Source organism: Nelumbo nucifera, chromosome 5, assembly GCF_055504915.1.
Source record: "Nelumbo nucifera cultivar China Antique chromosome 5, China Antique-T2T, whole genome shotgun sequence".
In the NCBI taxonomy this organism is placed as follows: Eukaryota; Viridiplantae; Streptophyta; class Magnoliopsida; order Proteales; family Nelumbonaceae; genus Nelumbo; species Nelumbo nucifera.
Window position 1 is genome coordinate 64,520,734 of NC_142653.1, and position 72,089 is coordinate 64,592,822.

General features: G+C 42.0%; 1 protein-coding gene across 1 annotated transcript; it reads left to right on the forward strand.

Annotated features, from left to right (window-relative positions):
- Window positions 1-18,296: 18,296 nt before the first annotated feature.
- LOC148791700 (GDSL-like Lipase/Acylhydrolase superfamily protein) lies at window positions 18,297-26,118 on the forward strand. The gene is made up of 5 exons (XM_088887270.1): window positions 18,297-18,586; window positions 20,648-20,772; window positions 21,264-21,512; window positions 22,693-22,948; window positions 25,762-26,118. Exons 1-5 carry the CDS (start codon window positions 18,322-18,324, stop codon window positions 25,983-25,985), a joined length of 1,119 nt encoding a protein of 372 aa, XP_088743396.1. The 5' UTR covers window positions 18,297-18,321; the 3' UTR covers window positions 25,986-26,118.
- The last annotated feature ends 45,971 nt before the right edge of the window (window positions 26,119-72,089 follow it).

Genomic DNA, 72,089 nt, shown 5'->3' on the forward strand with positions numbered 1-72,089 from the left:
ACGTAATCTTTTCTTGGGGTTCTCAATCGACGTAGTTTCGGCTATGTTAGTTTCTAGAGAAGGATGTAGAACATAGAGACCGTTCTCTAGTTCATTGTATGCGATGAACTTATTGTTTCTTTTAATAGTAATCGTATTACTGGAAAAGACAAAATATCCATCCGCACACAATTTTGAGACAGAAATCAAATTTCTTCTTAAGTTTTGCACAAAAAGACAATCATTCAGTACAATTGATCATTTTCTAAAATTTAACTCTACGGTGCCTATGGCCGTAGCTGCAACGCTTGCAGAAGTCCCCAAGTAGACCATCACCACTCCATCATTCAGCCTTCTGCTTACCTTGAACTCCTGTAGTGAGTTACATGCATGAGTTGAAGCCCCAGAGTCAATACACCAGGATGCAGAAGCCACCAATAAATTGGTTTCTATGATACAAGATTCGAAATTACCTTTCTTGGATTCCAGGTATTGAGGACAATTCCTCTTCCAATGGCTGGTCTGTTTGCAGAAGTGACACGCATCCGATGCCCTGTCTTTCTTCTGCTTCTTGGGTTTGGTAGCTTTCTTCTGAGGTTTCTTTGCCTTCCTCTTTTTCTTGCCCGACTTGCTAGCTTCAACAAGCATAGCCACATGCTCATCCTTCTTAATTAAATCCTTGGCCCTCTGCAACATATTGTTGAGTTCCTGGACGCTGACATTCAGCTTGTTCATATTATAGTTCATTATGAATGGGTTGAAGGAAGGTGGCAAAGAGTTAAGGATGGCATCCACTTGAGTGCCAAGATCTAGCCCGGATCCAAGGGCTTCAAGCTCGTTGATATAAATCATCATCCGAAGACAATGGTGATGAACCTGTTGCCCCTTGGACATCTGTGCGGTCATGAACTGTTTCATGACCTTCTGCCGAGTAGAATGATTCTACTCCTCGTACATTGTCTTTAGACTGTCCAATATGTCCTTAGCAAGTTCGATTTGATCAAACTGCCTCTGTATTGGGTTGTTCAGTGAGGCAATGACATAACAGCGGGCTAGGGAGTTTTTATCCTCCCAATCTTGGAATTCCCTCCTTCTGGCCTTAGAAGCCCTATCACCCGGACGTTCCAGGGCAGGATTCTTAACTACCTTATCCAATTTTTCAGATGTTAAGACCAGCATAAGGTTGCGGTACCAGTCGGCATAGTTTGGGCCCTTAAGCTTGTTGTCGTCAAGAAGCTTTGCAAATTGTCCGTTTGCCATTTTCTGATAAAACAACAAACATTAGTCCACAACCTAATTTGATTCATGTTCATTACATAGATATGGCTTTTAATCTATGTTCCATTCCCATTTGTTTATCTCTGAGATTTCCCTCTTATCTCAGTGACAGAGATAGCGACTTCTCTCTGGAAATGTGGGAAACCACATAGGGTGCATGGAGCCAACTATTTCAGCTACAAAACCACACCACCTTTCTGTGAAGGATCATATCCAGTCATCATATGAGCTTTCCCTTTGGCCTTTGTCAGACAAGGTTCAAAGCAGTTTTCCGGTAAACCTTTCTGTCCAGTGAGTGCTTACCCATCATATTCGTAAACGCCAAGGTACCGTGAGAGAGTTCCCATTTTCTGGTGAAGCCTCTCCCACATCGGTCTATGACGCCCCTATCATCATATGAAACATTCAAACAAGCCCAACAGCAAATGAATAGCCCACTTTCTGGTGCGTTTCTTCATTACTGAAGGACCCATCCTCATGCTAATGATGGAAGGCCTTTAGAGAGTTCATCACATGAATTTCCCTATCACATGCACTCATATTTGCTAGAGGGAACGAAAAAAATTACGCCCTAGTTTAATTTAGGTCAAACCAGAGTGGCTCTCACTGACTTTCATAAAGCCAGATTTCAGTGGGCCTAAATCGGCTAGGGATCCGCACGTGCCCTTTTCAGGGGTGTGGGGCCCACCATTGATGGGGGTCATTCAATGACCAGCAGAGACACCATGGCAATGATGTGCATTCAGCCATGGTGTGCGCAAGAGCCACTATCGAATCAGCATGGGCCAAGCACTTATGGCCCATGAACGTAGCACATCACACATCCATACATCACATGCAGGGAAGAATTGATCAAATCAACCAAATATCTGTAAAGCCCATTTAAAACCTATTTTTAAATCCATAATATTAACCATTAATATTATCTAGGTATATGGGCCGAATTAGGGTTAAGCAGTTCGGCCCATATAGCTTTATCCGCGAAGTGGGCTTTTAGCAGTTTTAACAAATTAAAACTGGGCCTTTACAGGTTGGGCCGAATTAAACATTCAATTAACTATCAATCCTTAGGCCCATTAGTTGGAAAAATTAGGGCTGTCATCAGCCCTAATCAAACCCTAGATTCGGTCCAACCAGTTTGGACCAATCTGGTTCGAATGGGTCTAGGCTTTGATCTTTAATTAAAGATTTAATTCAACAAATTAGTCTGAAATTAAATACTGATAAAAGAACAATCAAGAATTAGTCAGATAGGGCTGTTCGCACAATCCATCCTGCAAAACAGAGGTTAGATCACAGTTTGCAGTTTCATAAACTACAAATCGCAGATAGCGATTCTCTCATCTGCGAAATTTCCTTGTGCCGCCATCTTCGATCCAAAATAAAAATAAATAGAAAACCTAATTTCTATCAATATTACATTAGATCGAATACCTATACATTCAGTCTAAAAATAAAAAAAAAAATATATTTTTACAGACCAAATGTAACAAAATAAATCAAGAATCTACGAAGCGCAAGTTCACTGCGCCAATCAAGATTTCAATCACCATGTGTACGAACAACCCATAAATTAAGAAAATTACAAAGAACAATTCTAAATAATAATTAGATTCATAAAATTTAATTTCAGATCAATCGCCCATCATCTGGAAACAAATTTTCTAGAAAAACCCTAAATCTGCGCAAATTGGGTAGAACGCCTTCTGCCCATTTGCACAGGGTCAGATTTGATCCAATTCGGTTCAAGACTTGAACCATGGCTCTGATACCACTGAAGGGGATGGGAGATCCATCCTATGGATGCCCGGATCTTGCGGAATAGAATGGGCAAATTTCAAAAATTTCTCCCATTCCCACTAGGAATCGAATTCCCTATTTTAGAAAAATCACATTTTTCAAGGATCTGTCTTGAACCAAGAACCGAAAGCAGTAGGAGAGGGTTATACCTGATACGGAGAAATAATATCTCCCAACGAAGGCAAAGAGAAAGCCCCAGAAAAAGGCTGTCAAACCCAAGAAACAGAGAAGGGACAAGGCATCGGATGCCTGTTACTTTTGCAAGAAGACCGGCCACTGGAAAAAGAACTGTCCTGCTTACCTGGAATCCAAGAAAGGTGATTTCGAATCTGGTGTTATAGAAACCAATCTATTGGTAGCTTCTGCGTGCTGGTGTATTGACTCTGGGGCTTCAACTCATGCGTGTAACTCACTGCAGGGGTTCAAGGTAAGCAGAAGGCTGAGTGAAAGAGAAGTTACACTCTACTTGGGGACTACTACAACTGTTGCAGCCGTGGCCATAGGAATAGTGGAGTTAATTTTTAGAGAAGGAGTTATTGTACTGAAAGATTATCTTTATGTACAAAATTTAAGAAGAAATTTGATTTCTGTCTCAAAACTGTGTGCAGATGGTTATTGTGTCTTTTTCAGTAATACGATTACTATTAAAAGAAATAACAGATTCATCGCATACGGGGAACTGGAGAACGGTCTCTATGTTCTACATCCTTCTCTAGAAACTAACATAACCGAAACTACGTCGGCTGAAATCCCCAAGAAAAGAGTACGTGATACAGTTAATCCCACGTGCCTGTGGCATTACCGACTTAACCACATCGGTGTTGACCGAATCACAAGGTTGGTAAAGGATGGTCCTTTGGATTTTCTAACAATAGAAGATCTTCCCACCTGTGAGCCTTGCCTACAAGGTAAGATGACCAAACAGTCATTTAACGGTAAGCCTGAAAGATGTACAGGCACACTTGAACTTATACATACTGATGTATGTGGTCCCCTGAGTATTAGGACACGGAATCAACACTTGTATTTCATCACCTTTACAGACGATTTCTCACGATATGGTTACGTGTACCTAATGAGACACAAGTCTGAATCCTTTGATAAGTTCAAAGAGTTTAGACAAGAGGTCAAGAAACAGTTAGGGAGAGAAATTAAAGCCCTTCGATCAGATCGAGGTGGCGAGTATCTCTCTGACGAATTCAGGGACTACTTAAAGGACAATGGGATAGTATCACAATTGGCTCCTCCTACTACACCACAACTTAATAGTGTTTTAGAGAGGAGGAATAGGACCTTATTGGATATGGTCCGGTCACTTCTCATACACTCACAGTTACCCACATCATTTTGGGGCTACGCATTAGAGACTGCGATCTACGTGCTGAATCGGGTTCCAATCAAATCGATTCCGAACACTCCATATGAACTTTGGACCAGAAAAAAACCAAGTGTCAGACACTTGAAGATTTGGGATTGTCCAGCACACGTTAAAAGAATGAGTGCATACAAGTTAGAATCCAAGACCAGCCGTTGCCTATTCGTAGGCTACCCAAAAGACTCTGTGGGTTACCTATTCTATGACCCAAATGAGCAGACGGTGTTCTGTAGCCGAAATGCACAGTTCTTGGAAAACGATTACATTCTGAACAATCACCGTCAGGAAATTGTTCTTGATGAGGAGAGCTCAGATGTAGTGGGAGGTGTCCCACATGTTCCAGGTAGTGACCAAACTAGAAGATCTACCCGGGTGTCCAGGTCACCAGTCCGTTTTGGCTATGATCAGGATAGTTACCTAGTGGAAGCCTTGACTAGTGAGGAGGATCCTGTGACTTATGCTAAAGCTATGTGGGACATAGACTCCCTTAAGTGGGTAGATGCCATGAGAGCTGAGATTGACTCAATGGAGACCAATGGAGTCTGGACTCTAGTGGATCCGCTCCCCGGGGTAAAAGCAATTGGTTACAAATGGATCTACAAGAGGAAGAAGGGCCCCGATGGGACGGTTGAGACCTACAAAGCTCATCTGATGGTGAAAGGGTATAATCAGAAAGAGGGCATCGATTATGAGGGAACCTTTTTGCCTATGGCCATGCTTAAATCCATTAGGATCCTGCTAGCTGTAGCAGCATACCATGACTATGAGATTTGGCAAATGGATGTCAAAACTACGTTCCTGAATGGAGATATTACTGAAGATATCTATATGCAGCAACCGCAAGGTTTCATAGCTGCGGGTCTGGAACACATGGTATGTAAGTTGAATAGATCCATATATGGACTTAAGCAAGATTCTAGAAGTTGGAACATCCGTTTTGACTATGCTGTCAAATCATTTGACTTCAAGCAGAATCCGGATGAACCCTGTATTTACAATAAGTACAGTGGAGATAATGTTACCTTCCTGGTTCTGTATGTAGAGAACATTCTACTCATTGGGAATGATGTAGGAATGTTGACTACGGTGAAAGTATGGATTTCACAACAATTCTCCATGAAAGATCTTGGAGAAGCCTCCTATATACTGGGTTTTCGACTCTATAGAGATAGATCGAGGCGGATAATAGGATTATCCCAATCTGCCTACTTTGACAAAATTGTCAAGAGATACAGCATGGAGAACTCCAAGAAAGGAAATGTTCCTTTCAAGCACGGAGTTACTCTCTCCAAGAAGATGTCTCCCAAGACCTTTGAGGAGATTGAGGGCATGAAGGATGTTCCCTATGCCTCTGCTGTAGGGAGCATCATGTATGCCATGCTGTGCACTCATCCTGATATTGGTCAGGCAGTGAGTGTAGTAAGCAGATTCTAGGCCAACCTAGGGCAGGAGCACTGGACTGTTGTGAAAAATATACTTAAGTACCTTCGAAGGACAAAAGAGTTTTGTCTGGTGTTCGATGGTAGCTCACTACAAATCCAAGGGTATACAGATGCCGATTTCCAGTCGGATCCAGATGATAGAAAGTCTACGTCTGGATATGTTTTCACGATAGGATCATGTGTTGTTTGCCGGAAAAGCAGCAAACAGGGGTCCACTGCAGACTCCACGACCGAGGCCGAGTACATTGCTGCAAGTGAGGCTACAAAAGAAGCCGTGTGGATGAAGAAGTTCGTTCACGAGTTGGGAGTAGTTCCGTCCAGCACATCACCCATTCCGTTGTTGTGTGACAACAATGGAGCCATTGCTCAAGCTAAGGAGCCACAAGCCCACTCGAAGTCAAAGCACATCGAGAGGAAGTACCACGTATTGCGGGAGATTGTTGGTAGAGGGAACGTCCTGATTCAGAAGGTAGCGTCAGCGGAAAATGTAGCAGTCCCATTGACGAAGCCACTATCACAGAAAGTGTTTGAGAAACACATGGAAAGCATGGGACTCCGGCTTGTACCTGATTGGACCTAAGTGTAAGTGGGAGCTGTTGGACAGTTTTGTATGCCCTTAGCTTCAATCATAATGATGTACATTATGAGTTTATTGTAAATGAATAAAAGTACATATTTGATTCATGTTCCCTTGGTATGTTTCTGTGTAATACCCTTAAACTAGACACTTAATGAGACTCGTGTTAGTTTAGAATGTTCACAGCCGGTGGGTTGGCCTGGGGAGACCTATCCTGATAAGGCTGACCCTGTTGTGCCACCAGTCGGTTGGGGTGGCGTGTCTCAGTTGCCAGGGTGAGACCCTAGGAACATGCAGTGTAGAATTAATTGAATCTTTGAACCGAACCAGATTTCTAGTATTGCCCTGGACCTTGGAGATTAATGGGCAAAACTGGAAAGTTACACCCGACCCCTAGACTCAATTATGATACTACACTGGGTGTCAGATTAGGCTATCTTTGATGTACCAATCAGTGAGATCCTTAGCGGGGGTCAAAACCTGGGTATGTTGGGACAGTCTTAGAATTCATCTGAGTGGGTGATCATAGTGACAAAATCAGCCCCTTTGTCGGACAAAGGTAATGATTGGGGATGCACTCTCTCTAATGGAAACTTAGACTACCAGTAGCCGATTTCAATCGTTGAGATTTGTTTTCCAAAGTATATTTTATATGAGATATAAAAGTATATATATATATATATATATATATATATATATATATATATATATGTTATGGTTTCTAAAATGTTTGCAAAAGGTTTTAATTCCCGAAATCCATATGAGTAGAGAGTGCAACACTGTTCCTTGCAGCCGAGGGAGAAGTCCTCTCTTGTCGGACAGTGTTTGATCATTATGGGCTGAGAGGTTGAGTGTAAGACCATTGAGGGCAATACCTGATGGGCTAATCTTGCATTTGCCTACAGTCCCTAGGTGTTACAAGGTGGCTTGGCCCAGGGACCACTTAGGGTAAGTGTTGGGCCCATAGAGCTCATCTAATGGGTTTCAGGGGGTGCACTGTCCAAAGCAGTGTATTCGGCCAGGCCTTGTAACAAAGATTGGGCCAAACCCATGTGGCTGATGTGTAGATCAATGTTTGGGTCCCACGCCATACAAGGAAGCCCAACTGGGCAGCAGTTTGGAAGGCTTAGTGAGCACACAACCCTAATGGGCTTAAAGCCCATTTCGAACTGGGCTGATTTCATCAGTTAAAATGAGGGGCGGATCTGGGATTAGATTAGTTAATGGGATTGGGCCTTGACCCTATCCACTCAGATAGTCCAAGATCTAAATAAGATTTAGATCTAGGAGCCTTTTAATAGGATTAGGAGAGGACTAATCTAATCCACATATAAGATAAGGTTTTATCCTTATCACCTAAAGAGATGTCTGATCCAAATGTGATTTGGATCAGCAACTCCTAATTGGATTAGGAGCTGATCCTTTAGGGTTTTAAGAAAAGAAGAGGCGACAGCCTTTAAAACAATAGAAGAGACATCACCAAGTTCTTTAGTCTTTAGAGCTGAAATCGCAGAAAAAGATTTCTGCAATCTCTGTGAAATACTTTCTTGCCGCCTCCTCCTGCCGCCGCCAGACCTCTAGTTCGATCTCCAACTTTGTATGAGTAATCAAGATTCAATTTTTATAGCAGCCCTTTGTGAAAGGACTGATTGGAAGCAGTGCTCACGTGCCATCCAGCTATTCTTACGAAGGATTAGGTTCTTGGAGAACGCTGCTGATTTTGCTCCATCCTGCATTGCGCCATCTTCAGTGGGAGCAGTCTTTGGATCATTCCTTGGGCGTGAACACCTCCATTGGGAGATAATATTTCTCTGTATCAGGTATACCTCTCTCTTACTTCTTTTGGTTCAGATCTGGTTCAGTTTATGGTTCAAGATTGATCTTTGAAAATATGATTTTCTAAATAGGGAATGTGATTCCTAGTTGAAAGGGAGAGAAAAATTTTTGAAATTCGCCCACCTTATTCCGCAAGATATGGACGTCCATACGATGAATCTCTCATTCCTTCATAAGGAACCCCAAGCTTCCCCCCCCTTGGGAGGGAGCACCTCGGTGCTTCGAGGCAGGGACCGGTCTGCCTTGATGCAGCCCGGTATGTGGCAGCTCGGCAAGCTGCATGAAGGAGATCAAGGGGATCTCCTGCCTGACCGCCATACCTGACAAGCCTGGAGACAGTATCCATATCCCTCGTCAGGTAGCATCATACCTGTCACATTTAGAAGGTGTCTTACACCTGACAGGCACGTACCCAGTAGTGACGGCCCTGCACGTGCCAGCTCAGCCCTGCCAACAATGGTTGCAGCAGGTTGGCAGTGGTGGTTATACCCGTCCTGTCAGAGGCCAATGGGCCAGAGGTAATGGATTTATGCTATAAGGAGCTTAGTATCAGGGAGGAGGGGGATCTTCATCTTCTATATGCGTGCTATCTTCACTCTTAGCCTTCATTTTTCTCCTTGCTTCTCCTATCGAGTACTAACTTAATCATCGGAGTGTTCCCATCGTGTAACTCCCTCCAGAATTCTTCTTCTTCTCAGGTACCTTCCAGGAGCCACGCGAGTGCTAGCTAGGAGTGACCGGATTGCGCTACATCATTTGGCATTGTCTATGGGAAACGCTTCGAAAAGCCTTTCTCTAAACTTTCACAGCTCTTTCGTCCTTGAAAACTCAACACTCATGGCTTCTTTAAGCAACATCGGGCGAAGCATGGAGATGGATAACTCCAGGGAACAGCCCCAGCTTCCTACTGTCTGCATCGGACAGTTCTCCTCAGCATAATGCAGAGAGAGGGAGAGTCCATCCGAAGCTATATCAAGCGGTTCAACGATGTGTGTATGCAGATACCGTGCCTGGACCCCGCCATGCGCCTCGCAGCAGCCAAGAAAGGCATGACGCATAAAGAGTTCAAATGGCACATGGTCGTCAACCAACCGGCGACCATAACTGAGTTTCTTAAGCTTGCGGACAAGTTTATAGCCATGGAGGAAGAGATCAACCAAAAGGGAAGGAGAGCCTCCCAGCCAAGGGGACAACCAAAAGAAAAAAGATGCAGCTTGAGGAGAAAAGTCGGGTCAGTCGTTCTGAGCTCCAGTAGCGGACCGAACTGACTACAGTCCACTAAATGCGAAGCGGGCTGAAATCCTGATGGCGATTAAGGATGCCCCGTATGTGAAGTGGCCACCCCGTTTGAGGGGGAATCCCAATGAAAGAAATAAGAATTTGTACTACAGTTTTCACAGAGATCACGGTCATAGTACCGAAAATTGTAAAAACCTCCGCGAAGAGATTGAGGAGCTCATCCGTCGCGGATATTTAAGAAATTTTGTACATAATGATAGTAATAGTAATAATAATAGTAAAATAGGTCGGCAAGGGGAGCACGGTAAGGATGCTTCCGAGTCCAGCAGCAGGCCGGCCGAATAGTCATAGAGGCAGTCTCCACATGATAGTGGGAGGTTCAATCGTCGCAGGTTGTACTTCAGCAGCAGCTCGGATGTCAATTCGTGAAGCCGCCTAGGAAGACCAGAATCCTCCAAAGCGCCCGAGGACAGAAGAGCCAATTTTCTTCACAGAAGATGATGCGCGAGAGATCCACTACCCCCACGATGATGCACTTGTGATAAAGCTGAGGATCAATGACTTCGAGGTCAGGCGCGTACTCGACTCAGGTAGCTCGGTGGATATTCTTTTCAAAGCCGCATTCGACCAGCTTCAGTTGCAGAAAAGTGACTTGAAGCCCGCGGACACTCCTTTGGTGGGCTTCAGCGGAGAAGTCCGGCCCCTTGGGAAAATAACAGTACCTGTGGAAGTTGGCACATGGCCCTGCGTGGTCAGATTCAACCACAACTTTCTGGTGGTCGCGACCCCCTCCCCATACAATGCCATAATAGGTCAGCCGATCACCTATGTCCTACAGGCGGTGGTCTTCACCTATCATTTGGCTATGAAGTTCCCTACAGACTTCGATGTGGGAGTAGCGTGGGGCGACTAGCTCGAGTCCCGCAAGTGCTATGTCGCCGCCCTGAAGGGAAAGACCAAGGTGGCCGACGACCTCGAACTGTAGCGGCCTACAGAACAAGGCGAAGAACAAGCCGCACCCACAGAAGAAATAGTCGCAGTCCCGACCTCAGCCGCAGACCCGGCCCGGACACTTCAGATCGGTGCTTCCATCTAGGAACCTCTACGATCCGAACTGGTAAGTTTCTTCAAAATTTAGATATTTTTGCATGGTCCGCGACAGAGATGCCCGGTATAGACCTCGACCTTATAACTCAGAAGTTGAATACTGATCCTGTAGTTAGGCCCGTTAGACAGAAGAAACGCAACCTAACCCCGGAGCGGTGGGAAGCGGTTGATGAGGAGGTTGAGAAGCTTCTCGCAACTAACTTCATAAGAGAAGTCCATTACCCGACCTGGGTAGCCAACCTCGTTCTGGTAAAGAAGGCTAACGGCAAGTGGCGCATGTGCGTCGACTACACCGACCTAAACTGAGCCTGCCCGAAAGACTGCTTTCCGCTCCCCAGAATTGACCGTTGGGTGGATACAACCTCAGGGCACGAGTTGCTGAGTTTCTTAGACGCCTATTCGGGCTATAACCAAATAAAGATGGACCCGACGGACGAAGAAAAGACTGCCTTCATCACAGAGTTCGGTCTATACTGTTACAAGGTTATGTGCCCTTCGGGTTGAAAAACGCGGGGGCAACCTTTCAAAGACATGCAAATAAGTTTTTTGCGCCATTAATCGGCAGAAAAGTAGAATGCTATGTAGACGACATGGTCGTCAAAACTCAATTTTCGCATGAACTAATACAAGACTTGCATTCTGTTTTTGGAATTTTGCGTAAGTTTAATATGAGATTGAACCCAAACAAGTGTGTATTCGGTGTGACCTCGGGCAAGTTCCTAGGATACATCATTAACCGATGCGGCATTGAGGCCAACCCGGATAATATTAAGGCCATCTTAGATATTAGACCACTCTGAAAGTTGAAGGAGGTTCAGATGTTGAATGGCCGCATAGCCGCCCTGAGCCGCTTCATGTCCAAATCGGCGGACCGTTGTCTGTCGTTCTTTAAGGCAATCAAGAGCAAAGGGTTCGAGTGGACCCAAGATTGTCAGCTCGCCTTCGATGAGCTCAAGACATACCTTGCTAGTGTGTCGATCTTAACCCGACCCGAGGAGGTCGACGTTTTAGAATTGTACCTCTCGGCAAGCGACGAAGTGGTCAGTTCGGTACTAATAAAGGAAGTAGATCGGGTTCAACGATCCATCTATTATGTTAGTAAAGTATTGCAGGGAGCATAGACGAGATATCCAGAGATAGAAAAGCTAGCGTACACACTGGTAATTTCAGCTCGGAAGCTCCGCCCATACTTCCAGGCTCACACTGTTATCGTCCTCACTGATAAATCTCTAAGGCAAGTCTTACTTAAGCCCGAGATCTCTGGTTGGTTGACGAAATGGGCCGTTGAGCTTAGCGAGTATGACCTCCAGTACAAGCCGCGAACTGCCATCAAGGCCCAAGCCTTAGTAGATTTCATCGCCGAGTGCACATTCAGCTCCGAAGTCCCCAGGCCGGTTGAGCACGAGCCTCCCAGCTCGGGCGAGTCCGAAGCTCCCAGGCCGGTCGAGTCCAAGTCCTGTGAGGTAGCAGCCAGTGTGGCATCTCTCCTAGTTCGGCAAAGCGCGAGCTGGGATGAGGAGACCTGGATCCTTCACGTAGATGGCTCCTCGAATCAACAGGGCAATGGAGCTGGAATAGTTCTACACGGACCAAGTGGCACGAAACTAGAGTACGTGCTACGCTTCGAGTTCGCGACATCTAACAATGAAGCGGAGTACGAGGCATTGATAGCCGGACTAGCTCTAGCCAGAGAAGTAAAAGCCAAGCACATCATTATCTACAACGACTCCCAGCTCATGGTCAATCAGGTCACTGGCGAGTACGAAGCTCACGAGCCAATCATGGTCGCCTACTTTTTCAAAGTCAAAGAGGCCCTGCTCAACTTCCAGTCACACTTCATTAGACAAATCCCTAGGTCGGAGAACGTTGAGGCCGACGCCCTATCCAGGTTAGCCAGCACCAGCGACATCACCATGAGAACCGTATACATAGAGGACCTACCTCGGCCTAGCATTCTCAGGGGGGCAAAGGAGGTCACTCCCGTCATTCTCAGAGGGGCATTGATCTACTCGGGCCATTCCTGCCAGCATTGGGTGGGAGGAAGTTCTTAGTAGTAGCAGTGGACTATTTCACAAAGTGGGTAGAAGTTGAGCCCCTTGTAACGATCACAGCTCGGAACATCCAGAATTTCTTTTGGAAGAACATCGTGTGCCACTTTGGGTTACCTCGGGTATTGATTTTTGACAACGACAAGCAGTTTGAAGACATCAAATTCCAAGACTAGTGCCAAGAGATGGGAATCCGACAGAATTTTACTTCAGTCGCACACCCTCAAGCAAACGGTCAGGCAGAAGTCACGAACAGAGCCATCCTTCGCGGACTGAAGGCGCGGCTGGACCGGGCTAAAGGGTTATGGGCAGATGAGCTACCTAGTGTTCTATGGGCCTACCAGACAACGAAGAAGACCGCCACGGGAGAAATACCCTTCAACCTCACCTACGGCACTGAAGCAGTCATCCCTGCAGAGATCGAAGTCCCCACGCTGTGACTAGAAGCATACAGTGATCAGACAAACGAAGATGAGCTATGTACCAACCTCGCGTACATTAGGATCGCAGCCTACCAGCAGAGAGTAGCTCGGTACTATAACGCCTGGATCAAGAATCGGAACCTCTGCATTGGTGAACTGGTCCTTCGTAAAGTTATGGTACCTGAGCCCGGCGCTGGCAAGCTCGGGCCCAACTGGGAAGGTCCTTATCGAGTGAAACGAGTACTCGGGGAAGGAACGTACGAGCTCGAGACCCTCGAAGGGAAACAAGTGCCTCGGAAATGGAATATTGTCAACTTAAGACAATACTATCTATAAGATCTGAGTAGGCCACGAGCCACTCTCAAAGCCTAAGGGCCAGAATACCGAGCTAACGTGACCTCAGCACAACAAGACCCAGTCGCCTCTATGGCATGGGCAGACTCTGAGAGTGGGCCACGAGCCACTCCTCCAGCATAAGGGCTAGAATGCCAAGCTAATGAAAAGACCTCAGTAGCATACAAGACCTAGTTGCCTCATCGGCATAGGCTAAGTGCTTGCAATGCCTAAGGCACAGGCATTTCGGCCGGGAACCCTGTGACGGATAGCCCGCCCCAGAATGCAACAAGTTAAACTCGTAAGGGACAACCGATGCCAACTTGACCCGGGTGCAGACAGGTCGGGCATATACCCTGCTATGTCACTCACCTCGGTGTACACAAGGCTACCCCTACTAAGTGTTGGAATACAGGTCGGGACCACGATAGTTGAGGAACCCACACTTCGGGTAATCAGCCTAGTAGCCTAACAGTTCAGAGTAAGAACGTTCTTCATTATATAAGCTCCATTACATAAATACGTTTAGTACAAAATAGTGGGAAATCGAGCTCACAGGCCCAGAATACAAGGAGCGCCTGACTACTTGGGAGGCTCATCGGCCTTACTCGAGGTTTCTTCAGGGGTTTCCTCAGAAGAATCAGTCAGATCGGTGGCGTCAGCCTCCCCGTTGCTGCCATCATCTTCAGAGTCTGGGTCATCTGCAGCCTGGCGTGCTATGTCATCCGTGATGTTGAAAGAAGTGAAGGCACTAATATCCAGATTGGGGTAGGTATGCCTTATCCACCATCGACCGAGCTTGAACCCCCTATGGTAGGCCTTCGACATTACATTGTCGAACCTCGAGGACTTGACGTAGTCAATGACGGACTAAACCTTGGTCTATTCCAGAGCGTCGTGAAAGATCTCCGTCTTCTCCTCGATATCGGCCTTGAGAGACTCCACCTCGCGCTCTAGGGCCTCCTTGGTTTCCTTGAGGGCCTGCATCTCGAGCTGTGAAGCCTTCTAGGCCATTTTGAGGCTTTCCACCTCGAGTTTTAGGGCTTCCTGAGCAACTCGGAGCTGGTTCACCTCGGCCTTCAGTCTGTCTCGTCCCCGAGCTAGCTTCTCCCTCTCTAGTGCCAAGGTGTCATTCAGACCTTTCTGCGCGGCGGCAGCACTCTCCAACTGATGGACCTTGTCCTGGGTTGCCTTCAGCTCGGCATGAGCCACGCGAGATGACTCCTTAGCAGCCAAAGCGCGCCTCAGGTGTTTGTCAGATTGGAAAGTTAAGGCATGCACGGCAGTGTTCGCCTAGCAGAAGGAAACTAGTCAGCAAAAAAAAAAGAGAGGGAGAGAGAAGGGGGGTAGGATAGAGTGTTGGCTCACGGAAAACGAACTTACCACCATGAGGTGGGTTGCAGCGCGACCCTCGAGCTGACCTGGGGAGAGTTCGGCCCAACTCACAACTTCTGTGTTGATGACGCCCCTCTTACTTTGATCGAGGCTGACCTCGGGATCCAAGATGGACTCCTCCTCTTCGGTCCCTGAGATGGACACCGCCGTGCCTGCAGTATGCTGAGCCAACCCCTCTGTAACCTCAGCAGCCGCCCCAGTAGAGCTCAGAGCCTCAGTAGCAGCCCTGGCTGGCTCGTTCTCCAGCCCCCCGGCAGTCTCAGGTCTTTGGGGTGGAACATCACCCTCCAGATCTATCACCGGAGGGGCATTGTTGAGCTCGGTCACAGGGGCATTGTTGGTGGGAAGGCTGTAGGAGTATTCAAAAGGAAGGTTGAACTGCTGGACGAGGTCTTGAAGCCTCTTCGGCGTCAGGGTAGAGGGACCGAATTGGTCCGGCATCCGACCTCGATGAGAGGTGGACGCCAACTTACCCGAGGCTGCCCGTGCCTCGCGGGAAGGCCGGGTCGGGAAAGGGTCACCATGACCCGAGGTGCCCGCCTCGGGCTCATCCGAAAAGCTACTCTCACTAGACATAAAGGAGAACGGGTTGAGAAAAGAAGAAAGAAAAAAGAAAGAAGGAAAGACTCAGGGACTCACTGGAAATAGGCGAAACCAAGCTAAAAGACCTGAGCTAGAGACCTTAGACGCGAGCTCAAGGCGAAAAATACTTAGTAGCGAAGAGAATTCCAGAACCCCGCTATTTATAGACACGGGGCCCGACGACCAACGGTCAAGATTGGATCAATCCAACGGACCTCAAAGAAACCGGCTGTGGGACTCTCAATGCGAATTGATTTAGTGCGGTTTTTGGCATCCGCACAGCATAAAGTGCGTGACGTCCGCACGTGAGTTGCACGGGACATGGGTTTTTTCCCATAAAAAACCGAGTACCCAACCGGTCCGGCCGTTAAGCTGTCTAACGTGACAGTGTGAGTACTGAGCCAAACCCACCCAGCGAACCGTGAACTCCTCGTACTGGGGCCCCGTCCCCAGCACGGGGAGTGGGGGGCAATTGATGGAGGAAGGTTTGGCCCAACCCCATGGCCTAAGAACACGTGCGCATGACTTGGCTTGGTGAACACTTCAGCCTGACAACACGATCTCGACTCGACGGGAAGGAAGCGCCGAGTCAAAGACTGACAACTCGCCGAGGACTAACACCTCAGTGAGTCAGTCTCCTGCCTAGCTCGGAGAGCCCGGAGTGACCGGATTGCGCAACATCAGTTTCCATCAGAGAGAGTTCATCCCCGATCATTACCTTTGTCCGACAAAGGGGTTGATCCTGTCACTATGATCACCCACTCAGATGAATTCTCGGACTGTCCCAACATACCCAGGTTTTGACCCCCGCTAAGGATCTCACTGATTGGCACATCAAAGACAGCCCAATCCGACACCTAGTGCAGTATCATAATCGAGTCTAGGGGTCAAGTGTAACTTTCCAGTTTTTCCCATCAATCTCCAAGGTCCAGAGCAATACTAGAAATCTGGTCCGATTCAAAGATTCAATTAATCCTACACTACATGTGCCTTGGGTCTCACCCTAGCGGCTGAGACAGGCCACCCCAACATTTGGCAGCACACCAGTGTCAGCCTTGGCAAGATAAATCTCCCCAGACTTACTCAACGGCTGTGAACATTCTAAACTAACACGAGTCTCATAAGTGTCCAGTTTAAGGGTATTACACAGAAACACACCACATGAACATGAATCAATTATGTACTTTATTCATTTACACTAAATTTATAATGTACATCATTCTGATTGGAGCTAAGGGCATACAACTGCCTAACAATTTTATGAAAGCACATTTATAAAAGTACTTTTATGAAAGCACTTTTATAAAATCACTTTTATAAAAGCACTTTTATGAAAGTACTTTTTTGAAAGTGCTTTTATGAAAGTACTTTTACAAAAATACATTTGTAAAAGCAATTTTGCGAAAGTATTTTATAAAATCACTTTTTTGGAAGTACTTTTATGAAAATAGTTTTATGAAAGTACTTTTTTGAGAGCATTTTTACAAAAGTACTTTTATTCATTCACTTTGGATTGGATTGGACCCAATTTGATCCATTCACATTTTAATTGGATTGGATTGGATTACAAATAGGTGTTGTAGTTTTTTTAATATTTTTTCTCAATTTCTCATGTTATTTTGTGTTTTGATTCAATTTGAATTAGATTCGACCCAATCTGATCCATTTACATTTTATTTGGATTGGATTGGACTTGGTTTGTTTAGATTTGGATTGGTTTTTCTCTAGTCCATTTACAAATGGACTAATATTGGATTGGACCGGATTAGTCCACGATTGTTGGTCCTTTTGGCCAGCACGATGCTTGTCGCAACTATGTCATTGATTTGTTTTGTGTTATTGCAGCCCTCATTGCAAGTTGGATTCCTCACATGTTTATGGTCCAAGGTTCCCATAGCTCAATTGCATCATCTTCTATTGAGAAGACAATTTTAGCTTGAATTTTAGGCATGAACTACCACTCTAGGAAGTGCACTATTTGATCTCCATATCAAGTATGATTATAATTTTATTTGAGATCAGATCTGATTTGATCCAATGCTAAATCGACCCTAGAAAATTGTCCAAAATTAGAGAATCTGATTCTCAACGTTCGGACTGGAAAACTTTAAAAAGTCAGCCACTGAACACTAGTTTGGTTCGACCTATATACTGATATAACAATCCAAACAACAGTGATTAAACAAATCTACTTTTAAATGCGAATGTTTGAAAATTGTAATTCTTTAACTGAGTTTAAACCTGATATAACATTTAGCTTCAAAACAAAAATCATTTTCACGCAATGATCTTTGGAACAAATCGAATTGTAACTAAATATAGCCTTGCCATCTTAACCATCGGAGTGGAATTATCCCCATCGAGCAACACACATTCCAACCCCTACCAATTCGATTTAACACGGCACATCTCATCATGAAACTGGGACCCACTATGTATGCGGTGTCAAATGATGTTGGTAGGCTGTTGGAATGTATTTTATTGACAAATGAGCCGGACTCTCAAAATATTGGACTCTCGTTGCACGAAAATATGAAGAGAAGTTACAGAACCAACATTAATGAAAGTCTGAAGCTACATTTGTTCCGGAACCGAACGATCCTTTCCGAATCAAACAGGAAAGAATAATAGCTCACGAGATTAGACCACTCATCACCGCTGAGCATATAACCCATTAATAGACAAACTGGAGAAAACATGACCCACCCAAAAGCAACAAATTGTCTCACGAGCTCTTATCCTTTTACTACTTCTTTTCCTTCTTCCATACTTGCATCTTCTTTGTATTTATTCTTTCTCCTTCCTTTTAGAAAGCATGCACACATCACATGAAATTCATAAAGGCAAACCAACCGTTAGGAGCTTTATAAATGTGCCCCACTGGAAGGATGCATTGACGAGATACTATATGCTGCAGAAGGATATATACAACAATATGGCGAGCTTCGGTAATATGAAAATGCTTGTTTTGTGTATGTTTCTTCTCACAAGAGTTTTCTCGCAGGAGCCTCAGGTGCCTTGTTTCTTCATATTTGGTGATTCGTTGGTGGACAATGGCAACAACAATGAGATACTTACTCTTGCAAGGGCCAACTATATGCCTTACGGCATTGATTTCCCTCAAGGCGTGACTGGGAGGTTCAATAATGGTCGAACAACCGTTGATGTTCTAGGTTTGTAACTGGGTTCATCCTTATTTGTTTATTTTTGTAGGACTGAACATGGTTTTTAAAATTGGACTGGACCAGAAAAATCGGGAACCGGTCACCTGATCGATTCTGGTTATCTCCAAAACCGGATTTTTTATAAAAACCACTGATCCGAGTGGTTAACCGTTCAAACGGTTTTGACCGATTTTTATTTTTTTGTCAGAACAGACTGATTGTTCGGTCCGATAATCAGAACCCTGACCAATTCGATCTCCGGGTCGATTTTAAAAATCATGGGACGGAGTCAAGATTTGCTTATCGCAACATGTTGGCCACAAGACCTTGTAGCCATACATGGAAGTCTCTCTCATATATATATTTTGTCATTAGACTTGATCATGGATTGGGCTTCGGGCTCGACATAAACACTTTACACTGCTTTGAGCTGGGTCCATTTAAATTTTGACAAAAGCTCAACTTGAGCCCAGCTCATGAATAGCTGTCATTCATGGGAAGATATTCCCGATTGTTCTCTTATGGATAGGATGTTGTCAATATATTGCGTTCAGCAGATCAATGGGTAGATTTTCTATTCTTTTAGCTTAGATGATTCTGATGAGGAGTCTGGATCTGTTCCTCACAGAGCACTCCTCACACCAACCTCACAACACATCTCTGCTATATATTGAGAATATCTCCCATACTAGTGTATTGTTATTCATAGGGAGATATTCCAAATACATGGTGGGATGTGCGAGATCAGTGTGAGGAGTATTCTGTGGGGAACAAATTCTGATTCATTGATGACCATTTTCCTTGGAAACATTTTTCTTATTTGTACTTTAGATAATCATTAGCAAAAACCGGATCAACTCCCAACCAATACTCTCAGCATCCCAACAGGCCACTACATCTGCACAACAAACTAGTTGGGAGCTGATCTGAACCACCTCCTCATAAAATAAAGGCACGGTAAAATCTGGAGTTTACATCTGCTCCCCATAGAATGAGCCCCAAAAACGTCCCATATGCACATCTCAACATGCATTGAGAAAATCTCTGATACTTGCCATTGGGAGATGTTCCCACTACACGGTTGGGATGTGCTGTGGGACGTTTTTGAGGCGCAATCTGTGGGGAATAGATTTGGATTCTAAAATCTGTGGACCTAACATGCAATGTTCTAAAATGAGGATCAACTTGAAATTTGGGTGATCCTCGTAGAATCGGCCTAAAAGTTAGCTGGGTTACTCTAAACATCAGTTGAATGTTTGGTTACAAAATTCTTGCCATGGGTCACATTCTTCTTAGAATGAAAAATCAGCCTTTAGCACAAAAATTGAGGTATCCTGCAGCATGAAAAATAATCATGCCCCACCTTGTTCATTTTCATTCTTTGAGGAAACTCTGCCTACAAAACTTTAGCACTAGTGGATTACTATGGAAGAAATTTTACGAAAACACTTTTATACAAAATTACTTTTATGAAAGAACTTTAATGAAAGTGTTTTTGTAAAATTACTTTTACAAAAGTACTTTTATAAATGCACCTTTGCAAAAGTACTTTTACAAAAGCACTTTTATCAAAGAACTTTAATGAAAGCATTTTTGTAAAATTACTTACGAAAGTATTTTTATAAATGCACCTTTGCAAAAGTACTTTTACAAAAGCAATTTTATCAAAGTATTTTTATGAAAGCATGCTTACAAAAATATTTTTACAAAATTACTTTTACATAGGACACTTGTCAGTCTAAAAAAAATTCGTTTTTAGAAAAAAATATTTGGTTCATAGCAATATTTCTTATTCTGTCTATTTATACCCATTTTTGTCATTTTAGAATCTCATGTTGAATATTTGGTTCATGTTTAATTATCATTTTAGAAAGAATGATAACTAAACTAAACATGACCTTAGCCTCACTATACTTTCGCTTTCTTTTTTTTCCAATGGATGTTGATCTTTATGCATATTTGAGTAGGTATTCTTCCTTTCTAGTTAGTGATAGCCAATGGGTCAAGTTATCTGAATAGAGTTACTGGATTGTTAGGGATTTTTTTGAACTTCTTACATTGTCTTTGCAGCTCAACTTCTAGGATTTCCGAATTTTATTCCACCGTACTCAATTACGGGAGGTCGAGCATTGCTGAGAGGAGTGAATTACGCATCAGGAGCAGCTGGTATCAGGGCCGAGACTGGCATTAATCTTGTAAGTTGTAACTTACAATTGAGTCCAGAAAATTAAAGTAAAAAGAGTAATACCAATAAAAAAGGTTCATTTCAAGCAAGTGATGAAAGTTGATCTGGTGTATACCTACTTTATGGTTCTGCATTGGGATAAAGGATAAAAGAGTCTTAGGCATGTTTAAAATTTCAGAGTCAATTTCTTAAAACTTTAAACTCTTTTACCTTTTACCATATATTTTTAACTATAATTGTCTTATATATACTTCATAAAATTTTTCTAAAATGTAGCAAAAGTCATAAAAACCATAATTTTTTATATATTATTAACGGTATAATTAATTTGGGTCTGAACTGATTTAGAACAACAAGAAGCACTTTCGAACTAATTATTAATCAGGATAAATACCATAAAACCAAAACTGATATAATCGAGTCGGTCCGTCTGTTGGTTCCGCAAATAAACCCAAGCCATGAAATTCTGACAAATAGGTTGTATGAATGGTAATAATGTAGGGGGATCACTTGCCGATGGACCAGCAGCTCCAGAACTTCAGATCAACAGTGCGGCAGATGAGGCGGATGTTCAGAGGGAATGACAATGCTCTAAATAATTACCTAAGCAAGTGTCTTTTCTACTCCGGCATGGGAAGTAACGATTACCTCAACAATTATTTTATGCCAACCATGTACAGAACCAGCCAAGAGTACACCCCAAGAGCTTATGCAGCTGCGCTTCTCGAACAATACACGCGCCAACTAACGGTGCTTACTTTCTCTTTCAATCACATTTGAGTTTTGAGCATTGTTTTAAAACCGACCCGGAGATCGAACAGGTCAGGGATCTGGTTACCGGATCAAATGGTTCGACTGTTTAAACCGAATGGTTAATTCATTCTGACAAAAAAATAAAAAAAAAATTAAAATTTGAAAATAGAAATAAAAAATGATCAAAAACCGTTCGAACGGTTAATCGTTGGGTTCAGTGGTTTACTGACCAAAATCAATATTTTTTGAGAAAATCCAGTTTTGAAGGAAACGGAACCGGTCACCTGACTGGTTCCCAATTTTTCCGGTCCGATCTGATTTTGAAAACCATGATTTTGAGATTAGGCTCACTTTGAAAGGAGTACAAATACAAATATGTACAGTATAAGTACATGCAAAATAATACAAAATATAAGGTTTTGTACTTTACATATTTGTATTTATACTCCTTTCAAATTGAGCTTTTAAGACATGATCTTTTTTTCTTCAGGCCTGGTTTGTTTTTTATGTAATTTTATTTATATAAAACTATGGGATTTTTCCATTTGGAAGGAGTACAAATAGAAATATGTAGAGTGCAAAATCCTGTATTTTATATTATTTTGTATGTATTTGCACCATACATATTTATATTTATAATCTTTCCAAAAAATTGTGCAAATAAATATGAAAATTCTGATTTAATGCCTGTTTGAGAGGATTTTCACAAACACAAGCTTCTGGCTTTGCAAGGTGGGCTCCATACAACCCTAAATACACTTTAATTGATCCAAGAAAATGATCTAGTGAAATTATTCTGTCAAGTTATTTTTAGTAACTTCTTCAAAGTGGTTCGGTGAAAGCAGCTTAATCAAAGCTGAAGCCTTCCCCCTTGTTTATTTATTTATGTACAATAAATAAATACATAAAAAATAATACAAAATGCAAGATATTTGTATTTGTACTCCTTCCAAACTGAACCTAATGTGTGAATAAAATGCCAGTGTTTCATGAAGCGTGCAGACTAGAAATCTAGGGAGGAATCTAGGATGCGAAACTGATTTGGATGCAAAATATGTATCCAGTTCAAATTTGCACTAGAAACAAAGAGAGTCAACAAAAATAAAATTGCACGGCAAATAGACAGATCTTAATGAAGAAAATTAAGAATGCTTGTTTCTTGCTTTCGATATTTCAGGAACTGTATCAGTTGGGAGCACGCAAGGTGGCTGTGGCTGCGGTGGGTCCAATTGGCTGCATTCCATATGAATTAGCACGGTATGGAAATGGCAGCCAATGCAATGAAGGCATCAACAGAGCAGTTTCTCTCTTCAACTCAGGCCTTAAAAGGATGATTGATCGTTTCAACAGCGGCCAACTTCCCGGGGCGAAGTTCATTTATGTGAATTCGTACGATAGTTCGAGAGATCTCGTTGTTAATGCAGCCTCTTATGGTAACCATCTTTCATCTTCAGTTGAAATTAAATCCGTTTATTATTGGATCAAAGTATAGAGCTGTCAATGGGTTGGGTCATGGGTGACTGGGTTTACCCGATAGAATCGAACGGATCACGTCTGTTCTGATTTTAAGTTTTGTCCCAATTATAATTGGGTCGAGACTGGTTTTTTCTTTTTGTTTTAAAAATGATTAAGACCAAAACAATTTATAAATATATAAAGGTTTTATCGTCTTTTTGTAATTTTTATTATACCTTTAAAAGGGTAAATTCCATGCAAAGTATGGAAGATAATTTTAATTTTTAGTTAAAAAGCACTTGGTTTTCTCAACATTTAAACAGTTTACTATTTACTGTCCTTTTTATTTAGGTTATATAATCCAAAGATGAATTTTCAAGTTGTTAATTATAATATGGGTAATCATAAGTGTAAAATATAATCTAACTGGGTCAGATCCGATTAGTTTTCCATTGGATGCAGATTGGATCAGATCGGTAAAGTTTGATAAGAAATCTGATGGATTCGAATCGGATAAGTATTATTTGATTTGAATTGTAATAAAAAATTGAAAATATAATATAAACAATATATTATGTTATTTATCTAATATAATAATATATTATAATATATATTATATAAATAATATATGTATATTTTTCATAACTAACCGATCGGATTGGATGATGATAGATTGGGTTAGGATATATTCGAATTCAATCTATTTAACTAAACATATTAACCTTTTCGATCCGATCCAATTTATTAAGAATAAGGGAGATATCCAAATCCAGCTGTTACCGGATCGGATTCGAATTTGGGTAGAATCTGATCCGACGCACTTACATCCTAATTGGATGCAACTTTGTTGGAGTCGAGTTGGGAATTGGTTAAAAGTAAAACTCGTTAGGCGCAGCCAAAAAGACCGGGATTGAGGTAGGGTAAAATTCTTCAAATTGGATATCTCACTTTACCATGCATTGTTGATAGGTAGCAATTCCGATCTGCTACACTTAAACCTTACATTAACCAATGAAGAATCATCAAAATTCACTGTAGGACCTTTGATTGGTCAAACTCTTAAACGTGATCTGAGAGTTTTCATTGATTAATGTATGCCTTATTGTAGCAATCTAGAATAAATAGTGATGAGTTTCACTTTAAATTTATTAGTCACAAGTTCTTCTCACATTCATATCCACAGAACACCACAACATTTTCCCATGAATGATAGGGGTGATATTCCTAATACACAACTGTAATTACTAGTGGAGAAGGATGTAAGAACAACTTATGGGTAGCAGATCCGAGCCCGATGAATTCAAGTTTCATAGAAGTAATTTTAACTGATTTTATTCATGATATACAAGAGGACAGTTATTTTTAATTAATCTTATTGATAATATGATATTTTGATAATATTTAAATTAATTTATTAGCATCAATCCATATATGATGTCAATTCAAATTTGATCCCAATAGGAAGATTGACGGATTAAATTTAGTTATAGGTATTATCCAATCCATTTAGAAGTCTATATAGAAAAAAAATCAGTCAAAAAGCCTCATTACATCAATGGAAAGAAGATGTTTAGGGGTGCAATTCAGGTACTCCATTTTAAGAATTTACGTTGCCAAGATTTGGGCATTTTAGGCTGAAATTATTTAAATTCAAATTCTCAAATGAATTTGAATTTTTGGATTTGCACATGCCTCTTTCTTTGATGGGCAACGATTGTTTGCATTCTATTAATGCTTTGCATAATTTATTAAGGCTGTGTTTGGTTTGATAGAAAATTGGAGAAATAAAATCCTGAGAAACTAACTTTCCCTCAATAGAGAATTTGTTCGATGGCCTGATCCGTGTAAAGGCTCTCTCGCATCATGAAATACAACCATGCATCCATTAATACTGTTACTTGTCGGTCTGTCACGTGGAGTTCATGTGGACTAACAAGAATAAAAAGCTGATACAATTTAACAATCTCTCATTGTTTTTCACAAAATTCATGGTAGAGTGCAACTTGTGCTGGGTTGGTCCAAGCCAATCTATCAAAGTTGAATTTGGCCGTGTTAAGATTACGATTGAAAATTCTAAACCTGGCTAATGATACTCCTAAACCACCTTAACTTTCTTATTTTCATACATACAAAACGATAGTAAGGGTCCATTTTGGCTTATAGGAATGGATGTTTGGAATCAGAATCAGAATACAAATAGACCATTCCGATTCTAATTATTTGGTTGGTTAGAATTAAAATCTCATTTTCGTTCCGAGTGGAATGGAATACTCCCATTTAAAGGAATGAGTGAAGGACATTCTCTCCCTCTTTTTTAGGAATGAAATCCTATTTCAGATGATTTCAATTCCCATTCCGATTCTTGTTTGAACTAAATGGAACATAGGTTTATTCGGATTCCGATTCCCACTATGAATCAAACATACCCTAAAACTAGTTAATTCTATTTGGCTAATCCCGTCCAAAAAGTGAAATTATTTTTCAAACAAAAAAATAAAGAAATTGGATCAACCCAAACCCAACCTGATTTTTGCCCAACACGATGGCATTCAACTGAATTAAGGAATGGCCGAGGAGTTGAACGATTTGGGTTGACATAAACATAAACCAGACCATCTTGCATTCCTAGAGCAAGATCCATCGAGTTAAAAGACTTGATCATGAACGTTTTTACCTGATGTTTAGTCTTTGAAGAAATAGTTACGTTCCTGATAGACACAATCTATTGTTATTGCAATCCAACCACTAACCGGCTTGTACTTGTGAATTGCGAATGTTTTCAACAAAGCAGGATTCGAGGCTGTCACCAAGGGATGTTGTGGAGTCGGAAGGAACAATGGCCAGATCACATGTCTTCCTCTTCAGCAACCCTGTGATGATCGAAGGAAGTATGTCTTTTGGGATGCATTTCATCCCACTGAAGTTGCCAATATCATCCTTGCGAAGAAATCATACAATTCAAACTCACGAGCTGATGTTTATCCTATGAATATAGAACAACTAGCCATGCTTTAAGTTTTGAGTTTTCTTAGATAAATTTCAACGAGAATGTTCAATGATATTACATTTATCTTTAGGCATTTTGTGTAGATGTTTTAGTTCCACAACATTTAATTTCTCTTATTATCAATATCACCATTTTAAACCTTATCCCAACTATACGGGGTCCGTTACATCTTGCAAGAATCTTATTTCACCATTCCATTCAATTTAATGATATATCAATTGTTGAAATATATTACTACCACTGAATGCTTGAAATAACTGTGAAATTTGTTGTCAGATCAAGCATGGAATTTCCCTACACATGGGCGTTAGTGGGTTGTAGCCTAAGGTCGCATTGGCCCAGATTTTGTCACTCCTTAAATTTCAGTGCTCAAAGGTCTCTTGTACAACTAATGTGTATGTTGAGGTTGTAGCTGACGGGTGGAGACAAAGGACCAGAAGTGGGTCTAGGAACTGCCATGTCATGCAGGGGACAGCCGTATCGAGATTGTTGGCCGGGTGAGAATGTCTTGAAACATCCCGTAGATATCAATGTAGATGAACATGGCACTGGGGAGATTGGTTCGTCATTGCCTTGACGTTGGAGTCACTATAGAATGAGAATGAGTCCAGTCAAACCGTAGGTTCACGGTGAGCGTGTACCCTCCAATAGGAGGTGTGCACGTCACTCAAGCCATTTCCGTTAACGTTGTCTTTCTGTTAAGTGGGTGTATATGATTCACCCGGTCACCGATCAGAAAAAAAGACAAAAGTAATCCAAAGTTCTCATTCTAAATCATTTGAACTCCCCTTCTTCCCATTTTTTTCAACCGAGTCCTAGCCCTGGCGAAATCTGAGCACAACTGAACTCCTATGGCGGTAAAAAATACTTGGCAATAAGTATCCGTTCTCTATAAACTACTAAAGGAGGCAGATTAATTTAGATAGCATTAGAGGCACTTTTAAATGCCTATTAATTTTATTTTTGTAATTTCACTTTTGGCCAAAACAAAAAAGTGGTCATTGCCACTCAAACATTAACGTAGCGCGCGACTTTTCTCCTCCTCCTTTCCTTGCTTTCATTTTTTTTTTCTCTCCTGTTTCTTCTCCTTCCTTTCCTCTTTTCTTCTCTTTCTCTCTTCTCAAGTGTGCAAGATCTTCACCATTCGCAGTTTTTAGTTAGGGTTTCAATCCAGTGGGGGAAGCAAGTTCTCCGCCATTAAAGTAATCTGCCATTGAAGAAAGTTTGTCTTCTCAGCTTCAACGCCATTGTTTCTCAGAGTTCTCAGCTTCATCAGGGTTTTGGATAGGTGAATCTTTTAACATTGGTTTCCCTTTTGTTTATAGAGCTTGAATTAACATTGCTCAACCCGTTCTCTGGTTAACAAGATGATGATAAATAACCAGGTCCATGTGGAGATGCTTTGTGAAGAACGGGGATTGTTTCTGGAGATTGCTGATATAATTAGAGGGTTAGGGCTGACCATTCTGAAGGGGGTAATGGCAGCGAACTACCTCATAACGGTTCTCTTGATTCTGGCGTGTTTAACACTGAGTTGTTTAACTGATTTTGCATTTTGTGAACCCGACACTAACTGACCTCTAGGGGAGGAGTGGTTTAGGGTGGGTAAAGCTCCTCAACAGCGTGTAATGGTGCGCAATCCGGCCGGTCCTAGCTGTCAATGACCTTGCCTTTGAACGGAGCTACAGGGAACCTGAAATGGAGAAGATGAGGAAGCTCTGGGGGGAACCGGGTGTGATTGCTCCGAAGCTCAAGTTAGAATTCTCTCAAAGGCAAGATAAAACCAGATGGCACAAAGTTCACCAACATTGTTCTTGGGGGGTAGGGAGCCTTTTATAACCACCTCGCGCACTCACTTTAAGCTTCTGTCAGATCGGGTATGATTATTTCTGAGCTCCTGCCAATTCGGATGTCATCCCCTCTGCTGGACAGAACCGCCACTGCTCTCTCTGTCGGAGTCGTCTCTGCGGCTGGCGATGACGGTGGCAGGTGGCCGTTGAAGTGCGGTTGTCAAGCGTCAGATCCCAAGTCAGTCAGGTGCGCCGCCCTTGGATACGGACCTCCTCGGTGTCAGGTATGGTACGTTTGTTCAGTTCGGTATCCTGGAGGCGAAGTGTTGGAGTGGTGAGCAAGGTGGAGTCTTGAGTTCGGATAGGGGAGTGTCCCGAACTGCCATGGGACGGGCCAGTTCGGGTTGTTGCCTTGTGTGAGACTCAGGGCCTAAGGGAGTTCGGACTCCTTGTAGGGAGTTCGGGCTCCTAGTAGGGAGTTCGGACTACTGGTTCCTCCCTTCGGTGCTCGCGCTTTGGGCGCGCTGTTGTGCCGAGTTGTTGCCTTTGCCACGTGTTGAGTGATTACGAGGTTGGGCCAAATCTTCCTTCATCAATTGCCCCCTACTCCTCGTTCAAGGGACTTGCCTTGGCGCAAGGAGTTCGCGAGGTGGCAGGTGGATTTGTCCCGTACTTCGAACTGGTTTTGATTGATAGCGCGAGGTGTTTGTCCGGATTTTTCTAGGTTTCTCGAGCGCCAAAGAGACGAGAAACACGCCAATCTGTCTAAAAATGCTAGCAGACGTGGCAGCGCGTGCTTATCTCAAATTTCAAAAAAGCGTGCCACTGGGAGACGTGACAGTGGGTCTTTTCAAATTTGAAAAAATGCGTCGTTGCTGCCTTTAATGCGAGGAATGTGAGGAGATGTGCGCCGGCGTTCTGTCAGTTTTAGAAAGACGTGCGCCAATCACGTCTCGGTCTTAGTGGATGTGTGGTCTCCACGACTGCGGGCTGTCGGATTGGCTTTGATCTGAGTCATTGATTCTCGGTTACTGTGGGTATAAATAGTGGGGGACCCCAGTCGCTTTGTCACTTCTGCGCTTTGCTTCTTGAGCTCGCGTCCAAGTTTCAGCTCACGTCCAAGCTTTTAGTTCGCACTCAAGATTTTAGCTCGTGTTCAAGTTTCCGCAGTCCGTTCAAGCCTTTTTCCGGGTGAGTACTTTCCTGGAATCCATCTTCTCCTCCCGATGTCTAGCTCGGATAGCTCAGACAATTCTTCAAGGGGGTCCAGTGCAGGTTCTACGAACCGAGTTGCATCCCCCGATGGTCCTAGTGAACTTGAGGTAGAACTTGAGGAAGAGTTTGAGCCCGTAGGCCGAGTCGCCTTGGGCAGTTTGGCGTCCTCTCATCGAGGTCGGGTGTTAGACAAGTTTGGGCCCTTGACCATGACGCCCAAGGGGCTTCAATCCCTTATTACTCAGTTTAACCTGCCTGGGGAGTACGCCTACTTCATACCTTTGGGCAGTTTCCCTTGGGAGCACGGTCCTGATGAGATCGTGATATTCCGGGAGCAGCTCGCCGCGGGGTTGTGTCTGCCTTTCCACCCTCTCCTTGTCGAGGTCATGAACCACTTCGGCGTTACTGTCGGCCAGCTTCACCCGAACTCCATTCGTAACTTGGTGGGGACAATCTCCCTATTTTGCGAACAGGGCTTTCCTTTAGACTTTGAGATCTTCTCTTCCATCTTAATGCTTAAGAAGCAAGCGGGTCCCCTTCCTGGGCGTAGGCAGGCGTATTACCTGTCTCCTCGCCCGGGTTTTAAGCTTTTAAATGAACTTCCCAACAAGGTCTCGGCGTGGAAGCGAGACTACTTCGGGGTGCGAAGTGTACTGGGGTGGCCGTTTCAGACTAGGTGGAGGATGGCCGCCCCTGACTCCGGTGTTACACTTGATAAAGAGACAGTGAAGGGCCTCCAGCAATGGGCGCGGCTTGGGCTAAAGTGCCATCAGTATTTGACGAAGGCCAAGCTCATTGCGGCCGGCCTGAGTTCGGGTAGGTTCCTTACTTAGAGGTTTTTTGTTTTGCTCTATTTCTTTTGTTTTTTTTTTCTGATGCCGAACTCTTTTTGCAGGTGTGATGGACTCAGAAAGGACTCATGGTGGACACATGTTTCAAGGCATGAAGAGGAGGAAGCGAGTCGCCAAACGAACTCGTGTCGAGCTGCCCCGAGATGCGAAGCCCGAGGTACCAGACTACCCGTCAGAGGATCCGCCCAGGGAGCCCGAGATGGCTCCTCCAATGCAAGAAGTGGCAAGGGCCCCTTATGCTGAGACTAGTTACACGGGGGCTCCCACTTACTTTGGTGCTCCCGCTTACTCTGGGTCTGCTTATACACGAGCTGGGCCCTCAGGCTCGGGGGCCCAAGGGGAAATCGGGAGTGTGTTGTCACCGAACCACGCTCTTCAGAAGAGTAGGGAGGCCATTTTCCCCGAGGAGCTCGCGGCGTGGACTGATCTCCCTTTGAACCAGGTGGCCTGTCGTGCTGTCATTCATGCCATGGTAGTAAGTCAGATTTTTTGTCGAGCTCTTTTGCTTTTATCCCTCTTGTTATCGTTCTTTTGATCACTTGTTCTTTCCTTTTGGTAGGTGAACTCTTCTATCCATGCCTTGACGGCCCAGGTGGAAAGGAGCTCGAGGCAGGCGCGAGCTGCCGAAGAGGCTCTCCGTGCTGCCGAGATGACTTCCCGAGCTGCTGAGGCGGCTGCTCGTGCTGCCGAGGAGGCTGCTCGCGTTGCACAGATCAGGCAGGCGAGGTCTCAGAGAGATGCCAAGGCCATGGGAGTAGTGGTGAAGCACATGGTGGATCTGAGGCTGGATCTGCAGCATCAGGTTGAGTACCTTTAGGAGGACATTAGGGAGAGGACGCAGATCTTTTCTCAAGGCATCGAAGATGCCAAGAAGAAGGTCATCGATGAGTACATCGCCTCGCCGCGCTTTGATGACTTGATGGTGGACTCGTACAGAAGGGGTTTTAAACTAAGCCGGTGGATGATCCGGAATACGTACCCCGAGCTCGATATCAGTGCCATATTCACTTCGCGCATAACTCAGGAGATGGCCAATGCTACTGATGGTGAGCCAAATTCCGAGGGCGAGGCAGGGCCTTCGGGTATCGTTGAAGTGCCTTTCGATAATGAAGTAGCTCCGAGCCTGTGAGATATAAATTTTTTTTTGTTTGAAATGAACACTCCCTTATTTTGAAATGGAATGACTTTTCTTTTGGTTAAGTGTTGGTTGTTCTTTCTCCCGAACTGACCGTATTTGCCGAACTGACCATACACCCGATCTGTTTCTTGCCCGGGTTACTGCACTTGCACGACTTGTTTTGGTGCTAATACTTAGTCTCTGAGATGCCGATGTCCCTATTAGCTCATTGTCTCCGCTTCGCCTTTGGCTAACACTTTTCTTTGCTTGCCTATGTCGAGGTTCCTTCATTAGCTCGGCACCCTAGCCCTTAGGCTCTGGTAGCGATTTTCTCCACTTCGCTTGGTGGTCTATAGGTAGTATCGCCTTAAGTTGATGATGTTCCACACTCGGGGTACTTGTTTACCCTCTAAGGTTTCGAGCTCGTATGCCCCCTCGAGTGCTTTCTTTACTCTGTAGGGCCCTTCCAAATATGGTCCAAGTTTGCCCATGCCGGGTTCGGGTACCATGATCTTATGGAGAACCAGGTCGCCAATGTGGAAGCTCCGCTTCTTTACTCTGGCATTGTAGTACCGAGCTACTTTTTGCTGGTAGGCCGCTGTCCGGATGTGCGTGAGGTCTCTTACCTCATCTAGTAGGTCGAGGTTGGTACGTAACTCGTCTCCATTTGTCTGATTGTCATATGCTTCTAGTCGCAGTGTAGGTATTTCGATTTCCGCCGGGATTACCGCTTCAGTGCTGTAGGTGAGGTTAAAGGGGGTCTCTCCCGTGGTGGTTTTTTCCGTAGTTCGGTGAGCCCATAGAACACTTGGTAGCTCGTCCGCCCACAACCCTTTAGCTCAATCTAGTCGTGCTTTCAGTCTGCGGGGGATGGCTTTGTTCATTACTTCTGTCTGACCATTTGCCTGCAGGTGTGTGACCGATGTGAAGTTATGATGAATTCCCATATCTTGGCACCATTCTTGGAACTTGATATCCTCGAACTGCTTGCGTTGTCGGATATCAGTACCTGAGGTAGCCCGAAGCGACATACTATGTTCCTCCAAAAGAAGTTCTGTATGTTTCGTGTTGTAACTGTTGCCAGAGGCTCAACTTCTATCCACTTTGTGAAGTAATCTACTGCCACCACTAGGAACTTTCTCCCACCTGTTGCTGGCGGGAATGGCAGTAGGCTGATGGTGGATATTGGCATGCTTCTAACACTTGTCAAAATACTTTTTGGGCGAGGGCTCTGCCACCCAGGTGTCCACCTCACAGACCTTCATGAGTGTTGCGTAGTACGAGCTCGGCTTCGGCAGGTCGCAAGCAACGCAGGTAGGGGAGCGTGTAAGACCGCCGGTACAACCGTTCATCTATTATGACGTATTTGGTCGCCTGGCGCAGCACCCTCTTGGCTGCATTGCGGTCCGCAGGGAGGGTTCCATCTAGCAAGAAGCTCGCGAGTGGGTCGATCCAGCTCGGCTCCGCTTCAAGGACGGGAGCGACCTCCTCTGCCCCACCGAGAATGCTAGGCCGAGGTAAGTCCTCTATGTACACGGTTCTCATGGTGTTGTGACTCGTGCTGGCTAATTGGGACAGGGCGTCGGCCTTAGTGTTCTCTGACCTCGGGATTTGCCTGATGAAGTGTGACTGGAAGTTGAGCAGAACCTCCTTTACTTTTGCCAAGTATGCGATCATAGTGAGCTCGCGTGCTTTGTATTCGCCCGTAACCTGGTTGACCACGAACTGAGAATCATTGCAGATAACTATGTGCCTTGCTCTTACCTTTTGCGCTAGGTTCAGCCCAGCTATCAGTGCTACGTACTCCGCCTCGTTGTTGGATGTTGCGAACTCAAAGCATAGTGCGTATTCCAATTTTGTTCCACCCGGGCTGCGTAGGACTATTCCAGCTCCGCTACCCTGCTGGTTTGAGGAGCCATCTACGTGAAGGATCCATGGCTCCTCATCCCAGTTCGCGTTTGGCCTAACCAGGAGAGATGCCACACTGACTGCCACTTCATGGGGTTTAGACTCTATTGGCTTGGGAGCTCCGGGCTCACCCGAACTGGGGATCTCAAGCTCAACCGGCCTAGGGGCTTTGAGGCTGAACGTGCACTCGGTGATAAAATCTACTAAGGCTTGGGCCTTAATAGCAGTTCGTGGCTTATACTGGAGGTCGTACTCGCTGAGCTCAATGGCCCACTTTGTTAGCTGACTGGAAACCTCGGGCTTGAGTAAGACTTGCCTCAGAGGTTTGTCGGTCAAGACCATGACAGTGTGAGCCTGGAAATACGGGTGGAGTTTCCGAGCTGCAATTACCAGTGCATATGCTAGCTTTTTTATCTGCGGGTATCTCGCCTCTGCTCCCTGTAGAATTTTACTAACATAATAGATGGGCCGCTGGACCCGATCTACTTCTTATATTAGTACCGAACTGACCACCTTGTCGCTTTCCGAGAGGTACAGTTCTAAGACCTCGCCCTCCTCGGGCCTGGCTAAGGTTGGCACAGTAGCGAGGTAGCTCTTTAGCTCGTCGAACGCGAGCTGGCAGTCTCGGGTCCATTCGAACCCTTTGCCTTTTATTGCCTTAAAGAAAGATAGACAGCGATCTGCCAATTTGGACATGAAGCGGCTCAGAGCAGCTATGCGATCGTTTAGCCTCTGAACTTCTTTTACTTTTCGGGGTGGTCTCATATCTAGGATGGCCTTTATCTTGTCCGAGTTGACCTCAATACCGCGCCGGTTGACAATGTACCCTAGAAACTTGCCCGAGGTGACACCGAAGACACATTTGTTGGGGTTTAATTTCATGCTAAATTGACGCAAAATTTGGAAGACAGAATCTAAGTCTTGTATTAATTCCTGTGAGAACTGCGTCTTAACGACCATGTCGTCTACATAACATTCTATTTTCGTGCCAATTAAGGGCCGAAACAGCTTATTTACAAGTCTTTGGAAGGTCGCCCCAGCATTCTTCAGTCCGAAGGGCATGACCTTGTAGCAGTACAGGCCGAACTCGGTTATGAAGCTGGTTTTTTCCTCATCGGACTGGTCCATCCTGATTTGGTTGTAGCCTGAGTAAGCGTCCAAGAAGCTTAGCAACTCATGTCCCGAGGTCGCGTCCACTAGGCAGTCAATTTTGGGGAGGGGGAAGTAGCCTTTTGGGCAAGCTCAGTTCAGGGCGGCAACATAACACTTGCAGGACTCAAGTTGGTCGCCCCGTGCTACCCCCACACCGAAGCCTGTAGGGAACTTCATTGCCAGATAGTAGGTGGAGACCACTACCCACAGAATATGCGTAATTTGCCACCCTATTATGGCATTGTATGGGGAGGGGGTCGCGACCACCAGGAAATCGTGGTTGAATCTGACCGCACAAGGCCATGTGCCGACTTCCATAGGTAATGTTATCTTCCCGATGGGCCTGACTTCCTCTCCGCTGAAGCCCACCAGAGGAGTGTTTGCGGGCTTCAGCTCGCTTCTCTGCAACTGTAGCTGGTCAAATGCCGACTTGAAGAGGATGTCCGCCGAACTACCTGAATCCACAAGTACGCTCCTGACTTCGAAGTCGCTGATCCTTAGTTTTATGACAAGCGCGTCATCGTGGGGGTAGTGGACACCTCGCGCATCGTCTTCCGTGAAGAAGATCGGTTCTTCTGTCTTCGGCCTCTTCGAAGGGTTTTGTTCTTCTCGGGCTGCCTCGCCAACTGACGTTTGGGCTGCTGCCAAAGTACACCCTGCTACCACCGAACCTCCCACTATCACATGGATGGTTCCCCGAACTGGCCTCTCTTCCGGAGGTTGTCATTGCAACGCTTCAGCTGGTCTGCTGCTGGATTCGGGGGCATCCTTTCCGTGCTCCACTTGCCGACTTGCCTTATTGTTACAATTATTATTATGCTGTACAAAATTTCTCAAGTATCCGCAATGGATGAGTCCCTCTATCTCGTCCCGGAGATTATTACACTGTTCGGTACTATGACCGTGATCTCTATGAAAACTACAATACAAATTTTTATTTCTCTCGTTTGGATTCCCCTTTAGGCGAGGTGGCCACTTTACGTATGGGACATCTTTGATCGTCATCAAGATCTCGGTCCGCCTCCTATTTAACGGTGTGTAATCCGTCCGAACTGCTAAGGGAGCTCGAGACGGTTGGCTTGGCTTCGCCTCTCGAGCCGGGTTTCTTCTGTCACCTTGGTTGGAGGGCTCACCTTCTCTTTTCCTTTTCTCGACCCCGCCTTCGGTCCTTTGGTTGATCTCTTCCTCTATTCTCATGAACTTGTTTGCGAGCTTGAGGAATTCGGCCACGGTCGCGGGCTGGCTGGCTACCAAGTGCCATTTGAACTCCTTGTGCGTTACTCCTCTCTTGGCCACCGCAAGCTGTACCGCGGGGTCTAATCGCGGTATCTGCAAGCACGCTTCATTGAACTGCTTGATGTAGCCCCGGATGGATTCTCCTTCTCTCTGGACTACTCTGAAGATGCTTTCCTCGGTTCTGGGGCACCGCTTGTTGGTAACAAAGTGTGCAGTGAAGACCTGCATGAACTGGGTCCAGCTTCTTATTGACCCGAGGGCTAGGTTCCTGTACTAGGTGCGGGCCACCCCCCTGAAGGTGGTGGTGAAGGACACGCACATGCACGATTCACTGGCCCTAGCGAGGTGCATTTGGGACTAGAAAGCATCGACGTGGTCATTGGGGTCAAAGGACCCATCATACTTGTCCAAAGGTGGGAGCTTGAAGTCTCTGGGCATGGGGACTGCCAAGAGTTCTGATGCGAGGGGGGAAGGAACTAAGAGAATTGGGGCAGCTTTTACCTCGTCTGAGCTCGTCTCTTCCTTACCTCTGAGCTCGGGTAGGACACGGGTGGTAGTTTGGCGACTTCGCCGACGCCTTCGTTGTTGAGTGGGTCTGGTACTGGCGCTGTTGGCCTCTGTGTTGCCGAGCTCGACAGGCACGGAATGTTGGTAGTCTGCTGCTAGGGCATTGAATCGGTTCTCTGTGAGCGGGAACTCAGGCTTGGAGCGCTGAGGTGCTGACTTTGCGGGCGAGGTTCCCGACCCACCTGCGAGCTGCGAGGCGGGGGTGGTTTTCCTTTCCCTTCGGCCTAGGGATGAGGCCTAGCTGTTAGGGGGGTTCTGGAGTTGGGAGGCTTCTCCTCAGTGAGGGTGTCCACCCTGAGGGAAGGCCTTAACCGGCTTCGGAGCAGGGTGCCGAGGTGGAAGCAATGACTAGTTCAGGGGTAGTTGGGGGAACTGCTGTTGATAGTGATGTTGAGAGAGGTGGTGTAGTACTTGGTGTTGCTGGAGTTGATGCAACTGGAATTGTTGCATTTGGGCTTGCATTGCCCGCATGCTTTGCATCAGGTCGTCAAACTAGTTCTAGCGGGTCGCTAGGGGGACAGCAATTGGTTTAGCAAAAGTTGTTTCGATAGGGAGTGGAAGAGGGACGTTCATGGCAGCAAGGTTTACGGGCGCCACTGTTTGTGGCGCATTCAAGATGGGGATCCCATCCACCGAGAGGGGCATGGTGAACTGTCTGATGCACACCACGGGGACTTGGAGTTGTTCCCCGGTGGTGTTCGTCTCTGTGCCATGTCCGGCATTGCTGGAAGAAGCCATGAGTGTTAGGGTTTTTGGAAAAAGAATAGGTTATGAGAGTTTTAGAGGGAGGCTTTTAGAAGTGATCCCACAGACGGCGCCAATTGATGGTGCGCAATCCGGCCGGTCCTAGCTGTCAGCGACCTTGCCTCTGAACGGAGCTACAAGAAACCTGAAATGGAGAAGATGAGGAAGCTCCGGGGGGAACCCGATGTGATTGCTCCGAAGCTCAAGTTAGAATTCTCTCAAAGGCAAGATAAAACCAGATGGCGCAAAGTTCACATACCTTGTTCTTGGGGGGTAGGGAGCCTTTTATAACCACCTCGCGCACTCACTTCTAAGCTTCTGTCAGTTCGAGTATGATTATTTCTGAGCTCCTGCCAGTTCGGATGTCATCCCCTCTGCTGGACAGAACCGCCACGACTCTCTTTGTCTGAGCCGTCTCTGCAGCTGGCGATGATGGTGGCAGGTGGCGGTGGCAGGTGGCATTCATGTGGCTCTTGGAAGATACCTGAGATGAAGAAGAAGAAGAATCCCTAGGGGGCTTACCCAGCGGGAACACTCCGATGCTTAAGTTAGTACTCTGTAGGAGAAGCAAGGAGAAGACGAAGGCTAAGAGTGCAGATAGCGCATTACCACTATATTCGAGAAATTAGAAGTCTCCAGAAGAAGTTTCTCTTCTGCCCTGAGGGCTTTTATTGGGGCGTTCATGTCAGGTCAGGCATAACCGCCACTGGGCTCCTGCCACAGCCGTTACCTGCCAGGGCTGCGCAGGTGGTCGTTGTGACGTACATCTCACCCGAGTGAGTGACACGTCTCCAAAGTGGTAGGCACGCCTCCGCCTGCTGAGAGACATGGACGCAGACTGTCGAAAGGACAAGGACTACGCCGTCAGTAAGGGACGTGGTGCAGTCTGATCGGTACGGCCTGTCAGATAGAAGCTTCCTGAGGAGTGCTCACGTGGCTCATTCGCGAGCTACTTTGTATCGAGCTCGGAATACCTCAGGATTACCCTTAATAGAATCAGTCCTCGGGATGACTTGTCTGCTTGGGAGCTCGGGCGAGCTAGTTCCCCTAGCTCGCGAGCTAAAGTTGCCTCGGAGTATCCCTTCAAAGGTAGCTCGGGGAACCCGAAACTCGCGTTGTGGAGTGGGGGGCAATTGATGGATGACGATTTGATCCGACCTATGAAACGGTGACACGTGGACACTGACTCAGCACGAGCGACAACTCACATTATAGCCTAGTGCGACGAAGTGATGGGCCCATAAAGCAGCTCGCTACATTGTAGCTCACAAAAGGAGGAGCTCGCCACAACGCGAGCTCCAGGTTCCCCGAGCTACCTTTAAAGGGATACTCCGAGGCAACTTTAGCTCGCGAGGTAGGGGAACTAGCTCGCCTGAGCTCCCAAGCAGACAAGTAATCCCAAGGACCAATTCTATTAAGGGTAATCTTGAGGTATTCCGAGCTTGCTACAAAGTAGCTCGCGAATGAGCCCCGTGAGCACTCCTCAGGAAGCTTCTATCTGACAGGCCGTACCGATCAGATTGCACCACGTCCCTTACTGATGGCGCAGTCTCTGTTCTTTCGACAGTCTGCGTCCACGTCTCTCAGCAAGCGGAGGCGTGCCTGCCACTTTGGAGACGTGTCACTCACCCGAGCGAGAAGTACGTCACAACGGCCACCTACGCAGCCCTGGCAGGTAACGGTTGTGGCAGGAGCCCAATGGCGGTTATGCCCGACCTGACATGAACGCCCCAATAAAAGCCCTCAGGGCAGAAGAGAAACTTCTTCTGGAGACTTCTAATTTCTCAAATATAGTGGTAATGCGCTATCTGCACTCTTAGCCTTCGTCTTCTCCTTGCTTCTCCTACAGAGTACTAACTTAAGCATCGGAGTGTTCCCGCTGGGTAAGCTCCCGGGGATTCTTCTTCTTCTTCATCTTAGGTATCTTCCAAGAACCACGTGAGTGCCAAATAGGAGTGACCGGATCGCGCTACATCAGGAACCTTCTCAAGAATTACAGTCCAAACAAGAAATGGATATGCCAGCTCTCCATATCCATTTCCACTGCACCATTGTCCATTGGAGAGTCAGGTGCCTCTAAAAGGGTGTGAAAAGCCCCCCCCCCCCCCACACCCCACCCCACACATGTGTGGATCCATACCACCGGCATACTTCTTTGGGTCTTGGCCTTTAATGATTATATTACCTTTCAAAAAAAAAAAGGAAGGTTGGGTCCTCTTCCCTATTACTCTATTAGGTAGGACTGCACACAAGTAACTAGGGACCTAGACTTTATGAAATGATTCATAAAGAATAAAGGTATATGATGTCGATTGCATTAATGCAGCTACAATGTTTTGTGTTAGTTCCATCTCCACGCACAAAGGGACCAAATTCGCCTTTAAATCATGGCTTGATGATCATGAAATTGCTGTCACCTGTATCAGTGGCCAAGCCGAATACAATTTTCAACAGATTGGGCCGGATTGATGGGTTTCTGACCTGGATTTTGGATAGCCGTTTTGAGCCTACCAACTACCAACCTGTTAATGCCGTGCTGCCATAAATATTTAGACCACATCCACCCTTCTGGGCCCAGATTTGAGTTTGAAATGGGCCTGCGCCCAGGCCCTTTTGCTGGGTTGGGGAAATCTGTTAGCACTGTCTAATTTATATCACCATAGACAGCTCTGAGTAACAAATTAAATCAACCCCAATAGAATTATAATTTACACCATGCCCCTCAATCAAAGACTTCAGTGGGTGTCCAACGTTTAGGTTTCTTCTGCGTTTGTACATTACTCATGGTAGTTTCAGGTTTAATGCTATTGACCCACTTAAGGGATTTGTTTAAATTTACAGCAAAATTGACTTTTTGATTCATAATTCAATTCTTACATCATGTGATCCTGTAATTCAAGTTCTCCAGTGCTGAATACACATTTATCTGTATACAAAGTCAGATGTGTTCATGACAGTTGGATGATGGAACTAATGACCAAAGCAGATCAGCTGACCAGGTCCTGGGTGGGTCTACAATTCCATGGTGGTTCAGCTTATGAGCTAGTATCCCAGTAACGAAACATCGCTACCCATAATTCCCCGTTTCCATTTTTTTTTTTTGTTTCTAATGGTTTAATTACATTTTCCTATTCAAAAGAGATTCTCGTTTGCTATTTTCTTTTGGTGTCTAAATGTATTGGTTGACTCCTTAACAAGATCTGAGGCTGAAAGGATCAGTTGGTTTGGGGTTGACCAGGGCCGGGAATCAATTTGTAACTTTTTTCCTTTTTTCTTTTTGATTGTATTTGTAATCTTCTGGCCAGCTTCCTGTTTGGGCAGTTAAGAGTTTTTATTGAAATGATTTGGCTGTTATTTATCCCCCAAAAAATCTTATGGTAGTGAACACCTATGCTAGTGAAGTCTTTAAGCAGTAATGTCTGAAAATCTTGTCAATCATGTTATGAAATATGTTTATCGGGTTCCATTTGGTGTGTTTGGCAATGTCCTTAAAAGCCGGAACTTTTTTTATTTGCAAGTTTCACCTTCTTATTAAAACTCTTATACTTGAACTTCACACCAAGTTGTTTGCAATTCTTTTGTAATCATTCTAAGATTTTTAAATTTCTTTCAAGTGCTCTTATATATGGAGCCACAACCACATTGTGTCGTCTATCCCAAATAGTAGAATGGTGCACTTAACCTCTTGATAGCTATGAAATTTCCCCTAGTCATTCCATATCAACCCTAGGCATTTATTCTTGAATTTGCTTCAGACCTAGCTTCTCCTACTACATTAGGACACTTCTTCCTAGTGTGAAAGTTATGTATACATTTTCAATTGCATCAGGGGAGTAATAAACTCTTGGAATCATATCAAGGTTGATAGGTAGTCATATATGATTCACTCTAGATGCCAAATGGGCAGATGTATAATTGAATTTGTGCTTCAACTTGTATAAGAGTTATTTCTTTTATCATTATAATTTCTTCTTACTTATGTGACCAGGGCACTCTTAGAAGGTTATAGGGAGCTTCAATTGGGTGTTGAATAGTTGATGAATATACTATGGACAAGAGTTGGATTTATCGACCAAGGTACCTTAGTAAAAAAATTCACATTGAATCTTTATCTCTGAAAATTTCTTCCCTGGGTAATTGCCTTACGACTTTCCTATTTTATTTGATTATATAGGACAAGCATGGCTTACCTGAAAGGATCTTCACAGCAAATGCAAGTCAAGAAGGGAAAATTCTATGTCTATGTATTAAGTGCAACAACTCTATATTGAGAAATCAAACACAAGTGTATGACCATATCTTGTGAGGGGTTTAATAAGATTTATACAAATTGGGTGTACCATGGTGAAGCCTCAACTTCTAACCACAAGGCTGCTACTACAAATGCTACAAATAGTGAGCCAAGTCCATATGATGATATGCATGGTCTGTTACATGATGCATTTGGTTATTTAAGCTCGGATGATGATTCAAATGATGTGGCACATGCATCTAGACAAGAGACCAATGATGATGCTCAAAATTTTTTTAAGTTGGTAGAAGATGTTGATAAAGAATTATATCTAAGATGTAAGAAGTTTACCATTCTTTCTTTTCTGGTTCAATTATACCACATAAAATGTTTGGGTGGATGGACCAACAAATCATTTACCACGTTGCTTGAGCTATTAAAACAAGCATTTCCAGAGGGAGAAACATTGCCAAAGTCATATTATGAAACTAAAAAGATCATCAAGGAATTTGGTCTCCATTATGAAAAAATTGATGCGTGCCTAAATGATTGTATGTTGTACTAGGAAGAGACTGCCAAGTATGAGTCATGTATTACATGTGATACTCCTAGGTGGGATTTGGATAACAATACATCTTCTAAGAAAAATCGAAAGATTTCAAAGAAGATATTGCATTATTTTCCCCTGACACCAAGGCTTCAAAGGCTATTCATGTCTTGAAAAATAGCTTCTGGCATGCATTGGCATGATAAGGAACACCTTAAAGATGGAAAGATGAGGCATCCTACTAATTCACCTGCTTGGAAAACATTTGACTTCTTACATCCTACATTTGTTGTGGATAGTCGTAATGCTAGACTTGGATTAATTACAGACAGCTTTAATCATTCAAGACAATGAATCTTTCCTAGAGCACATTGCCTGTTGTTAGTATAGTATACAATTTACCACCATGGATGTGTATGAAGCAGCCCTATTTTATGTTGTCATTACTCATTCCTAGCCCTTACGTACCAGGTAACAACACTGATGTGTACTTACAACCTTTAGTAAATGAGCTAAAAATATTGTGAGGTGGTGTAGAAACTTATGATGCTTCAAGAAAAGATAAAACTTGCATGATGAACCATTTATTTTAGCATCTCAAGCAGAGCAAGTGTTTTATGTGAAAGATCCAGTGGGTATTGATTGACATGTTGTGAAGAAAAAAATAAGAGAATTATATGATATGCATGAAAATGGCTTAGAAGATGATATTGAAGCAAATTTACAAAGCATATCATGTTCTGATCAAAGCGTGGATGATGATTTTAGTTGGGATAGGCCATGTGTAGATGGTACAACAGTTTTACTTGAGAATGAAGAGAACAATCAAGCTTATACTGAACATGATGAAGAGTGTTGAGATGGTGTACTTTATTTGAATTTTTGTTTTTTTAATTTTTTTTTCATTTGTTTGGAAGTTTGTTAATGATTTGGTAATGAACATCACCATGCTATATGTTTTATTTTCCCTTTCATTTGTTTTTGAACTATATCAGATTTGTAACTCTATATCATATTTGTTTCTTCTACATTTCATATTTGCAACTCTTGTAGTTTCCCGTTCATTCCTTTATATCATATCTGAATTCTTTCTTTACCTACCAGCTTCAACAATCACTTATTATCTGTTCTTTTATTTTTACAGGAGATTTACAATTAATCTTTGATAAATATAAAATGCGGTTCCAAAACACTTTGTTGTCGAGCAGGCACCAAAGATGGTAGTGCTAGCCGACAACAGTTACACGTGGATGCCATTGGGGCTGCACATAACCAACAAGTATCAGTAGACAATCCAAAATCCAATGAGCCTCAACAACCAATTCATAGTCAGCCAAGCTTAGATAACCCACAATCCAGTTAAATGTCAGGCGAAGCTTCTGGTATGCTTGTGCTTTATTTATATTTTATTTTTTTATACATTTATGTTTGTAACATGAATACTTATATGATTCTTTTACTTTTATAAATTCAGATGGCACACAGAAAAGAACGCGAGGCCTCACACGATGTCTCGCCACATGGACTATGCCAGAAAAGCAGAAAATAGATATCACTACAAACAAATATGGGCAGCCTATTAGCAAGAATTCATCTAAATTGAGAAATTTTTTGGGCACACTTGCACGAATGGGGAATAGGGCCCTCATCACTTATGATAGCTGGAAGGCAATGCCACAAGAACTTAAGGAGGACATGTGGGAAGAAATAGCGGTATCTGAAAATACTTGGCTTTTGTTTTTAATGTTAATATTGGTATCAATAATTTTTGGATGTGTAGAGAAAATTTGATTTGGAAGATAGTGACAAAGGTTGGGTCTTGAAGTCTCTTTCAAAAAAAATGGAAGGACTGGAAGAACAGATTGAAAATGAAGTACTACTCAAGCAATGGGGATGAACAACATTCACAACTTTCTATCTGCGATGATAGGGTTCTTCTAGATCAATGGAGGCAATTGGTTGAATTTTGGAAATCTGAGAAAGGATAAGTATTTATCTCTTGTTTGTTTAAGATTTTTTAAAACCTAAAGTTATCAATTCCATTCTCACAAACTTTATTGTTTAATGTTTTTTTGTCCAATGATTAGGCCGTAGTATCAGAAATAAGGCTAATCGCTCAAAACAAACGAATGTCCATACAGCAGGGACAAAAAGTTTTGCTAGAATACGAGAGGAAGAGGTAAATCTGATTACTCACATAAGCAATCCTAATGTTCCATTTTTTTTACATCTTGATAATGAAATTATCTTATATAATGTATTAATATTTTTTTGAATGAGGTTAGCGAGTCAAGAGGCCTGATGGGAAGGAACCAACTCGAGCAGAATTGTTTGTTTTAACCCACACAAGGAAGGATGGGACCCCATCTGATGAGAATTCGGCACAAATAATTGTGGGTTTAACTTTTTTACTTTTTTTTATTGTCAAGAATATTAGATGATTCATTATCATATGGGGCATTACTCCTGGACGAATTGAAGTTCTAAAGATAGCATCTCATGCTACAAAGAAATCTAATGAAGAGATGCAACTTATGTCAAAGAAGGTGGAAGGCTTGGAGTCCACGGTTTTAGAATTGAAAGATGCTTTGAATAAGTTCATGTCTACTTTTCCACATGTAACATTGTATTATTTACTTCTCTCCATATTAGAATGTTTTTTAACAATTTATTGGGAAGTAAATTTTCATTACTCGTTTGTTGTTGATAGGTTCCTAACAATGTTAATACGCCTATGGTTGGAACCAATCAAAACATAATGTCTTCATTAGCAAGTCATGTGGTTCCAATACTTCATCTAAGATAATTGAAGAAGGGTGATTTGGCCCAACCTAGTAATAGGGGGACACGTGGATACGACTTAACTAGTAAGATGACAATTCAGCCCGATTTGCCAAGTCCGCAATAGATCCAGCTCGGATAATTAAACCACCTCGGGACGAGTTCACCTCGGTGTAAGGTTGCATTAGGACCATCTCGGCCCAAGGCACTTCGGCATTCACCCCAGGTCGGATCTAAAAGAGCACTAGCTCAGGTAATACTGATAGACCACTACATGGCAACCCCGAAGATCTCACCATTAGATTCCGAGCCTCGTGGGATCACACTCCATAACGGTAAGCATTATCTCCTCCTCGCCTAATTCGGGCGGAATTGATAAGCCCTATCAGTTGTCCCCCATTAATGCGGAAACGGATCTCATTGTGACGAGGATCCCAGAACCGCTCCACGAAACCTGCGAGGACTCAACTATATAAAGGCTCCAATCCTGAGGGCACAAGGTACACGTGATTTCTCTGCTCTCTAGCTCTCTACACTCTAAAGCTTTTCAGCTCGCAACCAAGTATACTGACTTAAGCATTAGAGTGACCTTGCTGGGCAAACAACCCCGGGTTCTCTAATTCTTCTTTTGTAAATCAACCTAGTCCACCGTTTACTGGAAGACAGATCACTTCCAGTAGGGAGCAGTCAGATCGCACTTCATCAATAATCATTGACCAACTTGTTTATTAGGATTTTGTTTATTGATAAAATTGGAATATGATTTGTGTTATATTAAGAAGAATGGGGCATAAGATCAACTACCACATCCTTCTCATTTAAAAAGTTTTTTTTTTTTGTTAGGAATTCTCAAGTCCACCTGTCATACGGAACATTACAAACAATGTTCAAGGAAATGATTCTTTGGAGGTATGAAGCATGCATTTGTAAGATATCACTATTAGTAGTCCATTATCTATTTGTCACTCAAGAAAATGGTTTTGTAATTATATATTAATTAATAATATTTGTCACTTGTAGACTCCATTATCTAGAAAAGGGACGGCTACTTAAGTTCCAAAACCATTTCAATATTGTGTATTTTCCTATAGAACTTCAAAAATTTCAAAACGATATTATGGGATGAAACTATTATACTTGGGTTCATTGTCATGCCCTCAAGAAATAGTGCAGCCTTTCCCATGGCAGCATATGTAGAGATGCTTAACAAGTGAATTTAATGACAAGAACTAGCTAGTGATTTTTTTCTTTTCATATATTCACCTTAACAAGATGCATATGAACCATTTCTAGTTAGTTAATTTAATGACAAGAACTAGGTTAGTTATGTTACTTATTTCACTTATGACTGGCTTTTGTCTTCCACTGTTCAGTAGTTTGATGTCCATGGATTGATGGAATTTTATATGCCAAAAAAAGATGTACAAGACCGATGCATCAATGGATTAAGTTATATGAATTGCTGGTACAAACTTCTGTGCACTAGATTAAATATTTCTCATAGGTTCCATAGTACAATGCTGCTGAGATACAACAATTATTTTCACCCTAAAACTAACAAAAGCATTCCCCCAAGAGGACCATGTCAGCCCATCATTATATTTCATCAAATCTGCCATTTTGTCCCTAAACCTTTCAGTCTTTGATCCCTTTACAATTAATGCTGTCATGTTACCAATAAGATATGCATTGAGGACCATGTCAAATGAGACAAAGATCATGATGAATATCATTTCTCTGACGTTGACTGCATGTATATCTCCACAACTTGTATCATAAAAAGCTACATCATTCATATAATTTTGCCATATTTTGAACTTTACAGCATAAGTAATCCATGATGCAAAGAGATGTGATCCCTCTCTTGAGCAATTTAAGTGATCTTTCCTTCTTAGCATCTTGTGTGCTTACACTATACCTGCATTGTCTTCAGTGTGTTAAGTGTGTCAAGACTGTTGGAACAGACCAACAGATACTTGTAATAATCAGATACTTGTAATAACCGTCATCCACTTGTAACAATTGCCATCCAATTGGACTATCAAGACTGTTGGAACAAACTAACAGAAGGCAGTTAGTCAATTACAAGAAGAGGCCACATCAGCAGCCACTTGTCACAACTGCTATCCACTTGTAACAGCTGTAACAATCAAGATTGTAACACTATAAGTAGTAGAGCCAAAAAGGAATGAAGGAGGACTCTTTCAGAATTAAACACTCTTTTAGCATTAAACTCTCTCTTTCCTTCCCAAGAATTCAGGAGGTTGGCCCCTCGAAGAGCCCTGAGTTAGGCAGGTTCCTAACAATTTGGTATCAGAGCCAGCATGACCAATACAAGAAACACATCAGTAGACACCCGAGTGGATCAGATGGAAGTCGAGATCCATCAAATGTCTTTAGATCTCAAATGAATGAAGGAAAGATTCACTACTCTCCTCCATCGACTGGAGCAGGGGGCAACAAACATTGACAGAGGAAGCCCCGAAGAGCGCAGCAATGAAAATAGTCACAAAACAGGGGCGACAACACAAATAGCCAAAATCGACTTCCCCATATTCTCAGGCGGCGACCCAACCCCGTGGATTCTCAGAGCAGAAAGGTACTTTGATTACCATGAAACATCGGGACAGGATAGGGTAGCTCTGGCTTCTGCGCATCTTGAAGGGGAAGCTATCCTCTGGTTTCAATATGAAGGAAAGATTCACTACTGTCCTCCATCGACTGGAGCAGGGGGCAACAAACATTGACAGAGGAAGCCCCGAAGAGCACAGCAATGAAAACAGTCATAGAATAGGGGCGACAACACAAATAGCCAAAATCGACTTCCCCATATTCTCAGGCGGCGACCCAACCCCCTGGATTTTCAGAGCATAAAGGTATTTTGATTACCATGAAACATCGGGACAGGATAGGATAGCTCTGGCTTCTATGCATCTTGAAGGGGAAGCTATCCTTTGGTTTCAATGGTACCGAAGGGGGCACCCCCATCAAACCTGGGCAGACTTCACGAACGCCATGACTGTCCATTTTGGATCATCTGGGTTCGAAGATCTTGATGAAAACTTGGCAAAACTGCGACAGGTGGGATTAGTAAAAGAATATTAGATGGAGTTCGAAAGGCTGGCCATGAGAGTCCAAGGATGGACTGAGAAGGCACTGGTGGGAAGCTTTGTCGACGACCTAAAGGAAGAATTGCGACTGGAAGTGAAGGCGATGCAGCCCACTTCCGTCATCAATGCGGCAGCACTAGCAAGATTGTATGAGGACAAGTTCAGTCTAACAAGAAAGGTGCAGCGACCATGGGGTTCAGAAGCAAGAAGGGAGCAAGAAAAGACAACAACACCAAACAAGGAGGAAGGAGTACTGGGCCCAAGCCCACTGGTTCTTTTCAAATGGCTGACTTGGGCAAAGATGCAAGCCCGTAGAGACAAAGGTCTCTGTTACAACTGCGAAGAAAAATTTGGGTCGGGCCATCGCTGCAAGAAACAACAAGCGTTTCTCCTCCAAACAGATGCCGAAGAGGAAGACGACATCCCCGGTTGCGGAGAATCTAACCCAGGTTGAGAAATACAATCCAATGGCATGCCTAAAATATCCTTACAAGCCCTTACGGGACTTGCATCCCCTCAAACAATGAGAGTTGCAGGGCTGATTCTAGGGCGCCAAGTGTCAATCCTCATAGACAGTGGCAGCTCCCTTAACTTCATAACCCAAGTCTTGGTAGATAAAATGGGACTTCCGGTTCAGCCAACAACAGCCTTTACGGTTCATGTGGCCAATGGCATGCCTGAAAACTCTACAGTCCATCTATAAGGGCAGACATGCAAGGGCCCAAGGCCCATCAGTCTTGCAACACTAACAAAGCAAAGAGACCCAGATCAGCCCATATTCATGCACATGGACTCAAATTTTCCTACTTAGATCTGCAATCAAATTTTCTGCCTTGGACCTTGAGGGCAAGGTCGCTCTAAAGGAAGGGGGGATTGTCAAGATTGTTGGAACAGACCAACAGAAGGCAATTAGTTAGTTTTACAAGAGGAGGCCACATCAGCTCAACTAACCAACCACTTGTAATAACCGCCATCCACTTGTAACAACTTCCACCCAATTGGACTGTCAAGACTGTTGGAACAGACCAACAGAAGGCAGTTAGTCAGTTACAAGAAGAGGCCACATCAGCAGCCACTTGTCACAACTGCCATCCACTTGTAACAGTTGTAACAGTCAAGATTGTAACACTATAAGTAGTAGAGCCAAAAAGGAATAAAGGAGGACTCTTTCAGAATTAAACACTCTTTTAGCATTAAACTCTCTCTCTCTCTCTCTCTCTCTCTCTCTCTCTCCTTCCCAAGAATTCAGGAGGTTGGCCCCTCGAAGAGCCCTGAGTTAGGCAGGTTCCTAACAAAGTGTGCTTTGTGAGTCAAGTGCTTACTTGTTCCTAAGAGCCAGAAGCAGAAGGGTGTTCTACAGTGAAATCATTGTAGTATAAGAAAGGTCAACATGGACTGCTAGCACAAGCTTCACACGGGTACACTAGGAAACATCAAGAGAGGGTAAGATAAAATTTGGTCTCATGGAGAATAAGAAAGTTTTTTCTTGCTTTTGTGAAAGAAAAGCTCCTTCATTTTGGTGCTTAAGCAACTCTCCTATATCAATCCCATTTTTATTTTTAATGGCATCGGTTATTTCACTTACTGCAACAACCTTACCACCTCTTTCTTGAATTGAGCTTTGCTGCCAAAGACTTGGATGGAAAATGTCAAATCTGAAATTACCAATGAGAACCCACATTGCCAAAGCCCTAAAAAGATTTATAGTTCAAAAAGTAAATCCTCTGTTGGCAAATGTCAAAGAACCCACATTGCCAAAAACTTGGATGGCAAATGCCAAAATCTGAAATGGATTTCCATGTTCAGCAAGTAAAGCCTCTATTGCATAAACAAATCAAAAATATCCAAGAACCCAGAATTAAGTATGTTTTCTTATCTAGTAATTAAGTTGAAGAGAAATATATTTATTTTCTTATGTTATTTTGATGGCTTGGATTTGATAAAAATTTTGATTATAGGATATGATTAAGGTTTTTTTGAAGAATTTAAGGAAACAAGAAATTGTGGCTAAAGCTGTTGTTATAGGAAAATACCCATGCAAAAAAGCAGGAGATACTGAATTGGGTCAAGATTTCTGGGAGGTATATGTTGAGGTACCGATAATTCGTAAGGAAACTATAGTAAGACCCCATGGACGTCATAAGACAATTGGAACATCTGTTGGAGCTACTATTGCTTGGCCTTCATTTTTGGTAAATATTACAAATTTATGTATAATTATTTTTATTTCATTTTTTTGTTGCTATATGTGATTAGATAGTCAATGGCTATTAATTTACAATAATTATACCTATTTACTTTATTTTTTTCTTTTTCTTGCTTTTCTTTGCAGGTTGTAGTGGAAGAAAGGATTGAGTGAAGACTATAAGGAACATTTTTTTTTTAGATTTTTAAAGGAATTTCTTTTGGACTACTATATATTTGATTTGTAGGTTGTTAAAAAAAGAAGACATCTACACGAAAGGAAGAATGAATATATTGATGGGCTAAATGTTGTATTTTTTTTTAAATGATGCTAGAAGTCAATTGGAACTTTGTGGATAAGGTGTATCTTTTTGGATTTTATATATAGTTTCATATATGTTTTATGTTTTGATTGAATATATTTTCATACAGGTGTATTAATTGGAATTTTTATGCAGCAATATTAACAATATATTGCCTTTTAAAAAAAAATGAAACATTTTTAGAGGTGGCCAAAAGTGCCTCTAAATATTAAAGCATATAGATTTGTTCTCTTCTTAGATTTCTTTTAGAGGCACATAAAATTACCGCAAAATCATTTAGAGGCGTTCAAATGCGCCTCTAAATTGAACTTTTAGAGGCACTTTTAACTGCCTCTATATAGGACTTTTAGCGTCAGTGCAATAGAGGCAGTCGTATGTGCCTCTAAAAGTCAAATTTAGAGGCGGTTTCTAATGCTCAGACAAGTGCCTCTAAAACATTTAGCGACAGGGCTTTTAGAGGCACATGCCTGGCCACCTCCTATAACTTTTAGAGGCATTTTTTAAGTTTTTAGAGGCAGTTTTGGCCGCCTCTATAGAACATTCTTTATTTCTTTTTAATGGAATCAGATGGATCATTTCCTTGTTGAAAGAATGGATTTTTAGTTTGTTACTTTCCCACGTATAGAAAGACACTTGCAAGCAGAATCTTTGCAATTTGAAGATTCAAATAGATGCTTACTACCTGTTATTTCTTGCCACAGTCGGAGTTTGGTTGTACTCATAATTTATATGGCCTTTGTTAGGGTTCGGTGGAAAAAAAGGGGAGAAGGGGAGTTTTTGAATGATTCAAAACGGGAGTTCTAAATTATTAAATCTAATTTTTTCTTTTTTCGATCGGATGAACAGTATTCACCCATTTAATGGGAAGAAAACAATAACAGAGTGGCCTTATTCAAATAGGTGATGTGCACGCCTCCTATTGGAGGGTACACGTTCACTGTGAACCTACAGGTTCACTAAATTCATTCTCACTACAGAACAAAAAAAATGAGGAATAGCAGCAGTTTAGAAGGGCTAAAGGCCGATTGCCACTAGAAATAATACTCTATAGCGACATGTTAGACAGTTTTGTATTCCCTTAGCTTAAATCAGAATGATGTACTTTATGAGTTTATTGTAAATGAATAAAAGTGCATATTTGATTCATGTTCCCTTGGTATGTTTCTGTGTAATACCCTTAAACTGGACACTTAATGAGACTCGGGTTAGTTTAGAATGTTCACAGCCAGTGGGTCGGTCTGGGGAGACCTATCATGATAAGGCTGACACTGTTATGCCACCAAGTCGGTTGGGGTGGCCTGTCTCAGCTGTCAGGGTGAGACCCTAGGCACATACAGTGTACGATTAATTGAATCTTTGAACTGTACCAGATTTCCATTATTGCCTTGGACCTTGGAGATTGATGGGCGAAACTTGAAAGTTACACCCGACCCCTAGACTCGATTATGATACTGCACTAGGTGTCGGATTGGGCTGTCTTTGATGTACCAATCAGTGAGATCCTTAGCGGGGGTCAAAACCTGGGTATGTTGGGACAGTCTGAGAATTCATCTAAGTGGGTGATCATAGTGATAGGATCAGCCCCTTTGTCGGACAAAGGTAATGATCGGGGATGCACTCTCACTGATGGAAACCAAGACTGCTGGCAGCCGATTTCAATCGTTGAGATTTGTTTTCCAAAGTAGATTTTATATGAGATATAAAAGTATATATATATTATGGTTTCTAAAAGGTTTGCAAAAAGGTTTTAATTCCCGGGATCCATATAAGTAGAGAGTGCAACACTGTTCCTTGCAGCCAAGGGAGAGGTCCTCTCTTGTCGGGCAGTGTATGATCTTTATGGGCTGAGAGGTTAAGTGTAAGACCATTGAGGATAATACCTGATGGGCTAATCTTGCATCTACCCACAGTCCCTGGGTGTTACAAGGTGGCTTGGCCTAGGGACCACTTAGGGTAAGTGTTGGGCCCATAGAGCCCATTTGATGGGTTTCAGGGGGTGCACTATCCATAACAGTGTATTTGGCCAGGCCTTGTAACAAAGGCTGGGTCGAACCCATGTGGCTGATGTGTAGATCAATGCTTGGGTCCCACACCATACAAAGAAGTCCAACTGGGCAGCAGTTAGGAAGGTTAAGTGAGCACATAAGCTTAATGGGCCTAAAGCCCATTTTGAACTGGACTTATTTAATAAGTTAAATATGGGCGAATTCTGAGATGGATAAGCAAATAGGATAGGGTTAAGAAACCTCCTAATGAGATCAGGAGAAGGCTGATCTAATCTGCAGATAAGATAAGGGTTTATCCTTATCACCTAAAGAGAGGTCTGATCCAAATATGATTTGGATCAGCAACGCCTAATTGAATTAGGAGTTGATCTTTTAGGGTTACAAAAGAAGGAGGGGGTGGCAGCCTTTAGAAGAATGACATAATCAGATTCTCTTCAGAGCTGAAATCCGAGAATAAAGATTTCTGCAATCCCAGCAAAAGATCTTTCTTGTCGCCTCCTTCCTACAACCGCCAGACATCCAATTCGATCTCCAGTTGTGGGAGAAGTCAAGATTCGATCTTTACATCAGTTCTTTGAGAAAGAATTGACAAGAAGCTGTGCTCACATGCCATCTTGCTATTTTTTGCGAAGGACAGAATTCTTGGAGAAGAATACTGCTGATTCTACTCCATCCTGCACTGTGCCATATTCAGTGGGAGTAGTCTTTGGATCCTTCCTTGGGCGTGAACACCTTCGTTGGGAGATACTTTTTCTCCGTATCAGGTATAATCTTCTCCTACTCCTTTTGGTTCAAATCTGGTTCAGTTTATGGTTCAAGATTGATCATTGAAAATATTATTTTCTAAATAGGGAATGTGATTCTCAGTTGAAAGGGAGAGAAAATTTTTTGAAATTCGCCCCTTTATTCTGCAAGATTTGGGCGTCCATACGATGAATCTCTCATTCCTTCATGACAGTCATTTAAAACTGCTGTAACAGATTATAGCGACTGCCGCTAATAAATAATGCGCAAATTTGGGCTATTTTTCCCCTCATCTTTCATTTTTCCATTGTCTTCCCACCCCCTTTCTCTTTCATGCACTCTCTCTCACAGTCAACCTCTCCCAACCGAACAACATCCAATGACATTGGCCAAATAGGTAATATTTCTCTCTCCCTCTCCCTCTCTATCTCTTTCTCTCTCTCTCTCTCTCTCACTTTTCTACTATCCACGACCGGTGGAATTTGTTTCAGATTTCCATCAAGCAACATCAACCATTGCCAAAGAAGTGGACATGTAGTGGTAGGCACTTTGTTTCCTTGAGTCTCTCTCTAGACTATAGTCTGAGCCGGGAATTATGGGAAATCCTCGGAAGGATTCAAATTCAGGTAAAGATCTTCATACGACAGCAAGATCCGAAGACCTGCATGCCATTCAATCCATCTGCATTTCCAACCCTTTACCCATCAATCATTCAAGAGAGAAGCATTCAAGAACTCCGTATCCTTACTTCCATGCATCTGGAGTTTCTTCTCTTCAGAGAATCTTGCATCCTTTTATTTTTTTCCTTTTTCTTTTGTTTTCTTGGTTGGAGCCTATGTTGAAGGTTTCTTGAATTGCTTGGATCTTTGTGGTAACTTTGCTTTCCTTCGAATGACAATTATTGTTATTTCTAGAAAAATTGGCATCAAGGGTTTTCTGGTATTCTGCCCAAGTTGAAGGATTGGCTTTTTTCTATCATTTACTCAATTGTGTGAGTGATTGAAATTCAAGATTGGATTTCATTTGAGTTCAGTCGGTTATTTCTTCTTGTTTTCTTGAGGTGGATGACCATATCTAAAGGAAGGGTTAGGTGAAGGAAGTTGAGATCCATCATATGGACGGTCGAACCATGCTAGATGGTTGGGCAAAATTTCAAATATTTCTTTTAGCCTTCTGGGAATTGCATTCCCTAGTTTCAGAAAAATTGCATTTTTCTAGGATCGTTTTTACACCGAAGCCGGATCAAATTTGAAACCAAAAGGAAGAAGAAATATACCTAATACGGATTCCACAAATGTAGCTCCCAAAGTGATAGTTCACACCCAAATTGAATCCCAAAACCAGCTTCCACTGAAGATGGCGCAGCTTGGAGTGAAATTGGTTCAGCAATGCAATTTTAGCAAAACTGCAATCCAACTGGATGGATCAATCAAGGGAGGTGAGCACGAATTTTCTCAGCAATTTTCTTGAAAAATTTAGAGAAGGAACTTATCAAAATCAATCCAAGAAACTGGAGATCGAACTAGGGTTTTTGGGCGGCAAGAGCAGAGAGAGAACTGAGAGCAGAAGTTATTATCTAGAGCAGTTTGCACCCTCCCTTTTATAAGCCTTAAAAGAGCACCACTCCTAATCGAATTAGGAGGTTTGTAATCCAAATCTTTATTTGGATCTGGACTCTATCTTAAGATAGGTCTTATCCTCTCACGAGAATGGGTACTCCAAACCCAGATCTAGACCCATATTCACCCATGTCACATGACTACTTAAGCTATCATGTGACATCTTGATTAATCAAATTAATCATGGGCCTTAGGCCCATTAAGCAAGTGGCTCACGTCCCAAGATAGTTGTTGGTCCATTTAAGTTCAATTTGTATGGCGTGGGACCCCAACAATGACCTCACATAAGACCACATGGGTTCGGCCCAGCCTTTGTGAAAAGGCCTGGCCGAATTCACTGCTAATTGTAGTGAACCTTGAGTCCATCAATATGGGCTCATAATGGGCCCAACATATAGAATTAAATGTGTTAGACAGTGTATGCCCTTAGCTCCAATCAGATTGATGTACATATACATTTATTGTAAATGAATAAAAGTGCATAATTGATTCATGTTATATTTGGTATATTTTTGTGAAGTTACCCATAAACTGAACACTTATGAGACTCGCGTTAATTTAGAATGTTCTCAGCCGTTGGATATATTTGGCGAAGTTTATCCTACCAAGGCTGACACTGATGTGCGCCAAGTAGGTTGGGGTAGCTTGTCTAAGCTGCCGGGGTTAGACCGAAGCACATGTAGTGTGCGTTTGTTTTAAACACTGAACCCGGGCCATTTTCAAGTTACACCCTGGACCTTGGAGACTGGTGAGAAAAACCGGAAAGTTACACCTAACCCATAGACTCGATTATGGAACTACACTAGGTGTCAGATTGTGCCGTCTTTGATATGACAATTAGAGAGATCCTTAGAGGGGGTCAAAACCTAGGTATGTTGGGGCAGTTTGTGAATTCACTTGAGTGGGTGATCATAGTGACTGGATCAGCCCCTTTGTCAGACAAAGTGAATGATCGGGACTGCACTTGGCCTCTGGAATAATTGAATACCCATAAAAAAATCATCAAAATTTCTTGCTTTGTGAACTTCGCCTCTTGACATAATCAAATAGCCATTCAAATTCATCAAAATCTCTCTAACATAATCTCTTACTATCAAAACTTATCACCTTGTGTGGCTTGCCTTTGGGCAAAATCTTGGAGTCAATCAAAATCAGTCACTTGGCCTAATCCAAAAAAAGAACCCATGTGAGATACGTTTGGGAAAATCACTCAAAGAAGAAAAAACTTTCAGTTCGATCATTCCTAAGATCAATTATAGAATTCAAAGATTTTTTTCCCTGATGCGTGGCAGCATGTCTAGAAGCATAGAAAGATTGATAAGTTATGACCAAACCACCTTTTATGAAATCCAGACTGTTGTTGGGTGCATTGGACTTACTTTAACATCATACACATTGCACCACACAGTTTTTGTCACCTGAATTATCGAAGTTTTAATGCGCAAGTAACTCCTATCTAAAGGGATCTTATTACCTCTCAGAACAACAACACGCGCTATAGCGATCATAGGACCTTTGTTAAGTTTTCAAAATGATTTCCTAAAATGATTTCAACATCAAACATAAAAAATCTAAACCTGTAAAAAAAAAAACAAAATCCATATTAAACTTGCATCAAATATTTTCAAATAACTAATTCCAAAAATCGAAACTTTTAAAAAATCCAAAACAAAAATCAAAATCCATCTAATATGTTCAAAATCAAAACCTGTAAAAACCCAAAACAAAAATCAAAATCCAACATAAAACAAAAATCAAAATACATAAAAAAACAAACAAAAATCAAAATCCTTTCAAAAATCAAAAACTCGTAAAAACCCAAAACAAAATCCATATTAAACTTCCATCAAATGTTTTCAAAAATCAAAACAAACTCAAAAAAAGGGGAAAATCAAAACCCATATACTTTGGTCAAACATTTTAAATAACTGAATTCAAAAATCAAAACCCGTAAAAATTCAAATCAAAAAAAACAAAATCCATATTAAGTTGGTAAAATTCCAACAATTATTTTAAATCCATAAATCAAACAACTAATTCAAATCAAGAGTCAAAATCCATCAGATATTCAAATCAAATCAAAACCCATAAAAATCCAAATCAAAGGTCAAAAACCACCAAATAGTCAAATCAAATAGCCAATCAAAAGCAAAAATTCATTCAATATTCAAATCAAATTCAAAAATCAAAACCCATGAAAATCCAAGCCAAAGGTCAAAAACCATCAAATATTCAATAGCCAATCAAAATCTAGAGTTCATCAAATATTTAAATCAAATAAAACCCATAAAAAATCAAATATTTTCAAAAATCAAAACTAATAAAAATTCAAATCAAAAGTCAAAAACCAACAATTATTCAAATCAAATGGCTAATCAAAAGCTAAAGACATCAAATATTTAAATCAAATAAAAACCATAAAAATCAAATATTTTCAAAAATCAAAACCCATAAAAATTCAAAAACCATAAAATATTCAAATCAAATACCCAACTTCAAAAATCAAAATCAAGAGCCAAAGCCCATCAAATATTTAAATCAAATAAAACCCATTAAAAATCAAATATTTTTGAAAACCAGATCCAATAAAAATTCAAACCAAATATTCAAATCAAATAGCTAATCAAAAGACAAAGCCCATCAAATATTTAAATCGAATAAAACCCATAAAAATCAAATATTTTCAAAAATTAAAACCCATAAAAATTTAAAATCCTTAAAATATTCAAATCAAATAGCCAATTTCAAAAATAAAAATCGAGAGCCAAAGTCCATCAAATATTTAAATCAAATGAAACCCGCAAAAAAATCAAATATTCAAAATTCATCAAATATTTAAATCAAAATCAAGACCTATAAAAAACACAAATAAAAAACCAAAATCCAAATAAACTTAGTAAAATTTCATAAAATAACAAATTTAACCTTTAAAGACCTAAATCAGAAAAAAAATCAAATCAAATCAAAATTTATAGGCCTTCATCAAATCATCAACAGAAAAAGATTAAACACACGCAAACTTAACCTATAGACATCCAACAAATAACAGAATAGAAATCCATAAAAAAAAAAAACTTAACGAGCTTCATCCCAAAAATAAATATATATATCAAATCCTTCAAAACATATGCAAGCAAACATCAACTAATGCTAGCTATTTTTGGGATGGCACTACTATGTTTTTCTCGTGTTTGTTTGACAGTTGCAATTGCCTTCCAAGGATTGGGACAGTGCAACACATTCCAAGTAAAGGTTTTCCACTACATCAACTTCAACCTTGACTAAAATTCCAGTAGCAAAATCTCCTCCTCCAAACTATTGGCCCTCACAAAAATCTTTGTGTGCTTCTTTTTCTTTGTTGTTCGATAGCTTGCTACCTCCAACAAAGAGGGGCAGCAATTAGCACCCAGTTTTTGCTCAGTCCCTTCACCCTACCTCTTTGTATTCCCCTTTTGCACTCCAAAAACTTGAAACACAACCAGATCAACTTGAGACTTTCCAAACCCCCAAAAAAAAACCTCCTTTGATACAATCCATAGGACAAATAAGAACCTTGATCAGACATCATCCCCAGACTTTGATAAATACAACTTAGTTACACATCACTTTTCATGATTAAACTGCAAAGATCCACCATTCATCATGCCAACTTCCTTTCTAAGGTCCTCGATCCACGCGATATTCAAACTCCAACTCTCCAAAATCAAATCTAACATATCCATTACCTTAAGACCACTAGGAAGCAATCAACTAGCAAATCCTACCACGAATCAACAACAACCAACTGCAAAAATATCAAGATCCAATTCTGATAGCCCTGAATGATTACCAAGATCGACCATACATTTCTTAAATCGAAACCATCCACTTAACTCCTCACCCTAATCCATGCCTACATACCAAATTGTAGCTCAAAATTCTCTCGTTTAACCCCTAATTAAGCCTAAATCCAATTCCAACAAATCTCATTAATTAGAGCCTACCATCCATCGTCCCAACTTCACATGAAAAATCAGACCTTACCACTGTGTTCAGAGACCCAAACAAAACCCCAACACATCAAATTTCAGGACCAAACACCTTTGTTTGACCATTGAAAAAGTAAGATTCCATTTTAGGCCCTTCCGTTGGTTCAAAAACCATAAGCTAAGACCCTGATCTGAACTAAATCAGTCAACCCACATCTTTGATCAAAGATTCATCACTTTTATTAGATTCAGGATGTTCAAAAATGTCAACCCACCAAATTTCATCCCAAAATTCCCCCATTTGACCCTTTATCAAATAAAGCTTTTATTTCAGTAAATCTCGTTTATCCAAACTTGTCAACCATAGATCTCAATCATCCTGACATCATTTGTCCGATCAGACTCCACCATTGGGTTCAGAGACCCAAAAAACCCCAGGACACCAAATTTCATGACCAGACTCATTTATTTGATCGTTAAATTAGAAAAATACAATTTTGACGCACCATATTAAATTGCCAAATCATCTGGCCCAACCTGAAGCCTTAAAAGGGTGATGGCTGATGTCAAACCCATTCTTGACCCATTAGAACTCCTGGACTAATGAAACAATGCCTAATAAGCTTAAAAAGCTCAAAATATCAAACAGACCCCTACTTAAAGCTAAGAAAAGACAAAACCGCATTTAAGAGTTCATCAAATTTACATTTTTTGCCATTGTCAACCAAAATACGATACTGCAATGTCAGGCATGCCCCAAGGTCCCATTGGGCGCACAAAACCCATGAAAACCACCCCCAAATCAAAGAAAATGTTTCACCAAACAGCAAAGCTTGAATGTGTACCTATTTCTTTGAAGAATCTTTGCCTATTTCAGTTAAAGAACTCTATTCAGTCACAGACACAGTAGTTGAGCGAATTTCAAACCCATCTCCCTCCATTTTCTCTATAAATAGAGGCTCAACTCGAACTAGAAGTGGGGGGCGGGGCGGAAGAGAGGGAGGAAAAGAAACCTAAGATAGGCCCCAAAGAAGAGAAGAAGAGGGGAAGAGGGCAATTTTCCAACTTCTATAACCCCCCATTTTGCTTGAAATCCCAAAATCCCTGAAGCCAAGCTCAAGCCTCATCCCCTGCTTTCCAAACTTAACACCATAAACATTCAGACCAGCCCCTGCCTTACTCAAGTTCCATTTGAAATCCTTTTAGTTGTTGGAAAGTTGGTTTCAAGGTTGTACACGAGAGGTAAGCCTCTACTGCCTATCTCTCTACTTTAGTTTATTTTCAGATTGCTTAAAATCCTTAAATTCTAGGAAACTTGCATTCCCAACTTCCTCCAGATTGAGAGAAAGAGGTAAAAAGGCAAGGGTCTTAGGGAAACTAGTGCTTAAGTGTCGATAACATCACCTTAAATCAATTATGGGCAAAGTTGGGAACGTTTTTGTCGGGTTTCAAGAGCTTTGAGCAATCCTGTTAGTTGGCATTTTGTCAGATTCTAACCTTGAATAACTCCTGTTTTGTGCTGCTACAACAGCTTGGAGAGAGGGGGTGCCTAATACCTTCCCTCTCCCAATCCTTAGAACTTGAAACCACTTAGTTGTGTGCCTTTCCTATGGAAAACGGAATCACTATCAAGCACTTAAATCGATTTTTCAAACCTGAAAATGAGGGATCATTTCTTCTAAAAAATGGGTGGCGACTCCGACTCTTTTGAGCCAGCTATGTGCTTCCCAGAGCTCACAGCTAGTGACTCCTCAAGGGACTTTAAGGACCTTTGTGGGGAGACGTTTGGTCTCAAATTCACATTCTGTTGTTGTACGCTTTAAAGCTTAGATTGTTTTTTCTTTGGTTGGAGATTGAAAATCACACCTCAAGAAGGCTGGGTGTGATAGGCCTAACCATCACAGTTCAAAACCACATTTTAACACTCTCTGGCATAGGTAATCTCCTCCTTGTACGCTCAAAACCATCTTTGGGCCAAATCCCGCCTGAAACTTCACCCAGAACCTCATCGCAACCCAATTTCGTCACAACGCCACTTCATCGCAACCCAGAACCTCATCGCAACCCAACTTCATTGCAATCTAGAAGCTCATCACACCTTTAGTTCAACCCTGAATCTCATAATCGCAACTCAGTCCAACCTCATTGCAACTCAATCTAACCTCATCGCAAAGTAGAACTTGCTCATCGCACCTCCTTCCTGCTCATCGCACCTAAATCGCACCCATCTACCCTTTCCGCGCCCGTTTATCGCATTGCACCCTCTGCATTAGAGCACTAGGTACAACCCTTGGATTGAACCAAATCAAATTTGAACCAAAACTCAAATTGACAAGAACTAGTCTACCCGATTTGAGCAGTTAGTAGAAAATTCTAAGAAATTGCTTCTCAAAATGAGCGAATGATCTAAAATTTTGGTGAATATATTATGATATATTGTAGAATTGTTCTATTGTGAATTCTTGAATTCATGGGCTAAAAGTGTTATGGATATCTAAATCTTTGGCGCCAAGTTTTGTGTACTCGAAATTCATTATTCTGATTATCAGGTCTGTAATAATTTTTTTCTTTTCTAGAAAATTTGTATTAGGTTTTTCCTTATGTAAGCAATAGAAATTAGGGTTTTTTCTACTTTTTATATTGGAGAAATCACTGGAACGTGTGGAGAAGACAGAGGTTACGGATGGAGAACAATCCACGAATTGTAGTTTTTGTAAGGTTGCAGTTTTGTCCAAATTAGATTCGAACCATCACACTATCAGCCCTACCTTTTTTATATCGATTTATTTGTTGTTTGATTATTGTTTTGATTGTGAATCTTGACTAAGAATTTCATATCATTAATTATGAGAATTGTTGCATGCTTTGGACACCAAACCCTAGGCCGATTTGACCTAGTTTTGGTCCAATCTAATTGGGTCGAACCTATGGTTCCTCGGGGTCTGATCACAGTCCCTGGAATAACGGTTTGAGTGGCTCAAAACCGGTTTTGAGCCAAGGGTTTGATGGCCCATTGCGTGGACTAATTCGGCCCTTACTTGAAAACCTCTTTTATGTTAGATTAAAGCATGACTATCCCATTTCAGCATGGACTGCTATATGGGTCAAACTGATTTTTACAGTTTAGCCCATATACCAAGATAAAATTATTAGATAATTTGGACCATTGATGGGCTGATCATGTGTTAATCTAAATGGATATGGGTTTTATAAGTTTTGAATTGATTTGGATCAATTTTGTGTGTATATGTTATGTGTTGAATGGATGTGATTCATTCATGGGCCATAAGTGCTTTGCCCATGTATTGACTTATGTTGCTCTTTGTGAATATCATGGTTGAATGCACATCATTGCCATGATGCCCATGGATCATTGCATGATCTCCTTTTCTAATGAGCCCCCTCAATAGCTTCCTCCCAAAAGAAACCTCTCGGGAACCCTAGCCCATTAAGGGCCCATTTGAATCCGACTTTGTGAAAGTCAGTGGGAGTCACTATGGTATGACCTAAATCTGACCTAGGGACTGATATACAAGTTCCCTCCTGATTAATATAAATGCAATGATATAGAGAATATCATAGGATGATTTCCCTAAAGGCCTTTCGACACTAGCATGAAAACAGGTTGAATTGGTGGGTGGAGATGCACCCTAAAAATGGGTCATCCATTTCATTGAGAAAGTTAGTGGGATTGCTTCATGTGATGATAGGGGCATCATAAACTAGTGGGAGGGGCCTATCCTAAAATGGAAGATTCTTCTGCGGTACCTTGGGGCTCACGATATGATGGGTTTGCACTTACCAGACATAAAGGTTTAACCTAAAATGACAATGAACCTTGTCTGGTGGAGGCCATAGGGAAAGCTCAATGGATGGGTGGATATGTGATCCTTCACAAAAAGTGGTAGGGTTATGCAGCTAAAATAGTTGTCCCCATGCACCTATGTGATTTCCACATTTCTAAGGACATGAATTGTAACCTCATCATTGAGATAGGAGGAAAATCCCATAGATGAACAAATGGAGATGGAACATAGATAAAAGTCCATTCTATAAAAGATAGCATGAAACAATATTAAGGTTATTGAATAATTAATCGTACCTTTTATTAGAAATGGCACACGGACAATTCACTAAATTGTTAGATGACAACAAATTGAAATGACCTAATTATGTAGATTAGTATTGTAACTTGAATATAGTGCTCACATCCAAGAAATTGAACAAGGTTGCCAAAAACCCAACACCGGAACGTTCGGGTGATAGGGCTTCTGAATTACGAAAGAGGGAATATCAAGAATAGGAAGAGAAAAGCTCTCTTGACTGGTGTTATGTCATAGCCTCTTTGGAAAATTCTATCTAGGGGCAATTTCACAAAATTGATATCTGCAAAGATATTCTAGATAGTCTAAAGACCATGTATGAAGAGGTGAATCGTTCGGTAAGACAGAAGGTCCTTAAATTATTGATGACCGAAAACCAACCAGTTCATGACGATGTCATGCGGATGATAGGTTACATAAATGAATTGGAGGCTTTTGGTTCCCAAATTGACGATCACACCAAGACTGATGCCATCTTGAACTCTCTACCCTCATCCTTCAATCAGTTTGTCATGAACTACAACATGAACAAGCTAAAAGTTAGCTTGTAAGAGCTCAGCAATATGTTGCAAAGAGCCGAAGAACTGATGAAGAAGGACAAGCCGATAGTCATGCTTGTTGAATATGGAAAATCTAGCAAGAAGAAAATGAAGGGTAAGAAGAGACTTCAGAAAAAAGGGAGGCAAACCGAAGAAGCAGAAGAGAGACAAGTCATCAAATGAATGTCACGTTTGCAAAAAGATTAGGCACTAAAAGAGGAATTGTTCTCAATATCTGGGATCCCACAAGAACAAAGAAGGTAATTACGAATCTCTTGTCATAGAGACCAATATGTTGGTCACTTTTGCATCCTGCTGTATTGATTCTAAGGTTTCCACTCATGCATGTAACACATTGCAGGAGTTCAAGGAAAGCAAAAGGCTAAATGATGACGAGGTTGTGCATTACTTAGGGACGACTGCAACTGTTGCATCTACTGCTAGGAACAATAGATTTAATTTTTAGAGAAGGAATTGTTACATTAAAAGATTGTCTTTATGCTCTCCATCCTTCTCTAGTAACAAATGTCATCGAAACTGTACCGAAACAAATCCCCAAGAAAAGAACATGTGATACAATTATTCCCACATGCCTATGGAATTACCAACTTGGTCATATAAATGTAGAATGTATCACAAGATTGGTGAACGATGGTCCTCTAGATTTTCTCACTGTGGAAGATCTACCAACTTGTAAACCTTGCCTCTAAGGCAAGATGACAAAAAAGCCATTTACACGTAAGCTTGAAAGATCAACATGCACACTTAACTTTATACATATGGATGTATGTGGTCCCATGAATGTTAGGACACGAAACCAACATTGTTATTTTATAACATTCATCTGTGATTATTCACAGTATGGTTTACACGTACGTAATGAGGCATAAGTCTGAATCCTTTGAAAATTTTAAGGAGTTGAGAAATACTTGGGGAGACAAATCAAAACCCTTCGATCATATCGAGGAGGTGAATATCTCTCCAACGAATTCAGGGACTACTTAAAGGACAATGGGATTATATCATAGTTGTCTCCTCCTACTACACCTCAATTAAACGGTGTGTTAGAGAGAAGAAATCGAACTCTATTAGATATGATCCGGTCACTCCTCGTCCATTCAGAGTTACCCATATCCTTTTTGGGGTATGCATTGGAGACAACAATATACGTGTTGAACCAAGTTCCAACCAAATCAGTTCCGAAGACTCCTTATGAGCTTTGGACCAGCAAGAAACTAAGTGTAAGACACTTGAAAATATGTGGTTGTCTAGAATACGTCAAAATGACAAGTGCATATAAATTGGAATTCAAAACTAGTCGTTGCCTATTTATAGGCTACTCCAAGGGCTCTATAGGGTATCTTTTCTATTACCCAAGAGAACAAAAATTATTTGTTAGTCGAAATGCCTATTTCTTGGAAGAAGACTATATCTTGAACAATCATCATTAGGAAGTTGTTCTTGATAAAAAGAGCTCAAGAGTAGTAGGAGATAACACACAGATTCCAAATAATACCCAATTTAGAATATCTATCTGGGTTTCTAGACCTCCAGTTCGTTACGACTATGATCAAGAAAGTTACTTGATGAAAACTACGAACAATGAGGAATATCCCGTGACTTATATGGAATCTAAATTGGACATAAACTCCTTGAAGTGGGTAGATGCCATGAAAATTGAGATGGACTTTATGAAAACCATCGGAGTCTGGACTCTCGTAGACTCACCCCCTGAGGTGAAAGCAGTCGGTTGCAAATGGATTACAAGAGGAAGGACCCTGATGAAAAGGTTGAGACCTATAAAGCTTGACTTGTAGCGAAAGGGTACACTCAAAAAGAATGAGTCGATTATAAGGAGGCCTTTTTGCTAGTAGCCATGCTCAAATCCATAAGGATTCTATTAACTATAGTTACACACTATAACTATGAAATATGACATATGGATGTCAAAACTATGTTCCTGAATGGAGATCCTACTGAGCATATCTATATGCAACAACCAAAAGGCTTTGTTGCTATGGGTCAGGAACACATTGTGTAAACAGAACAGGTCCAATTATTGGTTGAAGAAAGCTTCTAGAAGTTGGAACATTCGATTTGACTCAATGGTTAAACAATTTGATTTTGAGCAGAATTCGGATGAACCCTACTTTAGGGGTGGTAATTTTTCACCCAACCCGCTGAACCCGCCCAACCCACCCAGAATCTAACCTGCCCAACTGGCCCATTTACTTGGCGAGTTGTGTGATCAAGCCATCACCCAACCCACCCATTTAAATGGGTTGGGTTAGGTTGGGTTGTGGATAACCATTGGGTTAACCATTACAAACATAAGTATTAATTCCTTAACCTTTTTCTTTATTTTCTTCATTTGAATTAAATAATTTATAATTAATGCATTAATTTTCTATTAATTGTTGACTAAATATAGTTTTGTCATGAATCAACACACTTCACCCAACATAAATCCAAATCAACTTCACCCAAGTCCGATTCAATTCAACGCAGTCTGACCCGATCCAACATATACCGATCCGGGTCAACTCAAACTTGAAATAGACCTCAAATGGGATGGCTCGATATCACTTGCTTTTGCCCGGTTTGGGTCATCCAGTCCAAACATTATTCACACAACCCGGCCTGACCCAACACAAGCTCATCCGGGTCGACCCAAATCCGAAGTGGGTCGGACCAGGTGAAGTCCAGACCCTAAACCACCCCACTTGCTTTGCCCGGTTCGACTCGTATTCATACAACCCGACCCGAATCCGGCCCGGGTCAACAAATGCTAGCTAACCTAGATCCTTTGGAGTCTCTGTTCTGGGACTGACCCGAATCCGGCTCGATCCGGTCTGACTGAAGTGAACCAGTCCAGCCAGGGCTTGGCCCGACCGAGCTGAACCGGCCCAGTCAGGTGTGGTCCCGACTGGATTGAATCCAATTTGTTCGGGTCTAGTCCGACCGGTCCGAACCGATTCAGTCGGGACCTAGTCTGACCGGACTAGTTTAGATCTAAACGGTTCAACCACTCTTTATGTGATTAGCTCAAAGACAATCCAATTAGATAGTTCAAGGTGATCTGACCGTTTGAACCTAAGTGGTTCGTCAAATCCGAAAACCGAACATAGTTAAATGGCTTTGTTGCTTGTGTAAAAATAATGCATGAAGAGGTTTGGCTTTCGTAGCAATTCTTCATGAAGGATCTTAGAGAAACCTCTTACGTCTTGGGACTTCGTCTTTATGGAGTTGGATCGAGGAGGATAATTGGGTTATCCCAATCTACTTACATTGACAAGATCGTCAACATATACAACATGCAGAACTCCAAGAAGGAATTTGTTTCTTTCAGGCATGGAGTAACTTTCTCCAAAGGAATGCCACTTAAGACCCCCGAGGAGATTGAGGACATTAGAGAGGTTCCCTATGCCTCAGCCATAGGGAGCATCGTGTATGCTATGTTGTATACTCAGCCAGACATTACTAAGGATGTTAGCGTGGTAAGTAAATACCAATCTTACACGGGACAAGAGCATCGGAATAGTGTGAAAAATATACTAAAGTACCTATGGAGGACTAAAGACTACTGTCTTGTTTTTTATGGTGGTTCACTACAAATGGTCCGACATACTGATGCTGACATCTAGCCTGAACCAGATACTAGAAAGTCTATGTTTGGATACTTTTGGAACCCTATGCATGAAAAAAAATAGTCACAACCGAGGCCAAGCACATTGTCGTAAATGAGGCTGCCTAATAAGTAGTATGGATGAAGAAATTTATCCTGGAATTTGGAATCCTACCATATCACCCATTCCATTGTTGTGTGACAACACTAGATCTATGGAAGATTGTTGGTACAGGGGACATCTAGATTTAGAAGTTAGCATCACCAGAGAATGTGGCAGACCCATTAACTAAGCCACTGAAGGGATGGAAGATCCATCATATGGATGGCCAAACCATGCAGCGTGGCTAGGAAAAATTTCAAAAATTTCTTTCTCCCATTTGGGAATCCTATCCCCTGATTTAGAAAAACTGAATTTTTCAAAGTTCGTACTTGAAACAAACCAAACTAAATCTAAAACCAAAAGAGGGAGAGGGTAATACCTGATACGGAACCAATGTAAACAACTACCAATGTAGGTGTTCATGCCCAAACAGGTCACCAAATCCGCCTCCACTGAAGATTACACAACGAATCTTAAGACAGGATCAACAAGAAGGGTTCTTTAGCAAGAACATGTGATTCTTCAACAAGAATCATGTAGGGTTGTGTGAGCAAAACTTCATATTATTCCTTCACCAAGAAACAATATCAAGAATAGTTCTTGATCACTCCAAGAGGTGGAGATCAAACTGGGTAGGGCAACAAGAGTAGAGGGAGAACAGGATTGCAGAAAAGAGATGATATTTCTGTAGAATTCACCCCATATTTATAACATTCTCTAGATCAGTTTCCTAATCCAATTAGGAATGAGTTTCTTAATCTAAATCTAATATTTGGATCTGGACTCTCAAGTGGATAAGACTTATCTTATCCAACTACTAATCCTAATCAGATCATAAATCCAAATTCGCCCATTTAAAACAAAACACTTAAGCCTAGTTCGAAATGGGCCTTAGGCCCATTAAGTCACAGTACTCACTTTACCCTTTAAATGTTGGCTAGTTTGGCTCTCTTTATATGTTGTGGGACCTTAGCATTGATCTACACATCAGCCACATGGGTTCAGCCCAGCCTTTGTTACAAGGCCTGGCCGAATTCACTACAAAACACATTCAACCCCCGACTCCATTAGTATGGCCTCTTAATGGGCCCAACATTTACACTAAATGGTCCTTGGGTCCAGCCACCTTATGAAGGCCCAAGGATTGTGGGCAGATGCAAGATTATCCCATCAAGTATAACCTCAATGGTCTTACACTTAACCTCTCATTCCATAATGATCAAACACTGCCCGACAAGAGATGACCTCTCCCTCAGCTGCAAGGTACGGTGTTGCATTCTCTACTCACATGAATCTCAGGAATTAAAACATTTTTGCAAACATTTTGTGAAACCATAATATATATGTATATTTCTATATAAATATATTTTGCAAAAACAAATCTCAACAATTTGAAATCAACTGCCGACAGTTTAGGTTTCCATCAGAGAGTGCATTCCCTGATCATTCACTTTGTACGATAAAGGGGCCGATCCTATCACTATGATCACCCACTCAGGTGAATTCTTGAACTGCCCCAACATACTAAGGTTTTGACCTGGTTAATGATCTCACTGATTGGCATATCAAAGACAACCCAGTCTAACACCTAGTGTAGTATCATAATCGAGTGTAGGGATTAGGTGTAACTTTCCAGTTTGGCTCATTTATCTCCAACGTCCAGGGCAATACTAGAATTTGGTCCGGTTCAGGGTTTCAAAAAAACCCACATTGCATGTGGTTTGGGTCTTACCCTGGCAACTGAGACAAGCCACCCCAACCTTCTTGGCAACACATCAATGTCAGCCTTGGTAGGATAAATCTCCCCAGATCTATCCTACGACTGTGGAGATTCTAAACTAACACGAACCTCATTATTGTCTAGTTCAGGGGTATTACACAGAAAAACACCAAAATAACATTAATCAAATGTGCACTTTATTCATTTACAATAAATGTCAATAAGTACATTAATCTAATTGGAGCTAAGGGCATAATTGTCTAGCAACTCCCACTTGCACTTAGGTCCAATCGGGTATAAGTCCGAGTCTCATACTTTCTACGTGTTTCTCAAACACTTTATATGTCATTGGCTTAGTTAATGGGTTTGCTACATTCTCTGTTAACGCTACCTTCTGAATCTGGACGTCCCCTCTACCAACTATCTCCTGCAGTACATGGTACTTCCTCTCGATGTGCTTCGACTTCAAGTGGGCTCGCGGCTCTTTAGCCTAGGCAATGGCTCCAGTGTTGTCACACAATAGTGGAGGGTGATGTGCTAGATGGAACTACTCATAATTCTTGAATGAACTTTTTCATCCAAATGGCTTCCTTGGCAGCTTGACTTGCAATAATGTATTCATTCTCAGTTGTGGAATCTACAGTGGACCCCTATTTGCTGCTCTTTCAGCTGACTACACAGGACCCCATCGTGAAGATGTAACCAAATGTAGGCTTTCTATCATAATACGACTGGAAATCGGCATCAGTATACCCTTGTATCTTACAGTGAACTACCATCGAATACCAAACAAAACTCTTTTGTCCTTTGAAGGTATTTTAGTATGTATTTCACAGCTGTCTAGTGCTCCTAACCTAGGTTAAATTGAAACCTACTTACCACACTCAGTACCTGAGCAATTCCAAGTCGAGTGCACAGCATGGCATACATGATGCTCCCTACGACTGAAGCATAGGGAGTCTCTCTCATGCCTTCTATCTCCTCAGGAGTCTTGGGAGACATGCCCTTGGAGAGAATGACTCCGTGCCTAAAAGAAACATTTCCTTTCTTATAGTTCTTCATACTGTATCTTTTGACAATCTTGTCAATGTAAGTAGACTGGGATAATCCTATTATTCGCTTTGATCTATCTCTATAGAGTCAAAGTCCAAAGATGTAGAAGGCTTCTCAAAGATCTTTCATTGAGAATTGCTGTGAAAGCCATACTTTCATCGTAGTTAACATTCCTACGTCATTCCTAATGAGTAGAATGTCATCTACATACAAAACCAGGAACATAACCTTATCTCCCACTATCTTCCTATAAACACAGGGCATATCCAGATTCTGTTCAAAGTCAAACTATTTAACAGTAGAGTCAAACCAGATGTTCCTACTCCTAGAAACTTGCTTAAGTTCATATATGGATCGATTGAGTTTACACACCATGTGTTCTTGACCTGCAGCTATGAAACCTTGCAGTTGCTGCATATAGATATATTTAGTAAGATCTCCATTCAGGAATGAGGTTTTGACATCCATTTGCCAAATCTAGTAATCACGGTATGCTGCTATAGCTAGCAAGATCCTAATAGACTTTAAGCATTGCCACTGACAAAAAGGTTTCCCCATAGTCGATTCCCTCTTTCTGAGTGTATCATTTCGCCACAAGACGAGCCTTGTAGGTGTCAATCTTACCATAGGGGCCCTTCATCCTCTTATAGATCCATTTGCAATCAATTGCTTTCACCCCAAGGGGTGGATCTACTAAAGTCCAAACTCCATTGGTCTTCATTTAGTCAATCTCAACTCTTACGACATCTACCCACTTCAAGGAATCTATGTCCAACATAGCTTCCATGTAAGTCATAGGATCCTCCTCACTAATCGTGGCTTCCATCAAGTAACTTTCTTGATCATAGCAGTAACGAACTAGAAGCCTGGATACCCGGGTAGACCTTCTACGTTGTTATTATCTGGAGCCTGTGGGACATTTCCCATTACCCTTGACCTCTCCTAATGATGATTGTTTAGGATGTAATTTTTTTCCAAGAAATGGGCATTTCAATTGCAAAACACCTTTTTCTCTTTTGGGTCATTGAATAAATATCCTACAGAGCCTTTGGGATAGACTACAAATAGGCAACTGCTGGTCTTGGATTCTAATTTGTCAGCACTGGTTCTTTTAACATGTATTGGACAACCCCAAAGCTTCAAGTGTTTTACACTTGGTTTCTTATTACCTACACTTGGTTAGAACCCGATTCAGTACGTATATTGCAATCTTTAATGCGTACCCCCAAAATGATGTAGGTAGTTTCAAATGTACGAGAAGTGATCGAACCATATCCAATAAAGTTTGGTTCCTCCTCTCAGACACACCATTTAATTGTGATGTAGCAAGTGGAGCTAATTGTGAAACAATCCCATTGTCCCTTAAGTAGTCCCTAAATTCGTCGGAGAGATATTTGCCTCATTGATCTGATCAAAGGGCCTTAATTTGTCTCCCCAACTATTTCCTGACCTCTTGTTTGAACTTTTTGAACTTTTCAAAGGATTCAGACTTGTGTCTCATTAGGTACACGTAACCATACAATGAGAAGTCATCAGTGAATGTTATAAAATAAATGTGCTGATTACATGTCCTAACATTCATGGGACCACATACATCAGTATGAATAAGGTCAAGCGTGCCTGTAGATCTTTCAGACTTATCGATAAATGGCCGTTTCATCTTCTTACCCTGAAGGCAAGGCTCACAGGTTGGGAGATCTTCTACAGTTAGAAAATCCAAAGGACCATCCTTTGCAAACCTTGTGATACGATCTATATTAATGTGGTCAAGTCGAGAATGCCATAAGCACGTGGGATTAGCTATATCACGAGTTCTCTTCTTGGGGATTAGTTCCAATATAGTTTCGGTTAAGTTTGTTTCAAGAGAATGATGGAGAACATAGAGGCTATTCTCAAGTTCTCCGTATGTGAGAAATTTGCTATTCCATTTAATAGTAATCACATTATTAAATAAAATAGAATAACCATCTATGCACAATTTTGAAACTAAAATCAAATTTCTTCTAATTGTAGGTACACAAAGACAATTTTTAAGTACAATAATTCCTTCTCTGAAAACTAATTCTACAGTTCTTATGGTTGTAGTTGCATCTATTACAGAAGTCCCCAAGTAAAATGTAACTTCTTCGCCACTCAGTCTTTTGCTTGTCTTGAACCCCTGCAATGTGTTACATGCATGAGTAGAAGCCCTGGAGTCAATACACCAAGAAATAGAAGTGACCAACAAATTGGCCTCTTCCAATGACCAGTCTACTTGCAAAAGTGATAGGCATTCAATATCTTGTCTTTCTTTTGCCTTTTAGGCTTGCTAACATTTTTTTGAGGCTTCCCTTTGCCCTCCTCTTTTTCTTACCCGAATTGCCACCTTCAACAAGCATGGCTTATTCATATTTTTGAGGCTTGCTAACATGTCTTTCTTAATCAGTTCTTCCGCCCTCTGCAACATATTGTTGAGTTCCTGAAGATTAACATTTAGCTTATTCATGTTATAGTTCTTGATAAACTGATTGAAGGAGGGAGGCAAGGAGTTTAGGACGGCATCAATCTTGGTGACATGATCAAGCTCTGACCCGAGAACCTCTAGTTCATTGATGTAACTCACCATCTTTAGACAATGGTCATGAACCATTTGGTTCTCAGTCATTTTAGCAATCATAAACAACTTTAGGACCTTTTGTTGAGTAGAACGATTCTGCTCTTTATACATCATCCTCAAACTATTCAGGATATCCTTGGACACTTTGATCTGATTGAACTGTCTTTGTATCGGATTGTTGAGAGAGGCTATGATGTAGCATCGCGCAAGAGAGTTCTTCTTTTCCCATTCTTGATATTCCTTCCTACGGGCCTCAAAAGCCCTATCACTCAAACGATCC

Excerpts from the sequence above, each read along its gene's own strand:
- LOC148791700 (XM_088887270.1), top strand. The coding sequence starts at position 18,322 with ATGCTGCAGAAGGATATATACAACAATATGGCGAGCTTCGGTAATATG. Across the intron at positions 20,773-21,263 it reads CCGAGACTGGCATTAATCTT|GGGGATCACTTGCCGATGGA; the intron begins GTAAGTTGTAAC and ends GTAATAATGTAG. Across the intron at positions 22,949-25,761 it reads TGTTAATGCAGCCTCTTATG|GATTCGAGGCTGTCACCAAG; the intron begins GTAACCATCTTT and ends TCAACAAAGCAG.